Below are 72089 nucleotides of genomic sequence, written 5' to 3'. Positions count from 1 at the left end.
GCATGTCTGATAATCAGGTCAACTGTCTGGCTGCACAAGATATCTGGCATGCATGATAGTCCAGCGAAGGGATTTTCATAAGCCCACTGTTCATGAGTATCCAGGTTTCCCCCTTTCTTTTGAAATGTCTTGAGTTCTCTCCAGGCCCATCCTATTGCTTGAGAACCTGTGCTAGAAGAGGATAATAATACAACCCCTATATATGCTTAAATTGGGCCAAATTATGTTTAGATGAAATCAGGATAGTTTCTGCTAACTAAGGAGATCTCTGCAGCCTGCTAAGGAGATCACAGGTCACAAATCCTGTTCCCATGAAGATTTTTGCCCAAACATCAGTTTTGCAACTAACTGAAAGACTAATGGCATGTGCTGTGCCCTACTAACCATCTTGTTTATGGAAGCGGTATCCTTAATAATTCACCAAGGGGCTTTAGGAGACACCAGAGAAATAGGAACTTAGCTCGGATCTAATAACATTTCTGACCAATAAATATCTATAAAACTGGCTTTGCCCAAGCTCAGATATCTCACTACATTGAAAAAAAAGCCCATTGGTATTTTTCTTAGCAGGAAAATCCCTAGCTGATTCACACAAGGAAACCACCTGGTCTTGGGCTCCTAAGAAAAAACACTGGATGCTTAAGTGGAAACACTGGGGTCTGATGTGAATTGTGCCATAAGGAAATAAGAAAAGATCAAAGAGAGACATTTTGGGAGGGTAATGATTCTGAAGGTTCACCCTAGGAATTATGCATACCTATTCTATAAATCTAAGGTCCAAACCTGCTTTTTGCTGCTACCAAATATAGCCATTATTACTGGTGAACTGTCCAGCAAAAATCACTTCCTGAAACGCAGCACGGAAAATACAGCACAAACCCACCCACCCAAGCAACCAACCAACCATTCTACACTACAACAATAGGCAGCATTTCCAATCAAAGAGAATTGTGGCGAGTCTGATGCTTCAGATCTATTCTCTGTGGAGTCTAGAAAATATCGAAGTATCTAGATGCTTCTTATACAGCAGACCGCTGTCAGCTTGAGTAAACCAGCACTGACATGTTAAACAAAACGGAGTCAGCTGGCTCTTATTTCTATTCTCTACCACACAATGAACTTCTGGAAGAAGGAAAAGTGGCACTTTAGATGTAAAAAGAACGAAATAACTTGCAGCCGTGTAACACACAGAAGAGCGAGCCTGATCTGAGGCCTGTTAGGAAAAGATACGGTCAAAGGCCAAAACTTTTAAAAGAACAACATTTCAAGGGAAATGCTCAAAAGCAATTGTGATGGCTGTCTCAGAGCGGAATCTACAAAACATATTTCAGGGGCTAAATCTAAGGCCTGGGGAGTTAACTTTTGTGATTTTTGAGGAATGTGGGTGTGTATTGTTCAGGCGTCCAAAGCTGAGGAAGAGTTTTTTTGTTTGGTTTTGTTTTGTTTTAAATAAAGTAACTAGTAATGCTGATGGTCCATGAGACAGACTAGTTATCACGGATAGTGGCAAAATCCTCAAAATGTTGTCATCTGTGGTGTTGTGTCTTGAAATTCGACATTGTTGTCTAAGGCTATTTGCAAAACTGGGCGTGAGTAGCAGCAATCCTGGAGCACATCTTTCCATATCTAGACATTCAGGAAACAATTGTCTAGAGTGAGGGTCTGGAAGGAGGCTGTATGACTTTAGGCAACTCATTTAGGCCCAGATCCTCAAAGTTATTTAGGCCTCTAGATCCCATTAAAATCAAATTGCAGAGTTGCTGACCCCCTTATGGCTCATTGAACATCAATCCTTAGCCAGTCTGTGCCTCAGTTTCCCCATGTGTAAATAGGGAAGAGACTACTTTACTCACATTTGTGAAGCACTTTAAAATCCTTATGTGACATGTGCTATGGAAATGCAAAGTAACCAACCGGAGAGAGCCAAAAATGAGGCTAAAGAAAAGCGCCAAGGACTTCTTTCCTCTTCCACTGACTAAACAATTAAAGGCCCAAGGGTGAGATTGTGTAGGTTATGATGAGCTGTCTAAATTGTGGCAGTCTCCCTAGGTTACTCTGTGGTCTTCCTGGAATCTCCTCAGTGCTACGTGCTTTGTCCCCACCCCAGGCATGCCCCCTAGGCCGGGGCTTGTGAGCTTTATGTCTGCCTTCCCCACTGTCTGCCCCAAGGAATCCTTCCTTAGCTGGATATGGGACTTTCAGGGCCGCTTTATGCCTCTCTGGTTTTTTATGCAGTGTAAAGAGGCTGGAGCAGGGGTGAGGATCTCACACCACGTGCTTTTGTAGAGCCAATCAGAAGTAAGGTATGTGTAGCACAGTACTGACAACTGCAAGCATTCATACATCATGAGTCAGGCTCCCCCAGATCATGAGATTTGCTTTAAAATCACGAGATTTCAAAACGAAACAAAACAAAACAAAAACCTAACACCCTCCCCTCCAGAGGCATAGCGAGCGCCCTCCGTACCCTCCGACCGGAGGGGGCCCTGCAAGGAAGGGGGCCCCTAAAAGTGGCAAAATAAATACCGCATTCCAGTTTCTGCATTGTAAGGGGCCCTGCCCAGACATATGTTCGGAGGGGGCCACCGTTCGGAGGGGGCCATGTTCTTTGTTGCTACGGCCCTGCTCCCCCCCAATCCTACATTTTTTTTCTTTTAATTTACTTTCTGTTTTTTAAGCTCTAGTTACACTCGGGTCACATTTTCTCCACAACCATGACAGCCTGGAACTTACATTTTTTTAAAATGAAAGCTGAGATTCTCATGTAACCCCGTGACTCCAGAAGTTAGTGATTTAAAGAAAACACCAAACAATTGAAGACTAACAGTAAGATCATGAGAGCTGGCAACAGTGGAATCATATGGCACAACATGGGCTCAATCTCTTCCAAGGGAAGCAAGCTCGGCTCTCCCTCTTAAACCTTCAGTTCCATTACATAACTCACTGATTATGCCAAATTGGTGTGGAATGGGACATGTTCGTTTCTGAACTGAGTGCTGAGCTTGTTGGTGAAAAGCATTGTGTGTGAATGCGTATATGTGTGTGTATGTGGGTGCACGCGTGTGTGTGATTCGTGATTTTCCTAGACATCTAACTATTGCTGAATATCTGGTAAATATAAAACAAACCAAGAGGGACAAGTGTCTATACAACGAATACCAGCAGAATACAACAGCAGTTGCAGCTGTTTAAAAATAATCTAAAATCTTTGGTGTTCCTTAATGGGTTTACTGAGAATCCTAGTAGAAAGGAGGGCTGGAAGGGACCTCAAGAGGTCATTTGGTCTATCCCCTTCCCACACTGAGGCAGGATTAAGTATATCAAGAAGCTACTTGAACCAGGTTTTCTCTAAAAACACACCACTTCAGATGTTACACTGATTTAAAATCATGTCCCCTCCTATATTACCTATCCACGTGCACCTCAACATGACCTCCTTCTCTCCTTGTAATCCAGAAAATAGATGCAAGGAAGGTAATGCCACTCCTGGCCTGATTTTCAAAGGTGCTGAGCATTTGCAGTTCCCATTGACCTCAGTGGACGTTGTGGGTGCCCAGCACTTCTAGAAATCAGGCCATATAGGTGTCTGGTTTACCTGGAAGGCAGGTGTGTATAAACCCAAAGCACAAAGGCAATAAAAGGAGAGTTAGTATCAGTCACAAAATTGTAGGTGTGCAAAGTTCTGTAACCTACATAAAAAAAACGGTGCTGCAGTTTGTGTTATACACCACTCCTGCATTATCCAACCACCTGCATTATTTTACATTTCTTCCCATTGATTGAATTCCCTTCAAGATGAGTGCTACAGAAAATTGCAGACTACCATAGTCTCAGTGTGAAATTTTATGAATTTAGGAAAATAAGCTTTTAGGGCAGGGACTGTCTTTATGTGTACGCACGAGTACGTAGCACAATGGGACTCTGAGCTTGGTTGGTGACTCTGGCCTTGCTGTAATATCAAATAATAATGTTTTATCAGCTGTGAACATTTCACAAAGCAAGAGCTGCCGCTTTCCCTAGAGCTTCAGAATTGCACATAACCAAGAGATGCCAAATCTTTCTCTATGAGTATTTTTTGACTCCAAGGACAAAACTGGGATTTGTAACATGGTTTAATTTGAAATAATCATGTGAGACCTAGTAGGGTCAAGAAGTAGCGAGATGAGGGCAAGGCCGTAGGACTGAACCGTTGACACATGAAGGAAGTTAATCCTGCTAGCACCGAATGCAAATTGAGTATAAATGGCATGACCTTAAACTGATAGAAACAACAATGTGACAGAAAAGTGATTTTTGTCTTAGAAGGTTTTCACTGACATTTTGCCAGTACAGGAGGGGAAGGAGAGGTATTTTCAGTGTCATGAGTGGGTGGATTTTCACCATGTGACTCCCAATGCCACTAATTAAAATTGTACCTCTAAATCCCTCTGCTGACAATTTACACCTAGATTTTAAAGAAGATTTAGAGTCTGAAAGGTATGATAGCCAGTACAGGAGTTTAAACTGCTTTGCTGCTATTTGTGTGTGTGTGGTGGCAGGGGGGAGGTTATGTCATAGGGCCAGGCGTATGTTGGTGTGACTGCACTGAAGACAATGGGATTACACCAAGACTGAAAATCTTGTAATCAAATGTCTGTAGAAAGCAACATAGAGTAACATGAAATAATAATACTAAAAAAAAATAATTAATGGAGATATCCTCTCTCCTAGAACTGGAAGGGACCTTCGTCATTGAGTCCAGCCCCCTGCCTTCACTAGCAGGACCAAGTACTGATTTTGTCCCAGAGCCCTAAGTGGCCCCTTCAAGGATTGGGCTCACAACCCTGGGTTTAGCAGGCCAATGCTCAAACCACTGAGCTATCCCTCCTCCCATCACTTAGCACTTGTGTAGTGCCTTTGGGGAAAGGATCTCAAAGCAGTTCACACATGTTCATTAAGTCTTCCAGTGCCTCTGTGAAGTAGCTATGGTGAGTATCATCTCATCTCCCTTCTTACATTTATAAGATGATCATGCTCTCATTGAAGTTGATGGCAAAAATCCCATTGTCTTCAATGGGGCAGGACTGGCCTCATAACATAGAATAAAAATACAATATACACATTAAACATTTTTAGGGCCAAATTCTGATCCTTGTTCCAAGCTCTCGGGGGGAACTCTGTGGCATGTGAGGTGTGTGTTTGGGTGGGTAAAGGGACGGGCAGGAGGGATCAAAATCCTCCTCTGGGGTTTGTTTGTACTCAATATTTTGACTTTTTCAGTTAACTTGAAGCAGACAAACCATAACGCCAGGACACAGAGGACCCTCATTGCTCTGCCCTGCTGGCCTAAGGTGAGAGTTATAAGCATTGAAGGGAGAGTAACTAGATCCCCAAATCTTTCCACTAAGTGGTTCATCATAACAACAGATACAACAATGCCTATAAATGTTCCAGAAAGATTTTCTAGCCTCTCTCTCCATGCTGCCAAATACCATATACTTAGCAAAGGACGAGGTGCAAAGAATAACAGCTATTTTCTCATGTTTGTAATGTCGGGAAGGCACTGCAGAAATAAGGACATCATAGTTTCAAGGTAGCCTGGACACCCTGAGGCCGATCACTACAACGTCCCATGGCTCAGTTCCCCATCTGTAAAAGGGGGATGATGGTGTTTATCCACCTTCGCGAACATCTTGGAGGTCTATGGATGGAAGGCCTTATATAAGTGCAAAGTATTATTGCAGGAAAGAATGTATCTTAGTACACTGCTATAAAGACAAGACACAATAAGATTGATCACTCAGAGCTACATTCTACCCCAGTAGCACATGTGTGATTCCTATTGAAATCAATTGTCAGAAATGATAGCTCTACTCAGGGAATTGCAACCTTTGGCACGCGGCCTGCCAGGGTAAGCACCCTGGCGGGCCGGGCCGGTTTGTTTACCTGCTGCATCCGCAGGTTCGGCCAATCACGGCTCCCACTGGCCGCGGTTTGCTGTTCCAGGCCAATGGGGGCTGCTGGAAGTGGCGCGGGCCGAGGGATGTGCTGGCTGCCATTTCCCGCAGCCCCCATTGGCCTGGAGCGGCGAACCGGGGCCAGTGGGAGACGCAATCGGCCGAACCTGCAGATGCAGCAGATAAACAAACCGGCCCGGCCCGCCAGGGTGCTTACCCTGGCAGGCCGCGTGCCAAAGGTTGCCGATACCTGCTCTACATTTTCCCAGGCAGAGCATGCAACTCCGCTAGTAAGTGCTCAAAAATCAACAAGCACATTTACAAATCAATGGGCAAATAGAGAGCAGAATTTTCAAAATAGGATGCAGGGATTTAACTGTGATTCCCAATGTTTTAAGTGGTTAAAACCCCACACAATTATATGGCCGCAATCCAATTCCCATTGAAGCCAGTGTTGAAAGTTAATAGAGTTACTCCAGACATACACTGATATAACGCAGAGCAGAATCTGACCCAATGAATCCTTTCCACTCAAAGCATCTGTGCATATAAATTCCTCACTGACTGAAGTCAACCTGATTGCCACATGTGACATGCCATTGCAGTGCTGACTTAAACCCTGCCAGGCACTTAGGTCATCTCTCAGCTCTTTGTCAGCGTAATGAAATGGTGCGGTCACCTTATTCCAGCTGTGGCCACTGTTAAGTGCCTGCAAAATGCTTTCCCAGGGGAGTGAACTTGCAAGAGAAATGGAAATGACCCACCATGGACTGCATTTGTCTCAGTGTAATCTATTTTATTCTATTTTTTGCTGGCAAAGCACTTTTTACCCTCACCAGTTGTCAACTCTCCTTCCAGTTGTTCTGATCATTATTGCTGTGGGAACCCACTTTTCTCGCCTATACGATACATTTTACTGATAGAGGTTCTTCAGTTGTAGGGCTTTGCTAACACCTTGTCACTAGACATGGACCAGAATCAAAACTCTTATGTGTTGCGGTAGGGATGGTTTCAGAATCCAAACCCAGAGAGGAATATCTTATCTTATCTTTATCTTATGTTGCCCCTCACCATAGTATCTGAGTGACTATATCTTTATAATGGATGAACCAAGACCTGCATACCCTGAACTTTGAAGCCTGTACTGATCGCTTGCAATCACAAATGCCGTTAGATCCCACTATAAGGAAATGACCCAGGTGATGGAGAGAATTTTGACAAAAGCTGCTTTTACCTGTTCCGTCTATTCCAAAAATATGTGCACGTTTCAAACACTGCACGAGAAGATGAGTAGCCTTAGCTCATACTGGCAGCGTATTTCATGACATTTTCCTTTTAAACATCAAATTCCCTTGTTGTTATTGTCAGCCGTTGGTTCTGCAAGCTGTTAAAAAACAACCCCCCCCACACACACACACATCCCGCATATGCATGCACGCATACATAAACAAAATTCCCCTACGGTTAGAATATGGAGCCATTGGTTAATTGACATACAGATGCATTTTCATAGAATCACAGAAATGTAGGGCTGGAAGGGACCTCGACAGGTCATCAAATCCAGCCCCCTGCGCTGAGGCAGGACCAAGTAAACCTAGATCATCCCTGACAGGCATTTGTCCAACTGGTTCTTAAAAAACCTCCAATGATGGGCATTCCACAGCGTCCCTTGGAAACCTGTTCCAGAGCTGACCTACCTTTCTAGTTATAACGTGTTTCCTAACATCCAACCTAAATCTCTGTATAAACCCATTTCTTCTTGTCCTACCTTCAGTGGACCTGGAGAACAATTAATCACTCTTTATAAGAGCCCTTAACATATTTGAAGATTGTTATCAGGTTCCCCTCCCCCGCAGTCTCCTTTTCTCAAGACTAAATATGCCCAGTTTTTTTTAACCTTTACTCATAGGTCAGGTTTTATCAACCTTTTATCATTTTTTGTTGCTGTCCTCCAATGTATTCATCTCTTTCCTAAAGTGTGGTGCTCAGACAGAGCCGTCCCTAGGGTATGGCAAATTGGGGTGACCACCCCGGGCCCCCACGCTTTGGGGGTCCCCATGCTTTGTGAGGTGGCAGGCGGGGAGGGTGAATAGGAGCCCCCCTACCAACCTCCCCCCCCCAGTGCCTCCTGCTCGCCGGCGGGCCCCACCAATCAACGCCTCCCCCCTCCCTCCCAGCACCTACCACCGATCAGCTGTTTTGCGGCATCAGGAGGCACTGGGGGAGAGGGGAGAGGAACAAGGGCGCAGCACGCTTAGGGGAGGGGGCAGAACTGGGTGGGGAAGAGGCGGGGCAGGGGTGGGGTCTTGGGGGAAGGGGTGGAGTGGGGGCAGGGCCTGGGCAGAGCCAGGGGAAGCACCCCCCGGCAGATAGAAACTTGGCGCCTATATGTCCCAGGCCCCACACCCTGCTACGGATGGCCCTGTGCCCAGAACTGGGCACAGTTCTCCAGCTGAGGCCTCACCAGTACTTAGTACAGTGGGACAATTACCTACCGTGTCTTACCTCTGGCACTCCTGTTAAATATACCCCAGAATGATATTAGCCTTTTTTTCAAATGAATCACACTGTTGACTCATACTCAGTTTGTGATCCTTTTCAGCAGTACTATGACCTACCCAGTTATTCCCCATTTTGTAGTTGTGCAGTTGATTTTGCCTTCCTAAGTGTAGGACTTTGCACTTGGCTTTATTGAATTTCTTGTGGATTTCCGTCCAATTCTCTAATCTGTTAAAGTAATTTTAAATTCTAATTCTGTCCTCCAAAGTGCTTGCAACCCCTCCCAGCTTGTTGTCATCCACAAATTTTATAAACACGCTCTTCATTCCATTATCCAAATCATTAATGAAAATATTGACTAGTACCAGACCCAAGACTGACCCCTGTGAAACCCCTGTTTGACAGTGAACCATTGATAACTATTCTTTGAGCATGGGCTTTCAACCAGTTGTGCACCCACCTTATAGGAAATTCATTTAGACCACTTTTCCTTAGCTTGCTTTTAAAAATGTCATATGGGATTGTGTTAAAAGCCTTTCTAAACTCAACATACAACATTTTCACTATAGCTTCCTAGGAATATCAGGTCAGAGCTATTTAAAAGGTTTTCTATGCATGCAAACCACACATCCATATGCCTTACCTCCACTTGGTGCAACCAGGAGCAGACGCACTTTACATGGTATTCTTCATTGTTGGCACTGATGGCTGTTCAATGCTTGTTACTTGGCTATGTACTCTTTTGGCTGTGTGCATTTAGATGATTTCTTCCATATGAAGCATGACACAAACATTGGTTTCACTAAGAAGTGTTACCATTTGGGAGATCTGTGTGTCTTGTTTCCTAGTCAAAGACATTGAACCTTGCAGTATTATTTATTGGCTAGGTAGCACAAATGTGACCTAAATGTCCTCTGAGAAAGTGTTGGCTAAATTTACCTCAGTATAAAGGAAAAGAAGGCATTGTGATCCATTGTAGGTGAATTAAAGCCGTTTATTTGACATTAATTGCAGAATTTACAGCACTACCATTTAATGATAGGAATAAAAATATAAAGAATCCAGTGTAAGCAATGTTGTAGACAAAAACATCAGGATGGGAGAATAATGGCATCATGATGAAAACACAGCAAATAGAAAATAGCTTCTCAAAACTCAACCGAATTATCGAAAGGACTGGGAATTTAGCAAAGGGTTTAAAGTGCCCCAATGTGTCAACAACTACCACGCTGTTCATGCTTTAGTCAATGAAGCAGTTGAAACATATAACACCAGTAACAGCTTTTTGCAAAAACTTTTTTTTTTCCATTTGATGACTTACAGATGCGGAATATGGAACATTCCTGTTGCAACAAAGCTCAGAAAGAATCGTTGTATTCCTACACTGAAGGAAAGGATGTATGTGAGAAAATGCATTGTTCTTATAGTTGCAGGTGTGCCAGCTAATTAACAGCACTTATTAACCTTTGGGAGGAATACTCCTTCCCACACGCACGTGTATGTTAGCTCCCATTGATGGTCATGCCAGTTTCAGTATGGTGTTGAGAGGCGCTTAACTCCTTTTTATGGAGCAATCTCCTGCAGTTTTCATGTAGCCAAGTTGCCACTACTCCAAACAACACAGAAACCATGACCCACGGCAGTTTGCCGACTCTGGCCTGAAAAGTAACATTTTTGATTTGTGTTTTTCAAGGAAAACAGAGTGTTAGGAAATTTAGGTGCTGTCATTTTCAAAAGTGCTTAAAAAGTTATATTGGCCTAGATTCTCCACTTAAACTTTAATGGGTCTATAGAGTGTGGGTCTATACAGGATAGAATTTGGCTTTGTTTTCATTGACATGTTCTGTTGCTTTAAATGGGTTAGGCCCATAGTGATGGATGTTTTGATTTTTTTTCTGCTTCTATTGCATAAATGGCCATTTTTTTCCATTCTTAAAATAAGAAATTAATGCAGAGCTTTAAAGCAGAGCTGCAGAGTCCCTCTTCCTCTCCTCTGGTCTCTCATTCCAGGCCCACCCTGTGTGTCGCTCACAGAGTGGAGTGACTTTTAGTCACACAGCTGCAGGTGGACAGTGGGTTTGCACTGAAGTCTTGTCTTCTCTTGCATTGACAAGAGAAGTTACAAACTGCTACTTCCGACCAGTGGAGCCGGTTTGCAAAGCCTGGACACCAGCTGAGCTGCCAAATGGTTGAAACAAGTTGACTATGGTATTGGCTTTGTTTTTAAACTGATTGTTTTATTTCATTACATGTAGAAGGCAAGTTTAGGGGACAGCTGTGCCAGGAAAATGTGGTGCAGTGAAGGCAAGCACAGATGGAACGTCTAGAAGACTGCTCTGAGGCCAGGTCTTCCCTATAAACCGACATCAGTATAACTACATCGCTCAGGTTTGGGAAAAATCCGCACCCGGAGCGACGCAGTTATTCTGACCTAACCACCAGTGTGGACAGCGCCATGTTGACAGGAAGACATAGCTACTGCCTCTTCTCAGAGTAGTAGCTTCTTCACTGGTGCAGCTATGCTGCTGCAGCGTTTTAAGTGCAGACCTATCCTGAATTATGGCACCTAAGGGACCGCAGATTTGTGGACATGAAATTTGATGCCTAAAAGAGAATTTGATTCTTCTACTCTCCCCATCAGCCTGAAAGCATCCAAGTGACCCAACGAGGAAAAGAGAGAGGAGACTCTCAAAGTAACATCCTGAGCTCTTTAAAATCAAACACAAAAGGCCATATTCTGCTTTGGACCGGACTAGTGACACCCAATGAAATTAAATGAGAGCAGCATCTGATTCAAAGAGTTCAAGGGAGGAATATAAAGAGAATTAGCACTAAAGTGCACAGTTAAAATGCTTTATTCCCCCCCAAAATGTTCTAGACACTAAAGCCCAAATTGACCTTTTGCTGACAATGGTTGTCAACAACACATTACAATCGACCTGTTCTGTAACCAGTGTAACTGCTACTTTGGATGGGACAAAACTACTTTCAGCACCATGTGCTAGTGGTAGAACTGCTGGGCACAGGTTCAGCAACAGGTTCAGTTACTGTGGTCAACAACAGGTCAACTTACTTCAGAGAAAAAACAATGGAAAATGATGCTGGGGGTATCTTCCAATTCCTCTCAGAGACCAAGGAAGGAAAGGGCTATTTTTAAGTGCCTTTTTTACTCAGAGAGATAAACAAAGGAAAACTTCATCTTTAAATGCATTTCCTTGTTCACTTATTTTGCATCTGATCTACTCTGAATGAGAGGTTTCAAAGTAGCAACCGTGTTCGTCTGTATCCGCAAAAAGAACAGGAGTACTTGTGGCACCTTAGAGACTAACAAATTTATTTGAGCATAAGCTTTCGTGGGCTACCGCCCACTTCTTCGGATGCATGTCATGCCTACTTCATCGGATGCAAGAAGGCTGTAGCCCACGAAAGCTTATGCTCAAATAAATTTGTTAGTCTCTAAGGTGCCACAAGTACTCCTACTCTGAATGAGGGCACTCAAGGAGAATAAAAGACGTTCCCATAGCTATAGTAAAAAGAAGGTTAACTGAATTTGTTGTACCTTCCCAATACCAATCCTTAAATTATTTATTTTCTTTTAGAATATACCAGGAGCCATGCAGGAAGATAAAGAATAATGATACATCGTTCTTCTGAGTCTGGGATAAAGATCTATGATCAGAGACTTGCACAACATTAACAAGGGCAAGTCACTTTATGGGAACAAGACATGGGACCTCAGCTAGAGCAGCACCTCTGCTGCGTCTTGCTGCTACAGTGGTGGATTCACACAGTAAAGGCTGACTCAGGGTGTTAGGCTGTGGGTAGTTTACTTCAATTTCTTGTGATAAAGTGAGTTACACAATACTGTGCAACTTCCAAATATGGTGACATGGTGATTTGCTTTTTATGCCTGTCACTGAAGTATGTCCGTAGTCATTGTTGGCCTAGATAGCAAATTTACACTAACTGAGGTACCCCAGGGAATTAGGGTTTGAATGTCAGTTTCAGAAGACCAGAAAGACTGTTGAAAAAAATAAAGAGACTATTATGACTTCTACCTTGGCTGACTTCTTCGGTGTGGTGATTTGCCCTGAGCAATGGTAAAAGCCTTATGAAGACAACTTTGGGGTAACATTCATCCCTGGGTTGGATTCCAATGACTACAAGAGGGATGTATTTGGGCCTTTGTGTGTGAATCGTATTCAACAGTAGAGATGCAGAGGTATAGAAAAAGATGGAGGGGTCTGCATCCTGCGACTACCGTGAGGAACATCCACAAGAGAGTAAAAATTAAGGTGTATGTCCTGCTCATCTCCCCCAGCAGCTGTGCCAATAATGTCACCAATTGCTCATTGTCCTTTCCTCTGCCATTTAATGGACTAGTGAAAGGCCAAGACCTGTTGCATTGCAAACAGGAATGCATAAAACTTGCAGCAAGCCCTCCAAACCTGTCTCATTCTCAAGCTTAATAGCAGGTCCTGAGCCTGCAAGAACTTGTGAACATGCTTAATTTTAAGGACTCTGAGTAGTCCCATTGAGATCAATGGCTCGACTCTCAGTGCATACAGTTAAGGACATATGTAAGTCATTGCAGGATTGGGGACTTGGAAAAGAGGTTTGGAAAGGGGGTCCACTAGAGACAGTCTGCAGCATAATTAAGATTTTTTCCTTTATGCCCTGATCTTCCCCATTCCTTTATAATTCACCTCTGGTTTTTTTTCCCCTTTATGCCCTGATCTTTCTCATTCCTTTATAATTCACCTCTGGTAAGTGTGTCACAGGCCTAGGTAACATCTACGACATTTTTACAAGTACATCGGCTCACATGGAGCCTGATCCTGCATGCAATGTAGCATTTCTCAGGATCAGGCTCTGCAATATTCCAAATGTGCCCAGCTCTGCTTTATAGTCTGCTACAAAATGTGGTATTTCAGGGTCTGATCTTGTGCTCATTGAGCTCAATAGCAAAGCTCCCATTTACTTCAGTGGTGCAGGATCAGACTTTAGGTGGGTTTCTAATAACTATAAAAGGCACCTGAAAATAAAGGACCTTTTCATTGCACAAGGAAGCAAAAATGTCAGGTTTTCCTCCTTTATTGAACTTTGGCAAATCATATGTGTGTGGTTTTTACATCAATAGCTATAAATAAAAATTTGAAAATTATACAGTATTTGTTATTAAGATAAAGGACGTCTATTGGCACAAATCATTGAGTAAAAACCTTTAATAATAAAATAACATTCACTCTGTAGCTACTTTATTTGTCTGGAAAACTCAGCTTACACTCAATTCAACATATCACCTCCACAAAGTTAAAAAAAATGACATAAAATGGCATAATAAAATATACCTTAAATTTCATAATACAAGTACCTTGGCAAATCTTAGTAAGCTGGACCATCTACTGTTTGTTATAAACAGTAATGGACATTGTCATTGTCTCACATACCCCTTGTTTCCTTTGGATTGAAAAATTAATTTGAACGTAATGTAGAGATATTATAATAACTGCATTAAGCAGGAATAGTTTGTGGATCTGTTAGCATGAGTCGAATTTACTGAAACAAATATTGATTCTGTTTATTGCGGAAGAACATATAAAGCTTTCTGGAAGATTAAACACTATTACAATCATTAACTGTCTTACAAAAAACCTATTTAAAATTCTTGTATCCATTACCATCTTTGGCAGATAAATAAGGGGGAAAAATAAACAGACTATATTACAAAGCTTCCATTATCACAATCTACTTTATAAGGCCAAATAAAAATATGTTTCTTTGCACTAATGAAAGCACATCTCCAATATAATCTTAATGCCAGACAATATAAACACTGTACTGATGTTAAATTTAGATGTTGTGTATAGTAGACTGCCACTTTTACACCTTCTGTTTCCTAAATTGCACTCTCCTATGCAAAGTAAAATGTATTTAGTAGTTGATTTGGCTTTACGTTTAGCATGGTCAATGAGTTAGGTTTATGTAAAAGGTTGCAAGTGGGTGAGTGAACCCAAATATAAAAAACACTAAATTTGCCAATACCAAATAGTGCTACTACAACATTAGTTTTTGTGGGTTCTTGAAGGGTAGATTAGTTTAGGATATAGAGATTATTTTAAATTGGGTACAAAATATTTTATTAAATACTAACCCTAAACTGAGGGAAATGAGGGTTGGGTGTGTCCTAAAGGGACTGAACAAATAAGAGCTTCAGTATTCTTTCAGTAAGATTCAAATAAAACCATGTATGCACTTCAGACTAGAGAGAGACGTGAAATACAGTTGCATAGGCAAGACAGTCGGGAGGGAATTCTAACTATGTTTTTTTGACTGAATCACTGAGGCAGTCTGAATTGTTGTTCTACATTAGATCTGCTAATACTGAAGTTTTTGGTTCATGCTGAGTGCTGACCTTATTACAAAATACAAGAAGAAACCAAGCACAAAAAGAATCAGAATGGTTATTCCCAGCAAGATCAGTGGAAGAGGTCTGGAATTTTTATGAAGCTTCGTAATATCTACATTTACATTCGAGGGTATTACATGTTATGTCTAAGGTTTCTGCCATAAAGCCAAAATAACTCCTTTTATTTTTGGAAAAAATGCACAGTTGACTCAATTTTGAATAAGACGTATTTTGAAATGACCCACTCATAAATTAAATTTATTGGCCATCGGGAACTGCCAATTGGTCAAACTTTGCTTTGAATAAAATTTCCTGTTTTATAACTGGAATCCAATTTGATTTTGTTGTTTTTTAAACATGGACTGATCAGGATAGAGTTTAATAGTGATGTAACTGCTCATATAAACTAGTATCTCAACTGCATGAGGCAGAACTGTGCATGTTTTCACAGTTTAAATGTATACACAATTGTTCCACAACTGCTAACAGATAACAGGCTCCCATGCATAAATTCCATTAAACCAAAGGTTAAGGTCTATTTCTGAACGAAAAAAAAAGTTGCCATTAAGAACCACAATGCATCACACTGCTAAACTTTTTTTGCCTCATGCATACAAATTATAGCACTGATTGGCAGTTGCTAATTATAATACTACACTGTAACACAGAACAATTAGTTGTTCAGACCAAGTAGCACAAATGTAGAAAATAATCATATTTTTTTCAACAGAGCAAATTAACACAGATTGTTTCTTCAGCAAAATATGAAACTGTAAACTTTGGGCTCATTCTGCAACTTTCCCCAATCCAGAATAAATAAAAATCCAAAGGGAAAAAAGACAGACGTACATTATTTTAGCGCACCTTTTTTGTCTATTACAAAAGCACAACCTAAAACGTATAAAGCTTTTTTTTTCTTTAAATCACAGTTACCAAAAAGAAACAGTGAATAATTTATTACATACGCTATAATAACATTACTCTAAACACTATTATCTATGAGGTATATCTGAGAAAATTCGGTAAGGAATTGCGCGGTCTGCGTTGCCAACATGCCCAGTTTTATATTAAAGCTTTGGAACCGTGAAGAAATAGAAAAGGAGGAGGAGGAGGAGGAAGAAGAAGAAGCAGCAGCAGAAGAAGAACCTTTGGTATTATTACAAATATTGTTCTTTGTGGGGTTGCATTGCAAAGCACCACAGTACAATAAGCCCACCAGGTACAGTATGGCGGCCCAGTTGAAGCTGAGGTATTCACAGGAAGAATTTAAAAAAGCACAGAGAGGTCTAGACTGGCAAAATCGTTGCTTTGGTTCAAGGAAGGCACTCGTCCCGTGGTAATGTCACACTTTGCAAGTGAAGCATGAGTCTGGTAAGGAATGCAATTGCTGTAGAGGGTCCTGCCAATTCTGACTATTTTCTGTGTTCAAACTGTCAATGTTCTTAGATGTACCCTGGGAGGTGAAAGGGGGTGGTATAGTATGGAAGGGTTCACTTAACACAAGGAATATATCGTCTCCTCCATACCTAGAAAGCATCCTGAGAATTATTATAGCTCCATGTTGAAGGTGGATAGATAGATAAATAGATAGATACAAACAGATATCAGAAGCACACGCATCAAGCCACTGTCTTTTCCAAGAAAGAAAAGACTTGTTATTTTGAAAAAAAAGAAGAAGCAAGTTTAATACAAAAATGGAGCTTTTTGGTTGAGCTGATGATGAAAATAATTTGAATCAACAATGCACTGCTGATGCAAACACCTTATTGTAAAGCTCAAATATCACTATAATATATGCAAGTGCATTAGACTATTACACAGTTTTATGTCCCTGATCCTAGCAGACCTATCTGCCTGAGTGGAGTCCCACTGAACCCAATGAGATTCTGCATAGGTACAATCCTTGTTACAGAACCAGGGCCTTTGTATCTTTGCAGGGCTGGAGTTTCCTTCTGTTGAGGAGTTTTCTATGTCACTGGGAGCAGGAGCAGGCCCATAGATTCTATGGGCCAGATGCTACTCTTGTGTAACTGAACTCACTGTCTGGATTTACTTCTCTACAAATCTTCTGCGTATGCTGGCACAATCTTGCTCTCTTTACTCAGGCAAAACTCCTATTGAAGTCGATGGGATTGTGCAGGGTCCAAGTGAATGCAGAATTGGGCTCTCTATGTCTAAACCTACTTGATATAAACCTGTGAAATGTTAAATACTGTATACAAATAGCAAACCATGCTGATGAGTGGATTTTAAGTCATTCAATCATATAACAGGCTAAAAGAAACAAGCACAAAAGGGCACTATTTATTCCCTGATGACAAAAAGAGGCAAACAACTTTTAAGTAATCACTTAGGAGCATCTTATTAATGGAGCATAATGTGTCTTCATTTCTCTGCTAACTTGAGAAAAAATAATTAACTCAACAGATGAGAATGTGAAAAAAATGTAATTGTAAAAAAGAAAAAAAATGAGAAAGCAGCCTTTGTTTCTCTTGTATCTAAAATGTTGGTTAGAAACTCAGGGCTGGTTTCTGATCTCAGTTTCACTGGTGTAAAATCTCAGTAATTCCATGACTTCTTGAGAGAGATCCAGATTTACACTGGGGCTATTAAGATAAGACTCTGGTCCAGAAGATTTACTGTACTAGGTTTGATCTTTGATTCACTGACCTATGTCTACACTGCAGTTGGGAGGTGTGATTGCAGCACATGTAGACATAACAAAAGCAGTGAATCTGTGGCACGCTGGACAGCTCTGCTCAATTATGTACCCAGGGCCCTGGGCGGATGGCGCTAGCCCATGCAGTCGACTGGGCTACCCTGGCTTCGTTGCTATTGTTTGGTTACTCAAGCTAGCTCAGCTCTGTCTACACCTGCTGTAATCACACCACTCAATTGCAGTGTAAACATACCCTAATTAATCTGGTATTTTGCTTCTTGCAGCACCCAATGCCTGATGTTTTACAGGAAGTAAAAAAAAAAATTAAAAAAATCCCATAATGCACACAGTCACGTATGCAACACTTCGCATAGGGCAGCAATTACTTCCTGACCTCTCCACCATCCACTAAAAATAGTGCTGTACTTCAGCAGAATCTGGCTTTATGTGAATTAGAGATACTTGTGTGAGTCTGCAGGATTGAGCCCCACGTATATCATTCCCACTGAAATAAATGGAAGCCCTGTGTGTGGAGCATCTACTAAATCATGCAATGAACAGAGAGAAGTACCTTCTTAACTGTGTGGCTTTCTCCTGATGATTCTTGATACTGCACTTACATCTCTAAGGACCGTCAATGGGAGTTTTGCTTGAATAAGGACTACAGGATCAGACCCATAACGTTGTTAAACAGAGAGAGAGACCCTGGTCCAATTTCTGCAATTGATTCAAATGCAAAAACCCCAAATATTTCAGATGGAGTTCTGCATTTGGCAAGATAACAGGATATAGATTTATTTTACCAAGGTAACAGTCAAAGAACAAAAATCAGATACCAACCAAGAGTCAACACAGTTGTTCCAACCAATTGAATTTGGCAGGTGTGAGAAGTAAAGTGGTTCTACCAAGCTCTGAACTTGCCTGACTTGGCCTTGGACATTTTTAGCTGGCAGGAAGGAATAAGATAAACACAGAAAATGCCCTCATCAGAATTAGCAGCCCCCACTACAGGAATTTCTTTGGGGTATCTGAGTTGCAGCTGTACATTACTGTATGTAAGAGAGAAAGGTGAAAACTATAAAAGAGCACGAGCAAAATGCAGACCGCACAGAGAAAGAAATCTTTGGTATCTTTGGTATCATCAACACGATTAAAATTACAAATGGAAAAAGTCAGTGAGGTAGCCTCTTTGGTTCTCACTAGAAATAGAAAGGTTTTTTTCTTTATTTTTTTCTTTGTTTTTCCTCTTTTTTTCCCCCCACACACGCAGAGTTCATTCTTGGAAGCAGCTAGTTTAAGGGTTTCTCTGTTTTTGCTTGTCGTTATATTTTTTCCCCCAGCTTAAGTTTTCAGAAGCCACAAAGTTCAGGCAAAGTATCTCAGTGTCTTTTTTCTATTGTTTCTGAATGCACAGTTATAGGTTGAATATTCATTGCTTGTCCACAAAATTCGCTCTGTTGTTCTGACAGAAAATAAACTGTAGTGCTTTAAGTTGTTTTAAATAAAAAATATAAAACTATACAAGGGCATCTTTCGCAGATGCTGAATAAGTTAAATAAATAAGGTATATTGGGAAGGCTTCATGTGTCATAATAATTAAAGGTACGTCCCACTTTCTAATGAGATGGGAAGGGGGATTAACTTAAATAATTTAATTACTGATATTTAAACAATTTAAATCGATTAAAAGAAGAAATAAAACTTAAAAAATCCCTTTTTAACCTGTTATTTTTCCCTGTCTGTAACAGAACTTGGCTGCTTTATGAAGCAATACTAACTTTAAAGTATATATACTAATATAAGCATTGCATCTATGATGCGCTACAATTCTAGAACTGATAAATACGTAAAATTAACTCAAATGACAAAGTAATCAGGAATGAATTAAATTAAATAGTTACAAAAGATTATCACTTGAGCCTGTTCCTGCAGTCTGTAAGCAGGCAAAACTCCCACTGAATATTAAAATAAAATGAAGCCATATGGAGATTTAGCCTGAATAAAGACGTCAGGATTGGTCTGAGACTAATTTAAATAAAGTACATCATTGATAGTTAATATATTGGGTCACAACCCAAAAGAGTCAGGAAAAAAAATCATTCAAAGATTACCATTTAAAAAAAATTTTAAACAATAAAAATTCCCCTTAATAAATACAAATTAGGCCCAGTATAATCTATAAAGTTTTCCCACTTTTAAAAATACTCAGGTGTTGTGACAAGCAAGAAAAACATCAGATTTGCCCCCCCGCCCCCCATAGCTAGCACAACCTTTCCAAAGCTATGTCATTACCATGTCTCCTTTTGGAAGAGGAGATTCCTATTCCCTTAAGTAGGTTTGAGCTTTGCTTTGCTGGTTTAGTCCTTCTCAGGTCTTTGGATTTAGCTTTAGTTAAGAGAGATCCAGAATAAAGCTATTCAACCGAAGTAATCAAGCACATTCTTTGTTCCTTCAGAGATGATTAAACAATATCCAAGGGTTCTTGAAAGTTGAATTCATCTTGGATGTGCCCATGATAGTGACTCCAAGTATATAGTAAAGAAGATGCTGGGATACTATTTTTACATTAGTTTTTTTGGATCCAAACAAATAAACAAAAAAGATACAAGTTATAGCCATATAGCTATAGAGAGTTATAAACAGATGGCATATAAGTGAAACACGCACATTTTGGATTTTTTTTTTAGAATAAACAGAATATACTGTATATCATACATATGTGTACGCATATCCACATATATATCTACACTCAGTTTATACTGTTAACACTCGTTTTCTGAGTTATGCTACATAAAAGCCTGCTACAGTTGACAATGAAATGGAAGACTTAATATGGGTTGATAAAATATATGGGAGTCAAAAATGCAGCAGTATTTTCATATGTCCATATCAAAATCATTTTTGACAAATAGGCATATAATAGGAACATTGACATGGCCATGGCCTCAAAATGCAATCCTCTCTCAGGCAAAATCTTACGCTGCAATTTTGCTTGAGCAAAGGCTGCAGGGTTGGAACCCTAATCATAACAGCAAAATCAATATGTTGTTTCCAGTGTGTGATTGTTTTCTAGTAGTTTAAATTTAAAGATTGGAATTTGAGCCATTATATTGTCTACCAAGCACATCCAAACATTTGCAGGGAATCAAAAATATCACATTTTATCTTAAGGATAATTTTTGTTTGTTAATAATTCAGTATTTAACCTGGATTGTTCTGGCTGCAGCTGCTGGCCTAGAGTCAAATAAAAAAGACTTACACTCATCCTTGAATAAAAATAGCTCTTTTTCATTGCATGGTTAACAGCTTTTGCATACTCCCATGAGATATGAAGCTTAGACACAAATTTCCTGGCCATGCTCTTTCCAGCGATAGTTGGGCATCTGCTGTATTTTTTATTGATGAGATGAGACAAATAAAGCCTAAAGGGTGTTTAGATTTTTGACAATAAATTATGCTATTTTGGTCTGAAACAATCAAGGACCTGATTCTGATTCTCTCATGTTGTGTAGCAATATATGCCACAAGGTGTCCCATTGAAATTCATAAGGCTGCTCACAGAATGCAATACTACTCAGCAAAGGTCGGGGTACTAGAATCTGGCCTCAAACAATAAGAAAGAGATGTGGCAGGAATTTCTAGAAAATTCCTTGGGCTTTAGTGCATATGACGTAAAATGGTCTTTGAAGTTGTGAGAATTTACTCACTTTTCTCCTTTTACTCGTTAAAAGTTTACAAATCACTCTAATTTTCCAGCATAAAAACCTCATATGGGAAACATGGCACTTTCCCCTTGATTATAAAGGAGACGTTAAACAAAAGACAGAACCCACCACCAGGTGGATGTGCTTAATGTTAGAAGGCCATCTGTATGGAAAACTTACTTTGGCATGGACAGCTCATTTTGACCACATTCCTTAAATGATGGCTGGGATATTATTTTTTGTCAGATATACATATCAATTAATTGAAATCATAAGGACAATTGACAGTAATCTAAAAGAGGTTAAGAAATGACATTCTGTGCTTTAACTAAAGTACTATGTCCATCCCCTTTATAGAACAGCGAAGGGTATATAACATTATGGAATGGGATATGAGAAAAACAATAAGAAAAGCAGCATTGTATAATACTGCTAGAAAATGAAGAACAGCAGTATTAGGATGGAAAATTGCTAGTATGGTCAATGATCATATGCAAGACATGCGTGGAGATAGGCATTCTCAAACCAACCCTGATTTGAACACTAGCTTCATACCAAACTTTGAACGTGAAGTTTAGATTTGGATCAAAGCTTCATAAGCTGGACCCTCTTTCTATTATGGGCCAAATCAAAACCTTAAACCCCAACACCTTGATTCCTTGGAAAAGTGTGAGTCCAGATCTGGCTTTTGCAACTCAGTTCCATCTCTGATAATGAGGCTTCCCTTGTTCTTTGGAGACTCATGTATGACCAACCTTCTCTGGGAAAGAGTTATGTGGAAAGAATAATTTCCCCCCAAAGCTAGCATTTATCAGGTTAGTTGCTGATGCTGATTCCTAGGTAGCCATCTTGAATTTATTTCTAAGGAAAGGTCCTAACTATCCTTCTGGTACAGAAACATTTTCGGTTTTTCTTTCTTTTCTTAAAAAAAAATGTAAACTGTAGAAACTGATTATATTTATATTTAAACTTTTATATGCAGTGTTATTTGAAAAGAAGCCCTAAGTCATGTGTAGAGATGGAGTTGAATTGAGACACTGGTTACAATCCTTCTCAGATTCCCTCCCCCCCCCCCCCCCAAATTTGAGGAAATTCAGATTTGGTCCTGGATCCGAATTTCATTATTTGGAAGTATAATGGTTCAAACCAGAACAATGAATGCAAACCACCTGAACTATTGGAAGCTCTGATCCAGTTTGAATTCTAGATCTGATCTTTGTGATTCAGGCTCATCTCTAGTGATATTCAGTATTTACAATGAAGTATTTCAGTACCTATCTTGCGAAATTCATTTAAGGGGAAGGGGAAGAGGATCTGGTCAGTTAAGCATTTTTTCCCATATGGGATGGTTGTTTAAAGCTCTGAACATACAAGAGAACAATTCTACCTGTTAAAAAAACAAATAATATTCAATTGACACATTTTCCCACATACTCTTATGGACAGAGAAGACAGATTAGTTTAGTATCCCAACACCTTATACTTGGAGTCCATGGAATCCTTGAAAGATTCCATGTGGGGGGAGAAACAGAAAAAAAAATAAAAAAATAAAAACCACCCTTTTTGTTGCTCAAAGAAACAGAATTGATTACCTTTACACAGATCAATGGTGCTATAAGCATTTTAGCCGTGCAAGAGGAGATAATGAACTGAAACAAAAGTTGTGAGAAATCCTCATCTTTGGTATTGTAGCTGTTGAGGTTTCGGTTGCTCTGTTCCTTGTTCTTTTGAAAAAACTGCATAGGCACAAATTAAAGACAATCTTCAACTTTAAGATTACTGAGTTGTCAGATGAAGCAGCACTCACATTGGCTTTACTTTGTTTTCATTCTTGTCAACCCTTTCTTTGAAATCTGCTTCCTAAAATGTCCAAGATGTCTGTCAAAACACAGTGTGTTGTGTTGTTTTTGTTTCCTGACGTGCTTCCTTGGTTTTTTTATTTTATTTTATTTTATTAAAATGGAACAGTTTGTTGCAGAAGAAGTAGGTGCAGAAAAAGTTTCTTTGGTTTCGATTAAGTAGTACATAAAAAAGTCTCAAGTGTCTTTAAAGAATCATTACAGCGTTTGGCTTGCTTTTGAACACTCAATTGGTGTTTCAAAAGGGGCCATTCACTGGTAAATATGCACATCAAGTGACCATAACAATTTCAGTGATAAGGATTGTTTATGCTCTTTGAAGACTACTGTAACTGCAGCTAGTATGGCCCTGTTAGCTCTGCTACTCCACTCACGACTTTGCTAATTTTGTCAGCATCCACTTTCTGCTCAATTGTACAGCAAACTAAAATGATAGAGTTGTACTTTTTTTGGAGTTTGCAAGGCTTTCTGATTTCTAAAATAATCACAATACTATGATGATGATGAAAATAAATGGCAAGTTATAAATGTCTTTGGCTTGCAATATACTGCATCTTTGGTGTACTGTGTTCTCTTCAGGTTAAATGAATTGGTAATGGAGATGTGATAGATTTTGATGTCATATTTAAGTCATATGCAGCACATCTAAATGGTCAGTGACATCCTGAAAGTGGATGCTTTTTTTCTGCTAAGAAAATACCAAGGAACTCTAATACAGAATGCATCAATTTTAAAAAAACCCACCTAAATAGACTTCAGTAACAATGAAATTATAAGGAGAAACTACATGCTAATAACTAAAAAGGACATATTGATGACCTAAGGAAATCTAGCTCTCTCAAAGTGTTGTGTTTGCTCCATGCACTGTAGCAGTTAAATTGACCTCCTGAGTGTGCATCTGCATTATGTACAAACACAGAATTTGTGACAAACAGCAAAATGTGCTTGAAGCTTGTGTGGTCACATACTTTTCATTAACAACTTCATAAATTAGAGTGTCTTGAAAGAACAGATGTAGCAAGTCCAGAACCGTTCTATTTCTGTATCTATTGTCTTTGTGCTTGATACTTTGAGCTCAAGTGAACTGAATTTTAGTGATCCAAGACCATGTGAGTGTTCACTGATAAGTTTAAAAAATAAACCCAAAACATAAAATTGGATCAATTTTTTTTCTAAAACATCTAAACAAAACAATGCCTGAGATTACAAAACAGGTTCTTGGATTTTTCAATTTCCATCTTTTAAGATTTGTGCTCAGTTCTCATGTTGTCATGTTATGGGTGTGAGCTTTGGTATTTTGTGGTGTGGCAAGCCTAAGCATTTGGAAAACAAAGTAGGTCAGACATGTTTGCATTTCTGTTTAGCTACCAACTCTGGGCAATCCTGCAGTACTCCCATCGCCTTAAATGCTGATCCATAGTTTAAGTCTTCATTGGCTCTCAGGAAAAATTTATGTCATGAATGACCCACTTATATTTTGGATATGCTTAGCCTGTCTTGAATGTAATACTATATAGAAAGAGATTAATTTGTGATTTGCGCCTTCTAAAACTGACTAAATAGCCATTAAAAAAGTGTCCTATGTTTACAACTAGACTAGAATTACTTTCCAAGAGAATTGTGCTTTCAAATCACCAGTGAAGGGCCCCACTCAGAATCCATACTTTTTCTTTCCTTTCATTCTTTTTTTCCTCTTTTTTATGGTTGAGTTGTGCCTAATTTAGATTCCTTTCTTCAATCATGCTTTGGTACAAGTGCTGGAGGCTGAAGAGGATCCCCCTGTACTCAAATCATCCTGCCATTTCTCAAGGCTGCGTCTCCTAGCGTTCATGAAGAAGTTACTGACAGTGGTAAGTTCCAAGCCCAGCTGTTGGGAGATGGTGATCTGCATTTCTTTGGATGGACGTTTGTTCTCTTTGAAGATGGCAAAAAGTGTTCTGCGCTGGAGATCGGTGAAAACCAGACGAGATTTCTTCTGGGAATTGTTCCTGTCTTTATTCGGTTCTTGTTCTTTGCGTTTGCATGCTTGGGGAACCAGAAGAAAAAAAAAAAAAAAAAAGAGAGAGAAAGAGAGAAAGAATCAATGTATGCATAAGTACCAATAAACTGAGCTGGTGATACATTGAAAACATTGATAAAGCTGTACAGTGGATGTAAACTGTTAAACTTTATTGTGCAAATTGCAGTGGTGTCAATAACCACCGTTCTCAGGTTCATCTCTTAAGAATGTGAGTCACTGATATGCCTAGTGTGGGCAGTAAAGCCAAAGAGATCAATGATCTGAATGAATACGGAGTAAACAATTAGTACTTGAAAAAGCTTTCGAGGAGGAATTATATGGGGGTGACTTTGGTCCCAAGCACAGCTGAAAGGCCTGATTTTTCAAAAGTGACTAATGATTTTGAGTTACTCCAATACTAGGTGCGGAGCACCCAACCACTGAAAATCAGGCACCCTCAGGGTGTCATCCAAAAATTAAGGCTCCCAAAATCGTTATACTCTTTAAAAATGGTAGGCTTTTAGGTCTATTCCTATTATAAATGGCCCCCTTTAAGAAACATATAACTCCCCCATAAATTTTGCTTCATGATCTGACATGTAGAATACAAAATTTCAGCCTAGAAAAGAAAATTCAAACCATATCTGTCTCGTCTTTCCCAGTAGCTAACAGAAAGCTTCACTGTTTTCAGATACTTTTTGGGTGCTCTTATAACACACAACAGGCTCAGATTTTATTTTGCGAATGAAATTGTGGAGGCTGTTATTCCATTATGTCAAGTAAACCATTTAGGAAGTGGATCCATGCACAGAATAAATACAAAATGGAAATGACTATTATATGCATGCAGAGCATGTACTCCATTGGCATGTTGGGGCAAAGAGCCTTTTCTTAGACCTAAAATTACATATGCACTCCAGTAAACTGAAAAAGGCACTGCACTGCAGTGGTGAGGTGAAGGCATGAAAATCTGCTGTGTAAACGTACAGGAGAAGGTAGAGAGGTGAACCAACATAATCCACTCCCACCCCCCTTCTTACAAAGCCTCACCACACAGACACCATCCATCTGGAGCTCTGTGGATTGAAAGGATATGTCAGCATGGTAGCAGTTTGAATCTAACCGACAGCCCTCTACACTATTATCTGCCAGCAAATCAACGTAATTTCCATGGGAAATTCCGGAGGGAGTGAATGCTGACAGTTCCAGCGTTAATTCCTGCTGCATACCTTGAAGGGGGAGCAGAAAGGCATGGACTCACCAAGGTTAGGAAGGGATGCTCACAGTTTAGCATGGAAAGGAGACTGTCTGCAAAAATCCCCTAAAAATCTATGGAACTTCCCCCATAGATCTCAGGACATATGTTTGGAAAGAGGATTATGTCCAACTCCTATGCCTTGAACTATGACGTCTGGGCCAGATTTTTAAAGGTATTTTGGTGCCTAAAGATGCAGATGGGGGCCTAGTGGGATTTTCAAAAGCACTTAGGTGTCTAACTCCCATAGAATTCCTAGTGTGAAAATCCCCCTTGGCACCTATCGCATCTTTACCCACTGAAATACCTTTAAAATTCTGGCTCTCTGTGCTCCGCCCTCTATTTAATTTCCCCTAGCTTTTCTCTTCCTGTGTGTTGTCATGAGAGAGGATGGTTTGGCCCCAAATGCTGTCAGACACCTGTGTTCCTAACTTGAAATGTGGAAAAGGAGAGGAAGCATTGTAGAGGACAGGCCAGGACTAGGCCTATGAAGAGATGTGTTCCAGTCCCAGCTCTGCCACAGACTTCTTGTGTGCCCTTTGGCAAACCATTTAATCTCTTTGGGCCTCAGCTTCCCACTCTGTAGAATGGGGACAAGGAATACCTAGTTAACAGTGGTGTTGGGAGACTTAATTCATTAATGTTTCTAAGGCGCTTTGAGATCCTCACAAGGAAGGCTCTATAGGAGTGCAAAGTATTATTACTTTTTTATAAATTACTCATTCACACCATTTAAAGCTCTTGTAGTAGATGCAAATCTGGAAGGGGTGAAGTGGTTTGGAATAAAATTATAACTAGTAATGCAAACTTTTACCCCAAACTTCAGCCGAATTAAACCTTTTTTGAAATTTAGAACTGTCTGGGTACTTTTCTCCACATCTCCTGTTATTTGTCATTTTCATCCATATCTGCACCTGCTACAACCAGGAAAAGAGCTGCTGAAACATCCCAAGAGTTGTGGTGCTATTTATAGCCCAACTGGGGACAAGAAGTACCAGAAATCTGTCAAGCACGTTTATTCTCTTGAGATTTCGAGGCACATTTTGCCGACTTGAGATGTTCCAATAGAGTTCAGCTAAGAATCAAAAGTCTTGATGTTTATCAGACCATGAGCTAAACTTCTGAACCTTTTGAAGTTCCTGCATTGCTACTGGGAATGTGTAGCATGAATGAGACATAGAGGTCAACCCAGTCTTTTAATATTATTCAAATGGAAAGCAGACCTAGAATTCAGCAATTTTATTTTGGACTAGCCTAGTCCAAACTCTCCACAAAAACCAAACCAAACCAATCAACCAAAACCCAAAAAACTCCAAACAAAAAAAAACCCCAGTTCCCCATATCAAATTATAAATCCCTCAAATGATATGCAGATTATATGTTAATTATTTAACATTAAAAACACAAAACCAAGAAAATTCAGTTAAAACTAACTCCCCTATTTAAAAAGTACGTTTCATGATGCAATATCCTTCTTATTTATTTATTTGTGCAGTATGAGGTGATCTAGACGCAGTGCTTGCATTCTATGATGCTGAGCATTATGAAGAACCCCTAGATAGCTACATTAGATAGAGAATTATTAGCATGCCCTTTAAAACCTTGATTCAATCAGTCTCAAAATAATATTTTTTGATCAACAATTTTAAGGGACACTGTCAAGGTCAGTAGGCCCGAAATGTCACTCACCTTTTCTTCTCCTCTGTCTACAAACTCTATGCAATTCTTTCTGGCTTTGATCCTGCAAGGTGCTGAACACTCTGGCCCTGATCCAGCAAAGCACTTAAGCACATTCTTAGTTTTAAATACATGACTCATCCCATGGAAAGCAATGATGCTAATCACACTGTTAAAATTAAACACATGCTTAAATTCTTTGCTGGATTAGGACCAGAAAGCTCAGCACCTTGCATGATTGAGCTAGGTATGTCAGTTCAAACGTCCCCCTCAAAATCCCAAATGCTTCAATGATCTTCTTATGAAACAGGAAAGATCAAGAGCAGGTGCCCCAAATTCATAAGCAACCCTACAATAACAAATCAATTTGTGTGTGACAGAAGGCAAATTTTTGTAATATGAAACCAGATTTCAGTTTCAAGCGTCTATGGATTACTGTAAATCGCAGTTAGAAGAAAAAACATGAGATAACCCCTTCATGGCATTTTTTGCTATTGCTAAAAAATCTACAACAAGTGTATGCACGCTTGGGGGTAGAGTATCTGTGATAGCCTCCCATTTCATAAACCTTTTTTTTTTTCAAAATGGAATTGTTTTCCAACCAGCCCTATTAGGAATTAACATTTCCTTCCTAAATCACCACCCCACTACGCTCCGCAAGGGACCCTCTCTCTAGCCCAACCCCAGCCTCCTAGCAACATGAGCAGAGACACCATTCCCAACTCCCCCTTCTATCTGTAACAGATAAACTAGTTATTTGATTCACACCCAGTAAAGAAACAGGTTTTATGGTTAGTTTAAAATCCAAATTATGCTATGAGGCTCAACAAAACCCTGTTTAGAGCTGGTTTGCTTGAAACTCATCACAGGTTCTTCAGGCCAACTGATGCCCTCAGATTAATTTAAGGCTAATGGGGTTGCACAGGTGTCGCTGAGGACACAATCTGAAGATAATGGGTGGCAGAGGTGTGGCTGATGACATAATTTGGCCCACATATTACAATGAATATGGAACCCTAGAAGGCGCTTTTTACAATGTCATTTGTTAGGGTGGATCAGCTGTTTAGTGACAAAATTCCATCATAGGCCTAAGGGCCATAGCAGGCCCCAAGTCAGTGGAATCAGTGTTTCCACTGTACTGGATAAGGCAAATGTGGAGTGAGATAGCTGAGGAACTCCATATGACTAGCTCCATGCTTGCTATTCATAGAGCAGAATACAGAATAGCATCAGGCTGAGGAGAGCTGGTGGGGGGGGTTGCTTCTCCTCTGATACCAGTTTTACAGTAGCAAAACTCCATTGACTTCAATAGTTACTCCTATTTTACACTGGTGTAAGTGAGAGGAGAAGGGGGTGCCCAGGTGTCATGGCTCCGGTTTCAGCCTGGGGCTGCAGACCTGCCCTGTGTCCTGCCTGCAGGATGGACTGGATTCTGTACACCACAACAGTGCATATAGGCTGTTCTGGATATATGTTCTGCCACCTCGTACATGGCCCGTCCACAGCTCTCTGGATGGCCCACGACTGTGCCCAAGCACAGGGTGATTACAGACTTGGGGCCCCATAGGAAAGCATTTGGAACTTCTCCTTGTGCAGACTAAGCTAGAGATACTGCCTGTGACTAGTCTATGAGGCGTTCCATAGGGAGTCATTGAAGCACCTGCTTGTCTGGGCCGATTAGAGGGGGATGGAAGCAGCCTCCAAAGCATCTGACTCTTCTGACGGGCTAAACTCCCTCTGCAGCCTAAGTGGGGAATGGGGGAGCCTCCTAACAGGACCACGGTCAGCAACGTAAATGGAAATGAATGTTCATGCACAAACCCAATTAAATATTGTCATGTGCACAAATGAGCTCCAAAGCGCAATCCCAGTTGTGCACCCAACTGAGCAATCAGGTGTATAATGTGCCCTATTCAAACAGGTGTAGGTGGATGCAATTCCATTAACTCCAACTGACTACAGTATAGTGATGGTACTGCAGCTCAAAACATCTCATAATCATAGAGTCATAGAAGATTAGGGTTGGAAGAGACCTCAGGAAGTCATCTAGTCCAACCCCCTGCTCAAAGAAGGATCAAAACCAACTAAATCATCCCAGCCAGGGCTTTGTCAAGCCAGGCCTTAAAAACTTCCAAGGATGAAGATTCCACCTCCTCCCCTAGGCAACCCATTCCAGTGCTTCATCACCCTCCTAGTGAAATAGTGTTTCCTAATATCCAACCTAGACCTCCCCCACTGCAACTTGAGACCATTGCTCCCTGTTCTGTCATCGACCACCACTGAGAACAGCCGAGCTCCATCCTCTTTGGAACCCCCCCTTCAGGTAGTTGAAGGCTGCTATCAAATCGCCCCTCACTCTTCTCTTCTGCAGACTAAACAAGCCCAGTTCCCTCAGCCTCTCCTTGTAAGTCATGTGCCCCAGCCCCCTGATCATTTTCATTGCCCTCCGTTGGACTCTCTCCAATTTGTCCACATCCTTTATGTAGTGGGGGGCCCAAAACTGGATGCAATACTACAGACCTGGCCTCACCAGTGCCAAGTAGAGGGGAATAATCACTTCCCTCGATCTGCTGGCTGTGCTCCTACTAATGCAGCCCAATATGCCATTAGCCTTCTTGGCAACAAGGGCACACTGATAACTCATATCCAGCTTCTCATCCACTGTAATCCCCAGGTTCTTTTCTGCAGAACTGCTGCTTAACCAGTAGGTCCCCAGCCTGTAGCAGTGCATGGGATTCTTCTGTCCTAAGTGCAGGACTCTGCATTTGTCCTTGTTGAACCTCATCAGATTTCTTTTGGCCCAATCTTCCAATTTGTCTAGGTCACTCTGGACCCTATCCCTATCCTCTAGCATATCTACCTCTCCCCCCAGTTTAGTGTAATCCGCGAACATGGTGAGGGTGCAATCCATCCCATCATCCAGATCATTAATAAAGATGTTGAACAAAACCGGCCCCAGGACTGACCACGGGGGCACTATGCTTGATACCGGCTGCCAACTAGACATGGAGCCATTGATCACTACCCATTGAGCCCGACAATCTAGCCAGCTTTCTATCCACCTTATAGTCCATTCATCCAATCCATACTTCTTTAACTTGCTGGTAAGAATACTGTGGGAGACTGTATCAAAAGCTTTGCCAAAGTCAAGATATATCACGTCCACTGCTTTCCCCATGTTCACAGAGCCAGTTATCTCATCATAGAAGGCAATCAGGTTGGTCAGGCATGACCAATCTCCCCAGCAGTCTTATATAAACTGTGAACTGCAGAGGTGACAGAATAGACGTATTCAGGATAATAGGTGCTGGAACTAGAGGTGCTAGGGTTGCTGCTGCACCCTCTGGCTTGAAGTGGTTTCCATTATACACAGGGTTTACAGTTTGGTTCAATGGCTCTCAGCACCCCCACTATACAAATTGTTCCAGTGCCCCTGTGCAGGATCCTACACAAGGGAGCCTGGGGTGAGGGAGTGTAATTACCTCACACTGCCCATTACCCATCAAACAAAGGAAAGGAGGAAGGCACCCAAGAGCAATTCCATCCACACCTGTCAGAATTCATGAGGGTGGGTGGGTCAACAGATCAATTACATCAAAGGCTGCTAATGGATCTTAAAAAGTTCCGTATAGATAGCTGATTTTTTATCCATTAGCAGGAGGAGAACTTCTAGCAGAAAAACCAATGTCATCTTCATAATGTGTCCAAGGCTAAAACTAGACTGATAGAGGTATCTGCACAAAATCCATGTTTTGACATGCTTAGGTAACATGCTAAGACCAAAATATTCCTATTAGATAAGTGATTGGATTTGCAGATGTGCTATTGGAGCTAACCTAACTTTAGGCACCTACGTTTGAAAATTTAGCATCTCTGGAACTGAGAACAGAATTTGGAAAGGGGTATAAACTAAACTGACGTTCAGGGAAGTGCATCCACCTGCACCTGTTGCAATAAGGCACAGCTGCGCGCTTGATTGCTCATTTGGGTACAGAGCTGGGATTCCACTGACAAGATCATTTCTGCACATCAAAATATTTCTTTGGATTTGTGCAAGAAGGTGTGCACTTAATTCAGGGGTGGCCAACCTGTGGCTCCGGAGCCACATGCGTCTCTTCAGAAGTTAATATGTGGCTCCTTGTATAGGTTCCGGGGCTGAGCTACAGGCACCAACTTTCCAATGTGCTGATGGGTGCTCACTTCTCAACCTCTGGCTCTGCCACAGGCCCTGCCCCCACTCTACCCTTTCCCATCCTCTCCCCTTAGCCTGCAGTGCCCTCGCTCCCCCCCCCCCCCCCCACAGCCTCCTGCACGCCATGAAACAGCTGATCGGGAGGTGTGGGGAGGGAGGGCGAGGTGCTGATTGGCAGGGCTGCCGGTGGGTGGGAGGCGCTGGGAACGGGGCGGGAGAGCTAATGGGGGGCTGCTAATGTATTACTGTGGCTCTTTGGCAATGTACATTGGTAAATTCTGGCTCCTTCTCAGCCTCAGGTTGGCCACCCCTGACTTACACCAGTTTTATACCAATATAACACAATTAACTTCAGTGGAGTTACTCCGCTTTTACACTGAGTGCAAGATCAGAGTCAGGTCCTGTGAAATGCAATTCTTTGTCTCTACCTGTATTTTTGGATTAGATTGTAATTCAGAGTCACTATTGCCTCTCTGATTTTCCTCCCTTCCCTGCCCGGCCACTCCTGCCCACCTCTGCTGAATGAGGATTGGGCATGCAGGAGGCTGCTCTCACGCCCCATGCTGTGACCTGCCGTGCTCTTAGTCTATGCTGAGGAGTAAGGAAAGGAATGGTCACAATTCTGCCCTTCCTTATGCCAGAGTGACAAGCTAGGTGTGGCAATATTTTTAATTGGACCAACTTCTGTTGGTGGAAAGGACGAGCTTTTGAGCTTCACCGAGCTCTTCATTATGCCAGAATGACAGCTGACACGTCAAATGCGGGGACAGTGAATGCATTACTCAGAGACTTTAAGTGGGAATTCCTTTTATGGCATAAGCATCAGGAAAGAAAACTAGTGCATGTGGCATGATTCCCTTTCATGCAGCCACCGAGACTTCAGTGTAAGTCATAGTGGACCCATAACTGTATATGGACCCTACGCATGTCCAGGAGGAGAGATTAACTGTAAAATTAAGCAAAGTCAGGGCAACACTTGCTATCCACCCTCCTGCTCCAGAGTTGACGGCATGTAAGAGATGCAGCACTTTTGTAACAGGGATAGACTAGTGGGGAAAGGGTGCTCAGGGAATGCCTCTCTGACAATCCACCAGTGCAGGACACTTTCCTGGAGCTTTTGAGTGCTAGGAGGAGACCTTACTAACAAGCCTGCTGGTGATCCATAGACCCTCGGGGTATATTCTGCTGGTTTGAAGCCATGGTTTCTTAACCCTTTTTGCACATGATGCAGCACATACCTGAGTGGGAGCACATATAGTTCCATTTCAGAGCAGAGGTAACATGCACTACAGCATGTAGCCCCCTGGTCACAATGAGTCACCCTACCTTACCTCAGGAGGGTGGCTCTGAGACCTACAGCAAAGCCAATTCCCTTTGTCCTCCTCCGGTATGTGGCCACGAATAACAAAAGGAGGTATTTGTCCAGAATTTGGAAAGTGCTTTTGGCTGGAAAAGACCATTTAAATGTGTAATGTTATTATTATATTATTCTGGTACTAGAGATGGGCCTGAACCAAACCCCCAGGTTATTATTATTTGTATTACAATAGTCAACAAAAGTTGGAGGAGTCCTGTTGTGCTAGGCACTGTACATATACAAAGCACGAGACTGCCTTGCCTCGAAGAGCTTACACATTTAATAGACAAAAGAGAAGGGAAGTGTTATCATTTCCATTTTCAGCTGAGTAATGGAGGCCCAGAGAGACTAAAGACCAGAATTTCAAAAAGAGCGCCGCACCCACAGAGAGCGCCAGAACTGCAAAAGAGTTCAGCAGATGGGGGGTTGCGATCATTTGAAAATCTAGGGTGTAAGTGTCACAATGGTAGCAGCTGGGTGCTGAGCTCTTTTGAAAATCCGGGCCCAGGTGTCTTGCACAAGGTCAAAAAGGAAGTGTGTAGCAACACCAGGAATTAAATCCTGATCTCTTGAGGCCTAGTGCTGTGCCTGATCACAAAACAGTCCTTTCTCTCAACGGTCATGAGCTTTGGGCAAGTTCTGATTGGGATTCAGCGCTCCACCTGAGTTTTCCCACTGGCCTCTTTTTCCATAACAGGACTAAACTATATCCCTAAATCTAAACACCGCAAGCCCTGGGAAAGTTTAGACCTGGATCCAGAATTTCATGACTCTGACTACAAAGGGATGAATCAGAACTCCAGATCTACACCCCCCCAAACTTTGGAAAAGCTCAGGTTGGATCTGAATGGTGTAGCTTTGGGCCTTCTCTAATTATCACAACAAATAAAACAAAGCTCTTTCTTCTATTTATGATAAAAATAAATGTCCCCTACCCTCATTTATCTAATTTCCATGATATTTCCAGGTCTTATTTCTCCACTGTCTTATCGTTTTACATCTCTGCTTCCCCCAGGTTCCTTTTTGTATTATTATTGTAACTTCTTTTTAACCTTGGTTTGGGAACTAATGACTTTTACTTTGGTGGGGGAAGATTATGGAAATTATGGATTTGTGGGACAGAAATAATTTTTTCACAAATCACCCCCCCCCCCCCCGCAACTCCAAATAACCAAGTCCTATTGAACTAATGTATTTGGGGCAAGAGTGGAGAGTAGAGCAAGAAGGGAAAGTATGTAATTGATGGTGTTTTTTGTTTGTTTTCGGGGGGTTTGTGCTGGGGAGCATATTCCAGTATTTAGTTCAGGAAATGTCTCATGCATGATGAAGAGTGACCAAATTTTTTTAAATGAGCCCTTTATTAAAATGTTGACAGCATGTCACTGCCTCCATACACTTGGCTGCAGCCTGTTCTCTCCTGTTGCTTTTTATATTTTATAACGCTTCTTCCTTTTTCCATTTGTCATGTCATCTCACTATCTAAATTTTTCCTTAATTTTTATTTCAGGTTAATGTCTTTCTTCTATTATTTCTCTCTCCACTTGTCCAACTGGTTTTTTTCTTTCTCTCTTTCTTGCTCTCTCTCTCTCTATTTTTCTCCATTCTGACTGTACCTTCTCTCCATGTTTTTCTTTTCTCACCTCTTCTTTCCTTAGTTCTTCCTCTTAGTTTTGTCCCTTTTTCTCTCCCTCTATCTTCCGCCATCATTTTCTTCCTGAGCATCATGTGATATTTTGCATGAATTCTCTTGTGAGATATGGTACAAAACTATATTTTGTATGGCACATGTAATGCAAACCATATCCCAAAACACTTTACACTATTTTTTTACATAAACACAACTTTTCCTGTGATATTACTTTGGAAACACAATGGTCCTGATTCTGATCTCACACTGGTTTTACACTGGTGTAATACAAAGGTTTCAGAGGATTACTCCTGATTCATACTGGTGTAAATCTGGGGAGAATCAGGCCCAATGAAAACAGAAGATTTCATTGTGATAATTTTGCTACAAGACAACCTTTTCCTCCAATCAACAGGAAGTCCAGAAAGGGAAAAAAGCATTCTGAAGTCTCTGACAGAGGTAAACATGCAATGACCTAATTCAGCCTTGGTGTAAGCTGGTGCAGCTACACTGGAGTAAATGGAACCTTAAGACATGTCTGGATTTCAATCATGGACTAGATCTAAAGCACTAAGAGACGTTGTCTGGAATTTAAGGGTGGAGAATGTATGATTTAAAAACTACTGGTTTTCCCTGCTAATGTGGTAAGGGCTCATAGGAGGAACCTGGTTTGCCATCTGTTCCCCCAATGACCACTGAGCTCTCTCATCCCTCACCAAGACTTCTCCATGATCTCTCCTCCCCTCAACTTCTCCCAGTGCTTCCCCACAAGTTTTCCACTTGTCTAATCTCCAGCCCACTCCTTAGTTCTCCTCCTGATCCAGGGGTGGCCAACCTGTGGCTCCGGAGCCACATGCGGCTCTTCAGAAGTTAAATGCGGCTCCTTGTATAGGCACCGACTCCGGGGCTGGAGCTACAGGCACCAACTTTCGAATGTGCCAGGGGGTGCTCACTGCTCAACCCCTGGCTCTGCCACAGGCCCTGCCCCCATTCCACCCCCTTCCCTGAGCCTGCAGTGCCCTCGCTCCTCCCCCCCCCCAGCCTCCTGCATGCCACGAAACAGCTGATCGGGAGGTGCGAGGAGGGAGAAGGGAGGCGCTGATCGGCAGGGCTGCCGGTGGGTGGGAGGCGCTGGGAGCGGGTGGGAGAGCTGATGGGGGGCTACTGACGTATTACTGTGGCTCTTTGGCAACGTACATTGGTAAATTCTGGCTCCTTCTCAGGCTCAGGTTGGCCACCCCTGTCCTGATCATGCTCTTCCCCACAAGTTCTGCCACCTATGAATTCCCTGCTTCTAAACTCTCTCCTTATTCCTGCTGGAGCTCTCTATAAACTCTCTTTCAAACTCAAGCTCTTTCCCCCTGAGAGGTCTCTTCTGTACCCCAAAGCTCTTATTCCACCCTTAAGCTACCAGATAATGCTATCCAAGATAATGTTTTGTTATATGACTGAGAGAAAAAGAAGGTTTTAATGTAGTTACACTGGATTTTTCCCTATTGTATTTTACTTAGTCTTTTGTCTCAAATCCAATTCAATGATATGCCAATGAAAGGCAAGGAATGTGATGAGCTCTTACATATTCACTGCAGTTTGTAATAGGGTTTGGGACATTGGGAGGACTATGATATTTTCTAACATCACTAATTTATGTCCAAAGACATTCTGTGTATTACAGTTATTGGTATCTAATAATAAATAATGCAAAGCTACGTGCTTCTCAATGCATTCAGTAAATACTTTTCTTGAACTGTTAAGTTTGCTCTTGAAAAGGAACCATAAAGGCAAATGTTTTTCCTTGATGTGCATTTATCAGAAAGAAAAAATGGAGTGGGAACTCTCTTGTGAGATACAGTTATTGTATTGCCTACAGAGCGAGACTCATTTTTAAGGAGGGAGAGGAAGGAGCCATCTTGATTTTAGAAACGTCTTGATTTTATGTACTGGAGTTAATAGGTAGTTGGCAACAACTGTGAGCTTTAACTGTGGACATTTGGAGCAAGAAATGCAGATGCATCTTTCTTTGCACTAGACTGCACTGGAGAAAATAGAAGCTTCTATAGGAACACTTTGAAAAAGGTCATAGCCTGACTCACCACTGTGTTACTCCAGTTTTACACATGCATAATACCATTGACTTCAATGGAGTTACACTAGCATAAAATGGTAGCAGAACAGTGGTGAATCAGGCCCTCAACATTTTTCTGTAAAAGAAGGACCATCCTTCCTAAATAAGGACAGTGGGTTTGATTTAGATAACAAAAAACTAAATAATGGGATCTGAAAGTAGCAGAACTTTAAAAGAAAGATCAACAGAATTAAAAAAACCCAAAGAGTTTGTCATGATTGCATTCTTATAATGTCACTTTAGATATTAAGGAGCTGGAATGCAGAATCAAAGTGGGAAGTCTGCAGTTCAGTCTGAGAAGTGAGGGTGAGATAGGAGCAAATGGAACCAGTCTAGCAAGCTGTGCAGTTATGTATTTTTAATCAACCTTCATTGATTAAAAGATATATTTTTCCACTATAGAGAGACAGATTCTGATCTCAATTACAGTGGTTAAAATTTAGAATAATCTTCATAGTTACTCCAGCTTTTCACAGGTGTAATTGTATCAAAATTTGGCCGAAGACTCCGGTTCTGACACAGATGTCACTTGCACCACTGCAAACCCAGAGAAACTCCGGTGAAGTCAATGGAGTTAAACTGGTGTTAAACCCTGATCCAGTAAAGCACTTACACACAAGTTCAGATTTAATTCCATTGACTTCAGTGAGACGACTCCCAGGCTAGAAGTGAAGCATATGCTAAAGTGCTTTGCTGGATCTAGGACTCAGTGACAGCACAATAAGGCTCTCATTTTTTCCTTTCTGACATATACAGCAGCCATTACATAGCTTTGCTCTGAATATATTACTTTTATAAGTGAATGTAGTGTTCATGAAAACTGCCTGAAGGATGAAGACTTCTGTTTATCAACTGAACAGGTACCGTAACTAACTATGAACAACAGTACAAACTTCCTCTCACTGCACCTGACCTGGTGGGATGAAGTCTAGGAGTGCGAGGGTAGTTCTTGTTCCAAGCTCATTCCATCCTTGGCCTCTCTACAGAGCTTGCCAAAAAGGCTGCCAGTTAGTATCATTTGCAGTGGTGATTTTGTGATGAGGCACCTGTGTCCAGTAAATCTAGACTGAGACCACCAAGTCATTCCATCTGGGCCACTGGATGGCTTTACAATGGTAATGACTTTTGGTCACTATCACCGAGGACTGGATGCAAACTGATAATGTAGAGATGAAAATCTTCCTACTCTACTACCCACCCTCTGAGCCAGCCAGACTACCCGGCATTGAGAATTTTACTATATTATATTACGTATTCCAGGGCACCTTTAAGAGACTAGTTTACTGTATATGTATCACATGATACATTCTGGAGTTGTAATTAGAACTGGACATACAGTGCAAAATACTTTTCCTCTAATATTTGTTCAGATTTTTAAATGAATCAGTTTTGCCCATGCCCCTTTTCTATAAATATTCTAGTGAATGGGTTGCCTGGCAGGAATATTTGTGGAAAAAGTGAATTTAAAGCAAATAATGAAGAATGTTACAATTTGTTTTGAATTCTGGAACATATATATGTGCACCAGAAACTTGATTCTAAGAGCTATATTTTTTCCAGCAGAAACATATCATGTGGCTATATATCCAGTCAAAACTAATCAAAATAATTCAAATTTTGAGTACTGAATATTCACAACAAATTGCTTGTGCACAATCTACAAAGCAAGAATTATCCATAGAAACTATTCACTACACAACTCTAGATGTAAATAGTTAGGAGAGTACATGTATGACTGGAATTAAGGCAAATGCCATTTTGTCTGAAGCAATACAAAATACCGGCACTATATACCAGCACTAGTTTACAGGGAAAATTGTATGTCACTTTTCTTCAGTAATATCAAAAAGTCCCAATTTGTTCAACAACCTAGAAGTGTAAGAAAGATGAAAGCACAATGACAAAAATAGATACTTCTCTTCCTCCTCCTCCTCATCGTTGTTACTGTTATTATTTTATTATAGCAGCGCTTAGAGGCCTCCATTAAGATGAGGGCCCTACTGTGCTAAGTATGGTACATACACATAGAAAAACAGAGTCCCTCTTCAGAAAAGTTTATAATCCAAACAGAAAATGCAGACAAAGGGTTTGTGGAGGAGAAAGTATCAAGAATTATTCTGTCAAGGACCCAGTTTGTCTCTGACTGGCAAATGTGATAGGTGCAGCTGACATTCAATAAAACTTTTTTTTGGAACAAATGTCTTGTTGCAATAAGTCACTCCACCGTCAGTTCAATGTCCATCCTCAGATCACTCTCCTTTAGTCATCCGCCCAGACTTAAGAGAAGAACACAGGAAACAAGAAGAACGTAATGCCTTTATGAGGCACTTCCCTGGAACAGCCAAATATGAGCATCATTAAGAAAAACAACATGGTGTGCCTCTCATAGATGTGGTGAAATTCTTCACAGAGTTATCAACTTTAATAACAATACAGGAAGCCTGTCAATGCACAAAGATTTTTCTCAGAAGCAGAAGCTGCTGGAGCTTGAAAGAAAGGAAAAGAAATGTCATATGGGGCCATCCTGCCCTATGGTACTGTCATGAGGCTTAACCCCCATCATCCGCAAGGCTAGCGAATGCACCCAATTACTCATGCTCTGCACCTACGGAGGTGAGTATCTAATTGGCTCCCAGCCAGAGGGGACACTGCTAAGCCATAATAAGTAGACTGACGGAGTTCAGTTGAGACAAAGAGATGGCAGAGAAGACAGGTGTGTGTCTCGTTGAGAGAAGCCCAGGGTTAGGGTACACAGACAGAGGCAATGGGGCAGCACACTCCAGGGCCAGCATAGGCTCCTGCAAGAGAAGCCTTGAGATAGGGTCTGCTAGTGAATACACCCAATTAGGAACCTGAACCTGGGGAGGTGAGTAGCTAATTGGCACCTGGCCGGAGAGGAAGGAGCTCAGTTGAGAGAGAGATGACAGAGGAGGAGGCAGGTGTGTCTGATTGAGAGGAGCCCAGGATTGGTGAAGGGTCAGAATCCATTAGCTATGGATGTAAGATCTTAACTATAGTTTCTCCTGAGGACTTTTCATATAGGCCCGGAGTCCACAGCTTGGCTTGGGCTATGGGGGCTGGCTAACAGAGAACAATACATAGCTAAGAGGAAGCCGGGGTAAACAGACCACCTTGTGTGTTTCAAGTCAGTGAGCGGAGTCAGCATAACTCCGAATGTAATTGGGCGTCCTTATAGACACATGAAGCGCTGAGAAAGGCCTGATGGTTACACCCTAATGCAGGGAGGAGATAGTGGTACAATATCCCTCAGATCCCAGACAGAGTTCAGGGAGAGGCCCAATATAATTGACATGAGTTATGACACCCTCCCCTCACAGATGTATGCCAATCCTAGCCCACAGAAATGCAAAGGTAAACTTATAAACCATTGTTATTGTTAAGTACTAATTACTGCCTTTTTCATTTTAAATCTCCAGGAATGTACCTGTTGGTCAACCGGGAGAGCTGCTACCTCATTCCCCTGGACCCCAAAATTAGGATTTAACCTATACACTTTAATAGACACAGTTTGGGGGTAATTACCTGTGTGTCAGCAATATGTTAATTTGAGCCTTGGGCGGAACCATTCTGTAATCTTTTAGACCATTGGCTTATTGTGCTTATCTTGTCTTGCTGCTAGAACCTATCCAGGGGCTAGGGAAAACCCATCCCCGTCACTTCTCTCCGCGCAATGAACACCATATATAATCTGTAGTAATTCATTGTTTTGCAGTGTCTCTGAGCCTGATAAGCAAAGGGACACTCCGCCAGCGCTGTGCGTAATAAACTCCTGTGCTTGACTCTACACGGTGTGGATTATTGTTCCTTCAGTTGGGGTACACAGAGACAACAGGGGCAGTGCAGGCTATTGCAAAGGAAGCCCCGAGATAGGATCTGTGAATAGAGAAGACAAGAGGGTAGAGGAACTATTGAGTTTTGGCTGGATTTATGATACCCCGGAAGGGGTGTGAAATTAGGTGACTTGGCTGAGGGCCGAGAACCCGACAACCTGGGGCCAGAGGGAGGTGGTTGGTAGGAGGGGCTGGAGCCAAAGATAGTGTCAACCTTCCGCACTGACGCAAGTGAGTGAGCCCCGCCAGAGGTACATGTAAAAAGCCGGAGCAAGTGGCTAGACACTGTTTCCCTTCCCCACCAACCTCTGGCAATGTGACATAAATTATTTTTGCAGGGGCTAAATTCACAAAGGCACTTAAAAGCCTAACTGCTATTTTAGGTTTTTGTGTCCCAGACTTAGGCACCACTGGCGTTGACAAACCTCTCTCGGCAGCCACCTAGCCCTGTAGGCACCTAAACTCACTTAGCCCCTAAGTTATTGCACACAAAGTTCCCTAGAGGCTATGTCTCTGCCTCTGAGCAGGTGCACGGCTGCCTTACTCTAAGCATCCAGATACCTTAGCCCCAGCGAGATTCATGAACTGGGGGAAGATAGGCGCTTCCCTGCCTAACTTGCTTGCAGGGCCGAATCATGTACGTATGCTCAGAGCCACCTAACTGTACATCCTGCTGCTGCTGCTAACGTTTAGGTGTCTGACTCCAGGAGAGGGTTCACAACTGTGAATCCCAAGTGAAGATAAGTGCCCCTCTGCAACCCAGTGTCCATCTCCCTGAGAGGGGCAGGGCATAGCACATACCCCTTTCTTTGGTCTCTCCCATTGGCTATCTAAAGCGGTTCAGAAAGCTGGCTTGGTGAGGGGATGAGAGAGCTCAGTGGTCATTGGGGGAACAGATGGCAAACCAGGTTCCTCCTATGAGCCCTTACCACATTAGCAGGAAAAACCAGTGGTTTTTAAATCATACATTCTCCACCCTCAAATTCCAGACAACATCTTTTAGTGCTTTAGATCTGGTCCATGACTGAAATCCAGACATGTCCTAAGGTTCCATTTACTCCAGTGTAGCTGCACCAGCTTACACCAAGGCTGAATTAGGTCATTGCATGTTTACCTCTGTCAGCTTTCTTAGGCACCTGCCTATCCCCATTCATTGTATAGGGAACCTAGGCATCTAACTCAGCCTTTGTGAATCCCAGTGATTTTCTAGATGCCTAAATCCCTTTGTGAATCTAGCCCCAGGAATACACTATAACAAAATAATACTAGTGGTGGCAACTTGGAAATTCCAAACTCAATTGGGAAGCTAATTATAACATCCACGTTTCATATGAGGGCACTTATGTTTATTTAGAAACCTAAAAGTCCATTTTACATTCTGATGAGACACTTTTAGTGGCACCTGGATGTTCTATTTAGATGCTAATGTTTAAGATGAAGCCCACAGTTGTCAATGAATATAAGTTAGACTTCACTGTTTTGGGGATGTTTTTGTCATCAAAACCATAAAACTGGTATGGTTTTGTCAACAACCATAAAACTGATTAGAGAACCAGTAAAATGATTCACTGAAAATATAAAACATACATGTCTGAAACTTTAAGGCATGACTGCTCTCACTCACACTGGTTTTATACTACTGTAACTCCAGTTATTAGTGATTACTATTATTAATCATTCTTATTGCAGTAGTGCCTGGGGATCAAAGAAGTCTGGAGCCTGATTGGGTTACATGCTCTACAAACACAGAGAAGTAGAGAATCCCTGCCTTCAAGAGCTTACAATCTAAATATGACTTCAATAGATTCACTCCTGGTTTAAACCAATTTGAATTAGATCAGAACTGAGCCCAAGAGTTTCTGATGGAATATCTTCTTATTAAAAAAAAAAAAAAACTATCATCACAGAGAAATCCATTTTAATCTATTTGCAATGACCCACAAAAAAATAGAAAATCAGAACAATTGTTCTGTAAATTCTACATAAAATAAGTCTGCATTGTGCATTATATTTTACTGTGGAAACTTATTTTATTAAAAAAAAAAAGACCCTGAAAAATGAGATTGGACTGGGATTTTCTTTACAAACAAACAAACAAGGGAATATGTATGACATATGTAATTTTGAATATATAGTATTCATGGGGAAAAATTCAGTTTCATTGTGTTTATTATTGTTATTTTATTTTGTAAGTCTTGATTTCTATTTTTTTACATATGCTGGATTAAAGCACCTTTCTGAGCTGCCCCTTTCTGAGATGGTTAGACCTGACTTTTGGTAGAGCTGTTCACATTTTTTGTACACTGCAATCACCTTCATGTTTTGTTATGTGCAATGGATATCTGTTTTCTAGGTGATTTTTATCTTGGCACTTCTGAAGGATAGAAAAGTGGCTGTCTGACTCCTAGCTTTATCCTAGCTAGGAACAATCCAGAATTTACACAAAGGCAGACTTATAAGAGAAGGAGTATCTCTCCTGGGGATCACATTCTTAGTTTGGCCTTTAGGCCCCATTTGTCTCCTTCAGTCTGACTTCCCTCTCATATCTGAAGGGTATGCACAGAACCAGCTCCCCTTAGTGTGATCTGCTTTGTGCTCAGCATGGTACAGCCTTTGCCACACCAAGCAGAGTTGTTCAGAGCGTATCTTCTTCCACTAGGTGAAGTTACTAATGGGAGCGGGAGCAGTCCTCCTAAGTCAATGAGCAGGCTCAGGGACACAGCTAGCCAGTCTTAATGACACTAATGCCTAATGACATTGGGCTCAGTCCTGCAAGGTACTGAGCATTCTGGGCCTGATGAAGCAATACAAACTTAACTTTAAGCTCATTAATAGTCCCAGTGATTTAAATGGAACTACTCAAAGGGTTTGCTCCCACTTCATTTAAGTCAATGGAAAAACTCCAGTTAACTTCAGTGGTGGACACTGGGGGCCAAGGCATGTAAAGTTAAGCACGTGTGTCAATGTTAAGCTCAATGTTTTGCACAGTGGAGCCCTTATTCGTGGATAAGAAATGTCATCAACTCTTGCATGCATTGCAACAAGGTGACCATATGTGTAAAAAGCGTAAGTGATTAATGAGTCGTAAAAAATATATTAACTGGAAAGCTGAGGTAATTAGTGTGAAAAATCTTTAATGAAACAGGCTTGGCATAGGCCACCATTGAGTACTACGAATTTATAGTGTTATTTGAATGTAGAAGCAAAAATATTATAGCAAAGCGTTAGTGTACTTTAACATCAGATATTATTGAGCTCACCCAAAAGTTACCTTTGGTTATAATAATTGCACACCAAAACACTATGTTAAAGGAACGTTATTTAAATTGCAAAGTCAAGCACTTGAAAGTTAGGGAAAGCTAGATTTATGGTTGCCTCTGCAACCTTAATTCTGTCTCTCTGTGTAGCTATCCTGTGCACTAAATGTGCACCTTGCATAGAAAACAAAAGACAGGGCCCTGCACTAAAGAGTTCACAATTTAGATTTTAGCCATGACGCAGCAAATGAGGAGAAAGGGATGAGAGATTGAGACCAGTCTAGGGCTACAACCATAAGATCGTGTGGCTACTTAGCTTTGACATATGCACATCTTGTTGGTTCTCTTTTGTTTTGATTTTGAATAAAATAAAGCTTCAACTCAAAACCACACACATTAGTATAACCACAATAAAGTCTGCATATGGCAAGATGCATCATATATTAGGCCTGATTCAGGAAAGCGTCTAAGCATGTGAGCTGAGTAAGGGAAAGCACGGAGAGGCACTGCCTCCGGAGCAGCTCTGAGGCACAATCCCTCTGTTTGCTCGGTGGGGAGGGAACTGCATCAGCCTTTACAAGATGCAGCATATTCCCCCTGTTAAGTCTACCTTGGATATGGGTTTGCCTAGTCTGCATCCCTTCCTGTCTTCCTTACTGCCCAGTCAACTGCAGAGGGATGTAATGGGTGCACACAGCCCTTGCTGTTTCTTCTTTAAATACAAACTCCAACATAAACCGAGTCCAATTCTGAACCCCTCCTCATTCCATCTCTAATGTTACATAAATGAAGCAAGGGAGCTTTAACCATGTCTCTTGGGAGACTATTTAACAGTATAGAACATTTCACAGAGGGGCACTTTTCATATCCTCATCTGATATGTTCCTTTTTTAGACCATAAGAATAGCCATACTGGGTCAGACCAATGGTCCATCTAGTCCAGTATACTGGCTTCTAACAGTGGTCAGTGCCAGGTGCTTCAGAGGGAATGAACAGAACAGGTAATCATCAAGTGATCCATCCCCTGTCGCCCATTCCCAGCTTCTGGCAAACTGAGGCTAGGGACATTGCAGAGCATGGTTTTGTATCCCTGCCCATACTGGCTAATAGCCATTGATGGCTCTATCCTCCATAAACTAATCTAGTTCTTTTTTGAATCCTGTTAGTGTCTTGGCCTCCACAACATCCTCTAACAAATTGTTCCATAGGTTGACTGTGTGTTGTGTGAAAAAATACTTCCTTTTGTTTGTTTTAAACCTGCTGCCTATTAATTTCGTTGGGTGACCCCTAGTTCTTGTGTTATGAAAAGGAGTAAATAGCACTTCCTAATTTACTTTCGCCACACCAGTCATGATTTTATAGATCTCTATTATATCCCTCCTTAGTCCTCTCTTTTCCAAGCTGAAAAGTCCCAGTCTTTTTAATCTCTCCTCATATTGAAGCTGTTCCATATCCCTAATCATTTTGTTGCCCTTTTCTGTACCTTTTCCAATTCTAATATATGTTTTTTTGAGATGGGTGACCACATCTGCATGCTGTATTCAAGATGTGGGCATACCATGGATTTATATAGAGGCAATATGATATTTTCTGTCTTATTATCTATCCCTTTCCTAATGTTTCCCAACATTCTGTTCGCTTTTTTGACTGTCGCTGCACGTTGAGTGGATGTTTTCAAAGAACTATACACAGTGACTCCAAGGTCTCTTTCTTCAGTGATAACATCTAATTTAGACCCATTCGTTTTATATATATAGTTGGGATTTTGTTTTCCAATGTGCGTTACTTTGCATTTATCAACATTGAATTTCATCTCCATTTTGTTGCCCAGTCACCCAGTTTTGTGAGATCCCTTTGTAACTCTTCGCAGTCTGCTTTTGACTGAACTATCTTGAGGAGTTTTGTATTATCTGCAAATTTTGCCGCTCACTGTTTACCCATTTTTCCATATAATTTATGAATATGTTGAACAGTACTGGTCCCAGTACAGACCCCTGGGGGACACCATTATTTATTTCTCTCCATTCTGAAAAGTGACTATTTATTCCTACCCTTTGTTTCCTATCTTTTAACCAGTTACCAATCCATGAGAGAATCTTCCCTCTTAACCCATGACATCTTAATTTGCTTAAGAGCCTTTGGTGAGGGACCTTGTCAAAGGCTTTCTGAAAATCTAAGTACACTATATCCACTGGATCCCCCTTGTCTACATGCTTGTCGATCCCCTCAAAGAATTCTAGCAGATTGGTAAGGATGATTTCCCTTTACAAAAAACATGTTGACTCTTCCCCAACAAATAGTGTTCATCAATGTGTCTGATAATTCTGTTCTGTACTATAGTTTCAACCAATTTGCCTAGTACTGAAGTTAGGCTTACCAGCCTGTAATTGCCAGGATCGCCTCTGGAGCCTTTTAAAAAAAATGGCGTCACATTAGCTGTCCTTCAATCAGCTGGTACAGAAGCTGATTTAAATGATAGGTTATATATCACAGTTAGTAGTTCTACAATTTCACATCTGAGTTCTTTCAGAACTCTTGGGTGAATACCATCTGGTCCTGGTGACTTATTACTGTTTATTTTCATATTTAATTTCATATTTAATTTCACACCATCACCCGGCTCCTAATTTTTACTCCCTTCAGTCTCTCTAATCCTCTCCTTCCTCAGTGCACAGATCCTCCAATACTTGCTGATTTTTAGTGCTAGAACAATAGTGACAACAGAAGCCACAATTTTTGGAATTGTTAAATGAACACATGAAATAACTGCTAACTGGTAAAGGAGCCAAACCTATTATGAAAAGTTAAACAGTCCTTCTAATTTGAATTTAAGTAATTTCTCCATATCTTTTGCAAGGGTAAGTCATGCATATTGATCTCTAATATGTTGTTTTATATGTGTGCAGTACAAATTCAGCTAAACCAAGTTATCTGCCTGATGGAGCTCAAAAATGTTTCTCAATTTGATTTCAAACAGAACTCAATGTGGAGGAAATGTAATTATGTTAGTAATACTAAACACAATGAAATGACCATCAAAACAGTTTCCAAAGATTTAAAATGTTTTTCTTTTGATATAATTTAGTTAGGGCACCTCTTGTATGTCTGTGTTAGTGCAATCTCTTAAAAAGTAGGCCTCAGAAATCAATTTGATTATCTCTCTGAATTAAGTATGCACAAATGAGAGCAATTGAGATCAATATAAATTAGGTTAAGTACTCCACTGTGTACAAAACCATTATGTAACAAGAAACAATTTGAATGAAGACGCAAATAAACGCATTGTAAGGGTGTGCAGCTTGTACATGTTTATCTGCTTATTTCCGTCTGCTACACATACATTAAACATGCTTGCCTTTTTTTAGCCTTATGAATGCCCTTTAAAGGCACCTGTCCATCATGATCAAATACGCACACAAATGGCAATGCAGTAGCAAGTGTGGATTCTGTTATTTCAGGGCAGATCAAGCAATGGACTTTATGGATTAGAAAGATCTCTTAGGTCACCTAGCCAAATCCCCATTCCAGTGTAGGAATGTTCCCTATGGTATATTTTCTAGTGCTTTTCCCAGGCTACTTTCAAATGCCCCAATATAGGGGGAGTCCATCACTGTCCCTGGCGGGGATATCTTACACTGCAGCTGGGTGAGAGTCTCCCAGTGCAGATTATCAGACTTGTGCTAGTATTGGTCCAGATAGCACGGTAAAAATAGCAATGTGGCTGTTCTGGCTTGGGCTGGAGTTCAGGATCTCAAGCATAGAGGGACAGATAGGCTTGAAAGCCTCAGTTCCAGCCCAAGCTGGAGAATCCATATTGCTATTTTTACCATGCTAGCTTGAGCCCCTGAAGCATGAGCCTGTTAACCCAGGCTGGGAGATTTCCCACAGCCTCAGAGATCTCATTATCAGGAAAATTTTCTTGATAGCCTAAATTTTCCCTTTCTTCATTTCATCTCAAGGATCCCAACTATACCTGGACCACATGAAATAATTCCTCTCTGCCCTCAGTGTTTGCCATCCTTCTGATATTTGTCAAGCATCAGGGGGTAGCCGCGTTAGTCTGTATCCACAAAAACAACAAGGAGTCCGGTGGCACCTTAAAGACTAACAGATTTATTTGGGCATAAGCTTTCGTGGGTAAAAAACCCACTTCTTCAGATGCAACTCCTTGTTGTTTTTCCGATATTTGGAATCTCAGCGACAAACCCAGTTCTAAAGTGGTTAGCAAGGAAATCTAATAGTCAGCACCTTGTTAACATTATTAATTATTTTAGAAAGGTACTTCACTGCATAGAAATTACACGTTTATTCATTATTGGCCTGTTCCAAGGCCCACTAAAATCGAGTGGATAGGCTCCTATTGATGATTTTAATGGGCCTCGGATCAGGTCCTAAATGTATTCGTCTCCTGTATTAAAATATATTCATAAAGACTATTCTTTTCCCCTTTCAGTTTCTTTTAAAATATTAATTGTGAAACAAAAGAAAGGATGGACGGAAGAAAGAGGAGAAAAGGAAGATGTTGAGGTTTTTGTTTCTTTATGTCCATGTGCAGTATTTAGCAAGTCTCAAGATAGCTCAGTGATAGATCCCTTATAAATATTACCTATAATTTAAAGATTAGATTAGATTGTTATTTTTGGGGGGCAAGGACTATTCTTTACTATATGTTTGTACAACACCTATTGTAATAGTGTGCTGATCCCTGACTGGGGTGTCTAAGCAATACTGTAATATACAACAACAACAATAATGATAGGGCCCATTTACTGCACTCTAATGCAAGCATGAGTGGAGGCGTGGTGTGGGTACAAGATACTTTAAGTGTCGTCCTTTCCACTGAGTGGTTGTAAGCCTCAAGCTTGGACTTGTGTAGCCTCCACAGAGCAGTTCCGCTCTGCGTCCTGGCGAGGACTCTGCCCCCTATACATTTATACACCTGTTGCACAGCCCAGTTACTCATGGCTGACACTGGGCAGGTAACTTGCCCTCGATTATTAAAAATGTATTAGCCCTGGTTTTGAATACCAAAATGCTTTGGTGTACGGGTAGAACCTTCTAAAGGCAGTTGCTTCAAAACTCTTTCATCATTCTGAATTTAAGAATTGGTGCTATCCATTTTATAGCTCTGTACAATTCCCTGATGCACCAATCGTAACCTGGGTTACGATTCTTCAGGTAGATTGTATAGCAGATTCTGCTTTAACAGAATATTGCAAGCAGGCCTAAAATAAACCAAATAAAACTTACAAATTGAAGACAGTAACACATTTACTGTAAGTCATGGAAACCATCCCTCAATTAAACAAAAAAGTTTGGTGATTGAATTTGACTAATTACATTTTGAATTTATTTCCTATCATGGGGTCATTTGTAGGGTAATTCGCCCTAAGGCTGATCACAATTATATCAGGGCTGGCACAGAACTGGCCTCAGAACCAGGGGGAGGTGAGGTCAAACATCTCTGTTGTAGCTTTCCTCTAATGCCATGTTCACTGGGCACAAATGAGGATGGAGCTCGCCATGTCCATTCAGACTTCTCATGCTACATTTACTAAACCAAATCAAGAGTAATTTTGTGCCATTCCGCACAGTAGGTTCAAACCATGTTCATTATTGCTAATTATTAATGACTTTGCCCTCTGTGCTCACTAGAAGTTCTCAGAGCACTTCAGAATCAGCCTTCCCAACACCTCCGTGAAGCGAATGTAATTCTGTCATACTCATGGGAAAACTGAGACCTGCCAAAGGTCACGCAGGAAGTCAGTGGCAGGAGTGGTACTTAGATCTCCAGATCCCTAGTCCTACGTTTTCCAGAGATTGTGATTCATGACTGATAAGAGAGAATAATGACTTACTGGGAATGGCTCACGTTAATGGGATACAATGGGGACTAGTGGACTTTTGTGCATTTGAGTCCTTATGTGTAATGTTTGGACCGGAAAACTTTTATAGTCAGCAACTAAGCCATTTATAGGCCTGATCCAAAGTCACTGAGAGTCTTTCTATTAAGGGCCTACGTAGATTGTCCCCAGCCCTTGTTAAGGATGGTTGGGCGAGGGGACCTTTCTCAGCTTTTTGCTACTGAGACGACAAACAGGGGCTGTTCATACATCTGACTGTGAGCAAGTGGGCAGGGTGGGGGCAAAGAAGGGCAGTGTGGGGAGTACAGTGGAGTGTAATCTGCACCTCCAGAAAGGGATGTAGTAACTTCCCCCCTCCCAGAGGAAGGAGGAGCAGGGGAGGAATTGTCTCTCTGCAGAACAGTCCCTTCCTGGAGCACCTCTTCCTCTCCTTTGTGCCATCCCTGAATCCGGGCTGAGCCTGATGGCTCAGTCTAGCCCTTAGCTTTTTCTCTCTCCATATTACCAGAGGAGATCTGCTGGAAAAAAGCATGTCCAACTCATCAACACATTCCTCAGTTATTTAGAGACAATTTTGGTCTAAGAGGTAATGTGGGTCTTAAGAAACAGCCTGCATCCAGTGCTAGCCCAACACTTTTTCAGCTGTGCACTTCACCAGTATTTTGAACCCACTTTTTCACAATGTAATTGCTTGATTTTTGTGCTTTTCTTTTACCCTAATGGCTTTTTTCTTTTGCATTTTCCTTCAAAATCAATGCAATGGCTGGTTGACTCCTGAATATTTTGCCTTATTACTAAACCCACCTGAGAGAGGAGCAGAATCCTGCATGCAAAACTCACCCAGAAATCAATGAGAAGTTTGTGTGGAAAAGGATGCAGGAGCAGGACTGCACACCAGGATCTTTCACTGGGGAGAAAAAGGTAATTTCTAACACACACAAACCTAATGTTGTCTCAAGACATTCATGTCCCAATTATGACTGCCTTTGTGCTAGAGGTGCCCTCTCCACCCTAACAGCTTCCATTCTGAAGGCAGCCATAAAAGGCCTGCTCATCTCTCTGAACCAAGGAGGGGTCTGCTAGTACTAGAGCTAGAGCCCCAGACGAGGGTGCAGTGGGGGGGCTGGCCATAGCTGAGTGATGTATGTCTGTCTGGACGGGATGGAGGCATGACCTCCAGTTTGTGGCTGAGGGCCACACATACTATATCTTTTCCAAGAGCGTAGCAAGGACCACCAATAAGCGTGCTCCTCTGAGTCACCTACAGGCATCCTGCAGAAGTATAAGGCTTCGTCAAGCCTCATGAAGAACAAGGGGAGAAGGACAATAGAGAGTGATTGACAAAGAACACTTTTGTTCTCTTTTTACAAGTTTACCCCAATGTGAATTAGGGATGGGCAAATATGTTCTGCCTACTTTAGAACATTAGCGCTTTGGAAGTTCAGCTTGAATGCTAGTGCTCAAGAAGCAGAGAGCAGGGACTGAGAAAAAAAATCTAACGAAGAAACAGAGACCAGAAATAGCCAGAGTGAAAAAAAAATACAGAGAGTGATTTTTTTTAAAAGGAGAGAGAGAGAAATAGAAATACATCTAATGAAAAATAGAGTCAGACCTGCATTCAGCAACCAATCAAGAGACTGACAAAAACTCATTGGTTAATAGAGATGACCTTCAATTAAAAGGAGAGCAGAATTGTGATCAGTGTGTTTTTATAAGGAGAGCAGAATTGTGATCAGTGTATTTGGGGATCAGACGGCGCAATAAGGTAGGACTAGAGGTTGCTTAAAAAAGCTGGCACATGATAAATGCAATTTATCACATGGCAACACAATTTCTTACATGGATGACAGGTACTACCCACCAATCCATATCTGGTGAGGCTACTTCTAACATTTGGAGCCACTAAGCACCTTCGAAACAGTTTATAAGAACTAAGATATTTAGTTCAACATTAAAAATACAATTCAAGAGATTATTATTATAAATGTATGCTCTTTAAAAATATTGAATGTATTTCCATTAATATTTATATATGTTGTTACTTCTTAATTTTGAGCTACATTTACAGGAGATAAAATATGTAGTCCCACAAATCCATTCAAAAATTTAGCTAAAATATAGACAGACATACTGACATAGATGGTAAAAATGCACCAATGAACAGTGAATCATGATGCACTCAAAGACCATCTAGAGGATAAGGAAGTCATAGCAAAACTATATTCTTCTTCTTACTGCTGAAGGCAGTGAAATAAATAGAAATGTCTGTGTTTGTCCTAGAAATTGCACCAACAGGTTTCTCCTTATCTAAATAAGAAACATGTCCCAGTATCCTAACCAGCATTCCTAACCCCTTTCTAGCTCTTTATTAAACCAGCCCTCAAAGGGCCTACTTAGCAACATCCCAGGGAGAAGAAAGAGCCTCTAGGACTTAGCCCTCTGGTCTGCAGGAACATGCAGATCTGGGGCCACACAGTCGCATGCTGGTCCAGCTCTTACTCCACGTGGTCTCTTGGAAAGAACACTGGCCTGATATTGTTGAGGTTGCAAAGCAGTAACTGTTCATGGTACTGAAATTAACATGAAGATCCAGTTGCAAAAAGTATTTGTATGCCCGGTATTACGTGCAAAGAAATGCAAGCACAAACTTGCCTTCCACACAGCTACGGCATTCAGGACGTTTAGTTCACATTGCCAAAGAATGCTATTATGTATCCCACTGTGCTCCTCTAATTTCTCTGTAATTGCTGTTAAGATGTCTTAACTTTTTAATGAATTTAATGTCATGAACTTCTGTCTGTTATCGTCTTCCTTTGTTTATAAAAAATTTCATATTGAATTTTCTAATCTTGGTGAATATCTTATATTGGCCACAGAAGTTCCAAGATATTGCTCATTACATACAAACAAATGATTTTACCATACAGCAATTAAGCATAGTAGCAGCAGATGAAGCATTTCAATCTCGGGGAAATCACCACTGCATCTATGTAGCAGGTAGGCAGTTGATAAAAGAAAGACGAAGAAGAGCTTTCTTGGGTGCTGGTTCAAGACTGTGGAACAAACTTCCACAAGAACAAAGTACCACCACAAACCTCACCTCTTTCTGTACCAAATGCAAGGTATACTTCTTTGACCTTGCCTTTGCTAATAGCAATATATATCTATCACTTAACAACAACTACAATAATAAAAGCCATTGCACACACAATTTCTCCCTTGGAAAAAGCATGAGAGAGAGAGTGAGAGCAAACCACACATGACAGATACTAGCCATATCTCTTAATACACCTCTGGAAGGTGCTCAGATACCATGGGGTTGAGGGTGGTCTAAGAACCAGAACAGGATAGAATAGACTTTGCTAGCAATTGTGCATACAGTGAATGTTGTTCATGGCTAAGATTTTCAAAGCAGAATTCTTATAGTCACCTCAATCCTTATTTAGGCCTCTATCTAAAAGTGGCCTGATTTTCAAAGATGTTGAGCATCCACAGCTTCCTTTGACTTTAATGGAAGCTGCTAGGCCCAGATGTTCCTCCCACTGAAATCAATGGGATTTAGGCACCTAAATCCCTTAGGATCTTGGCCTCAGTAACTTTCAAAAGTGCTGAGTACTAATAGCTTCCATTAAAGTCAATGGAAGCTGTGCATGCTCAGCACCTTTGAAAATTAAACTTCCTTTATTTAGGTGCTTGAATATGGATTTAAGTGCTTAACTTTTTTGGCCCACTTTCTGAAGATAAACAGCTTATAGATAATACACCAGAAAATATCATAATGCCACTATATAAATCCAAAGTACACCCACACCTTGAATACTGCATGCAGTTCTAGCCAGCCCATCTCAAAAACCATATATTAGAATTGGAGAAGGGCAACGAAGGTGATTAGGGGTATGGAACAGCTTCCATACAAGGAGAGATTAAAGAGAATGGGTTCACCTTAGAAAAGAGATGACTAAGGGGGGATATGATAGAGGTGTATAAAATCATGACTGGTGGGGAGAAAGTGAATAAGGAAGTGTTATTTATCCCTTCACATAACACAAGAACTGGGGGTAACCCAATAAAATTAGTAGGCAGCAGGTTTAAAACAAAACATATGGAAGTACCTCCTCACACAGCACACAGTCAATCTGTGGAACTCATTGCCTGGGGATGTTGTGAAGGCCAAACATATACCAAGGATCAAAAAAGAATTAGATTAGTTCATGGAGGATAGGTCCATCAATGGCTATTAGCCAGGATGGTCAGGGATGCAACCCCATGCTCAGGTTTCCCTGAACCTCCAACTGCTAGAAGCTGCAACTGGACGACGGGGGATGGATCACCTGAAATTGCCCTGTTCTGTTCATTCCCTTTGAAGCATCTGGCACTGCCCACTGTCAGATACTGGGCTACATGGACCCTTGGTCTGGTGTGTGTGTGTGTGTGTGTGTGTGTGTGTGTGGCATTTTTTATGTGACAATAAAGCCACCAGTAGGTGGTGCTATGGTTCAGAGCTGGAAGGGACTCCCTTCCACCTCTGTTGGGAAAACAGTAGCTCAGAACTCAATTTCTGTCTCCAGCAGTGTTTGCATATTTGTCTTCATCTTGATCCTGCATTTATCCAGACTATATTCCAAATAAAAGCAATGTTTGCACATTCATGTTTGCTGAAATGCACAGTGATCAAGTGAATATAAATAAAAAGTGGCCAGTGGAAGTATTTTGCATAGATGAATCATTGATGGCATTTTAGTACAAAATGTTTCATCATCAGTTACATGATTCAGCAATCAGGAAATGCAAACAAGTTATGCAAGCACTTTGGTGACCAGCCCAGAAAAAATCAGAAGTATTTACAGAGTGCAGGATTGGTCTTACCCAGTGTTTTGCCCTCCCTCTGAACTATCATTTTTTGTACACTAGGGCTAATTGTGACCCTTGACTTTTCAAAGCAGCAAACAATTTGGATGGGGTTAACTGCACTTGCTGCAAGCCCTGACTGTGTAAACAAATGTCTTATCCATTTTAATAGGAGCACATTATTCTGAGAGCTGATTTTCAGTCCAAGCTGCAGCAGCTGCTCTACAGGTCACTGGTACCAATAAAGCAATTTTCCAATGAGAAAACACTTCTCACCCAAGGGGACTCAAAGGTTTTACCAGGCATTTCATAACCAAGTTGAGCTTGGTAACTTACATAAGACTTTGTAATGAGAGCAATTTTAATTGCATTCTTCATATGTCTGCTTACCTTACATTTGGTGCAGTATTTGCTTAACAGAGATTTGGTCTACCTTCTAAGTGATAATATTCTGACTTTTAGTACTTCGCAGGCAACACAGACATTAGGATATGGCTTTGTGTTCAATTAACCTGAACCATAGTTGAACTCTGCCCTTTGAACTCCCTAAACAGATAAATGCATTAACTCACCTAGGGATCATTAATATTTTTCATCGTGACAAAAATTTAAGAACTGCACAATTAAGCCCAGATCAAATAGAGAATTAAAACAGAATGTCTCCTTATTTGTTATTCATGCAGTTAAAAGGCCACAGAATTAGTGAGTCTGATCTAGCAGATTAGTGCTGTAAGCGAAAGGGCCTTTCACAGTCTGTAGTTATTGGAATTAGCACAACACATTAGCATTATCCAAGGAATGTAGCAGTCATTCCTGTACTTTGTCTTACAATCCTATGGACTCTTTCCAGGGCCCATCTAACATCATATCTACCCCCAAAATGCCACATGAAAACTCTTTGGAAGAGATCTCAGCAGGGGCAAATGGTTGCAAATCCATTGGTTTCAAAATATTCTATACTTAAATAGAGCAGTTCAAAATTCTGGCTTGGACATACATTTGAAAAACCAATTGGCACTGAAATATAAGTGAAAAACTCATGTATTAAGACTAACTTACAATTTATAAGAATATTTGTACATGTGCTTTCCAACATGTAAATACACTAAAGACTCAATAAAAATTAACATATCTGAAGGAGAAATAATTGCACATTTTGGCAAATATTTTAGGGCTTGGCCCTGCAAGTCCTTTCTCAGCCAAAACTCCCACTGACTTCAACATTGACTTCAGTGGGAGATTTACTGGGACAAAGGCTGCAAGAGGGGCCCTTAGTTTTCTAATATTTAAAATCCCATTGTATTTTTCTATCTTGCCGTTTATTTGGATCTCAGGTTTAATGCTGCCATACTACCCTAGATGAGACCACTTAAAAGAATATTGCATGCATGAAGGATAAATCTATTGAACGGGGGGTCTTTAACTATGTGGTTTCCTTAAAGGGAAAGATTGGATCAATAGGATCAACACAAAAGGTTTCCCTGGCCCTGCATAAAACAGTAAAGAGCTTCTCTTTTCACTGGTTTAACTTTCCTCTCTGACAAATGCAAATCAGTGGATCTGTGTTTACAACAGATTCTCTAACAGACTCAGAGAATTCCCGCTTAAACCAAGGGGATAAGAAGTTTGCCAGTTGAGGGGGTTGTACTGGAAACTGGGCAGAAGTCCCAGGGTCATATCAATTTGCATAAAATGGAGCAGATTGAAGCCGCCCTCTTATATTTAATGTGAAAGTCTGGTCCAAGGATTTAGGAACGTTGGAACCTACAGTCAACACAGGACATGCTTGCATCATAATTATTATTAATTAACATTATTGTTATTATTTTTAATAAATTGACTTTAGCCATTCACTTAATGGTATAATTAACTAATTAATAATACAGGCACCTGCGAACACTGCACGAAAGTACATTTAAATCAGTAAAATTCAAAAAGGGTAGTAATGCACAATCACTAAACAAATAGCCTGCTCCTGCTCCCACTGAAATGAATGGAAGCTTTGCCAATGACTTCAGACAGAGCAGGGTCAGGGTCTGAGGATTCAAACCAATGTACTGGGCCTAACTCTGAACTCTTACTTGTTTTGCACCAATGTAAATCCATTGACTTCAGTAGCGTCGCAGCTACTGCACTCTGTGTCAGGGAGATTAGAATCAGGTCCAAAGAATCCAAACCAAAACCAACTGACTGGGGAAGCTGCTGGGCAACTCTGTAGAACCAGCACTTTGGTCACTCCTGAGCCAGCAGTCCTCAACAGGCAGGACTCCAATTGCAAATGGCTATTTTATTATTCATAAGACCTGATCCTGCACTGTTTATTCAGGCAAAAGTCCCGTTGGCTTCAGTGGGACTTTTGGTTGAGTAAGGATTGCAGGTTCCTGGTCAATATAATATTAACAGAAATGAATCGATGACGGGGGTACCTACATTACATATTGAGATGATAAACACGCTGAAAAAGGGAGGTGGATACACACGAATGCACATTCCTTCCTCGTTAAAAACAAATATAGTTATTTTGTCCTCTATAAAAAGTCTGATTCTTTTTCCTTAAATGTTCCCGTTCCCTTTCCTGGTTCCATATGATTAGTACTTGTGACATGCTCCAAAGTAAATATAGACTATATACATTTAAACTATTTTCTTCCTACAGGAAAAAGTATATGTATATTTGATTACACGAGCTAAGGTCCAAGTGCGATTAAATTACTTTAGAGGTATGCTTATAACCCAAACAATGTCTGCCAGTTTTCATGAGAATAATTCATCCTAAAATGATATAGAGCAGCCCTGCATGAATACAAATATGTCTTCCCTTTGAATATTTTGGGCCTGATTCTGCAGGCCTTACAAAGAAAAAATTCCCAATGAAAACAATGGGAGTTTTATCCTGGTAAGCATTGCAAACTGGCCCCTTTGTGTGCAATGCGGTCTATAAACTCTTACAGCCATTTTTAGACATTCTGACAACTGTTATTTGAGATTCTGGCCTTTCCTTAGAATATTACTATCTCAAGCGTTGTCCTTTTAATACATATATGACCTCACACTATAGAAAACTTTTGGAAAGATTTGTACACACATGCACACACACTGAGACAATGGAAATAATGTTCTTGTATTTTCAAAACATTTGATGAACAACTAATTCGTTAACAGAGACATGGGAGCCAAATCTTGGCCCTATTAAAATCAATTGCAAAATTAATGGGATTTGACCCATAGCAATCTATGTATAGTGAGCTTTGGCTATAGTTCCCTAGTTCAATAAATCTGAGATCATGACTGAAATCTGTACCACCTGAGCTTCTTCTACATCTCTAAGAGCTGGGCAAACACGGCAGATAGTTTTATATCCAGGGGTTGCACGGAAGGCCATAAAGCTATTAAGCAATTTTGATAATTCAAGTACAGAAACGGTTGGAGATGAGCAACCGACCTCTTCATAATCTATGAAAAAAATAAACACTAGGTACAGCCACACCACTAGCGTTACCTGACAAGCAGGGCCGGGCTTCTCCCGGTTAGTTACATTTGAGAAGAACTGGCAGGAAAGAGGACAGCATGAGGTGCTCGTGTTATTGTAACCTGAGCCGCGTTTGGGTTCTTCCTCTCATTCAAGGGGAAAGTCGGGGTTGAAAGAAGAAGAAAGAGGAGAAAGGAAAAGCAAACACGGAGGCAATGAGACTGCACATTCACACGTGCTAGCCAGAAATCAATGCTCCAGAGAACGCTGCCATTTACAAAGGTCCTTCCCCGCTGTGAATCTCTCCGGGCCTCCTTACGCGGTTCTCCTCTCTCCGGGAGAATCAGGCGCCAGGCTGGACGGGCACATGGCAGGGATGGGTGCCGGGATGGGATGTGCGTGAAACAGGGCACTCCTGGCACGAAAGGTCTGCCCTCTACGTGCTCCCTGAACCGGTGGGGCTTCCTGCTCCGTGTTTACAATGCAAGCAACAAAATGCTTAGGCCACGGTTACAGAAAGTGGGCTGCTGGAGGGAGGGGGTAGGATATATAAGCAATAATTAAATATATCCCCCCCACACACAAAAACCCATCGGGACGTTTCACTGTTACCACCTGAGCTCAGGGAGTAAACGCGCCCCGGTTTTACCGGGGAGCCAGAGCACAGTATAGTTAGACCATCTGTATCTTTCAGCCCATCCGCACGCTCCGATCCGCTCGGAGTTTTCGCATGTTTACAAAGCATCCCGGATCCGTGGAGGTGACCCCTTCCTGCACCGAAAGTGCTGGGGGGGGGGGAGGGGATTCGCGTTTCCAGAAAGCAGCTAGTTCCAGCGTCAATGCGATTGGAAGGAGAAGCGGGAGGAATACACTCGTGGCACGGCTGGAAACCCAAAGCTGCCTTTCCCCATCGTGTCTCATCGGACACTGTACACGGGCTACTGTGCTAAGCCGTTCCCCTCTTCTACACACGGCGAGCTAGGATCTCCCAGCAGCCCGGCTCAGATCAGCTGAAAACCACGGCTTTGGGGACTTGCCAAACTATTCCGTGCCGGAGGCGACAAAAATTAAACGACAAACAAGTCCCTTGCAGAACTCGCTCTGTTCCAGAGGATATCCACCTACCCACGAGGGAAAAAACACCTGGAGAGCACCATTTAGAAGGAGAATCGGGGGGCGATAGATTTATCGTTGTTGAGTTTTTATGTTTGGTTTTAGTTTGTTATACGCAAAGTTTTTTTTTTTAAAGAATGCTTGGATACTTCCAATTAAAAAACACAGACAATTCTTTAGTTGGCGATCTAAACACCCTTAAAAACGAAATATCAAAACAAACAAACAAAACCAAAGAACAAACAAACACACAAACGCAAAACCCCGACATCCATCTCATTTTGAGGCTCCATCTTAGCCACAAACAAACAAACTCGGATCAATTGTATACATTTGATTTTGTTCTGAACTGAAATATTTTTTGGGAGAAGGGTGGAAAGAACTATATAGCAAGAGCATGTGTGTTGTGCATGAGTGTGCGACACACACACACCGAGAGAGAGAGAGAGAGATCAAATATATAAATTTTTACCTAAACCTCAAAAAATATATATTCAAGTTTAAAGTTGGAATGTCCTCCTTATTCACAATTGTGGGTAGGGCTTTCAGATGCCACAGTCCTTCATTTAATGGAGTCAAGAAGTGAAATAATTTCCATTCCCTAGTGGCTAGACTACACAAGGATGTCAAGGAAACCCTTAACGCTGAAACTTTTGTGTTTTGGTTTCATCGGATCGTTACCCCCAACATATTTGGCTGTGCTTTTAAAAAACTGAAACTTTAAAAAAATGGGCACAAAGAGGTAGAAAAACAGAATGAAGGCCGATTATTCAGAAGAGTTTAAAATGTTTGTTATTGCTCAGCGAGCAACTGTCTACTGTGTAATTTACCTGTGTAGGGAGTTTTTAAATCCCTCTGTATTGATCTAAGAGCAGAAACCCCTTGTTAGCTCATGTGACTAGTTAAGGCTGGGATGCTGTATTTACATGGACATCACGTACACAGTCATTTATAGTATGCAGAGTTTGTAAGCAAGTTAGGGAAAGCAATGACTGCGCATGCACAGCAGCAACTTTCCAGATTTGGGGGCTGAGAGAAGGAATTGGGAAGAAGGGGTGATGGAAGCCCCACTTCAATCTGTCTCCATTAGCCTGCTCAACGTCATGCAGTGTCAGACACCTTCTGTTCGGAGCTGGGAGCTTTCACACTGAGAGCCATCTCCTAGGAAGATGAGACAGGCACAGGGGTCATTTTTGTACTGGCCCAAGTGAAAAGCGTCCCCTCTAACGCCGGCCTTTCCTTCTGCTAGCTTAGTACCGCAATGAAGTGAAGCACCCAGCCGTATGGTCACCTCTTGGCATCGCTCCTGGGGAGAGCGAGCCCGAGGCCCGAGCCGCCGCCTGCTTCCCCACGGGGCTGCAGGATCGGCTCCCTCGGGGAAGCGAAACCTGGTTTGTAGGGTGACTCTCCATGTTGGCCATTATCTTTCACAATCTGCTTAGCCAACGTTTGGGGAAGATTCGCAACTAGGCATGGGGGGAGGGAGGGATTGCGAGACACACACGCACACATGGGGGAGTCTTGTGCTGGGAAAGCCAGCGCCATCAGCTTTACTGGAAGCAAGCCGGATCAGGTTCCAGATCAATGAAAACTGGGTCCACACGTTTATGTTACTGTTGCCAGCATTAATGCTCTTTTAATCTTCTAAACATTATCAGCATCGATCTCCCTCCATATACACATTGGTTTGAGAAAAGTGACATAACCACATGGCTGGAAAGACTGGAATAAAAATAAATGTTGGAGCCTTCTCGCTTGATGGGATCCTGTTCCCCGGGTTGTTTCGCGTGTGGTGTTCTCTCTAGCCTACCCTCAATGCTCTCAGGGACCCAGCACTAATGCATATTAGAAAGGTGTTATTGATTCACAGGGGACTCGAAAAGACAAGGACAGTAGTGAGCTAGCTCTTCAATTATTAATTTGATCAGCTCATCAAGCAAAAGTATGTCTGTGTTATGTACAAATGTTAATACACGTTTCTATAGGGCGCAAGGTGCATATTGACTACAGTGACTTGACACCGTAGGTACAGGATTATGTTTTGCATTGGTTATAATAAAATATTGCAATATGATATTATAGTATAAGATGTGGCTACACATATAGGCAATATGTCTAGTCCCATATGTGCAGCTATATCTGAGATTCTGTGGGTCCACACACAAACATAAACCTATTCATAAATATCTATTCTCTCACTGAAAGAGTTGCAGAGAAATGTGAACGCTCTGTCTAATGTCATTACAGGAATGGGTTAAAATATTAGAAAATCTTATCCATAATCATTAACAACTATTAAATGCGTCTCTTTACATCTTTCCTACCCTCTCTGGGTTTAGCTGGAAGGAGTGCGGTTAGCATCAATGAACAGGGCTTCAAATATGAAAAGTTAGAGCCCAATCCTGCCGTCCCAGAAAGCAGCAGAAATCCCATTGACTTCAACAGACTCAGGATAGGGTCTGGAATGTGGATAAACATGATTGCTCTTGCCTTTGGTGTCAAAGGGACCGTGTGTATAACTGTGCCGAGAAAATAGCGTCAGTTACAGGGATCTCGAGTGTGCATCCGCCATGCGAACGGCCCTCTTTTGTCGAGGGACAGAGGCTGGGACACGTTGGACGTTAATCGAAATGACAATGTCCTAAATGAGCTATTACAGATCACTGCAGGAAAAGTCACATGTTAGAATTAGCGCCACAACAGTTACCCCCCAATGAAAGCTATAGCAGATGACTGGCTTTAGTTTTAATGTCTTCCCCGATGTAGATAAGGCAACTGGCATATTCGTCACCTCATTATTGTATGCAGATCTCCTCTCTGCCTTCACTAGTGATGTTTCCCTAATTGAAAATCGTTCAATTTCGTGTGCGCGCGCGTAAGTGATTGTATCACAAAGGTGAAAACCATTAACGCGTGAGCTCTCCCGCTTCGAAGGCATCATAATTTGATTAGTAACATTACATGTACATCCCACCCCTCGAAAGCCGCCTTCCGAAAAGATCCCAGAATTGATTCTACTTCTCCCCTGTGATGCCAAAGCCCGTTTCTTTCCAGGAGCACATCGCCGCAGACAAACACAGACTCTGCAGCGAGAGACATTCATAATGCTGAAAAGGCGAAGGAATAAATACACCCCCCCCCATCTCGCCCTGGTGTGTTAGAGAAGATACCATGAATTTTTAATAGCCTACGGAGTCAAGAACAAAATCACCTTCCCAGTCCTGTGCTCTTTCCCCCTCCCCCAGCCAGACGAGGCCACTGGAATCGAAGGGGGAAAATAACCAAGCCCACAGCACTGCTGTAAAAATGAATGTACCCAGGTGGCTCTGGGCCGCCTCCTTCCCCCTGAAAATCTCTAAGACCCTTCGTGGTGGATTTAGATCCGAAAGCCCAGGCTCCGGGTTTGTGCCTGTTTAACCCAAACGAAAGTGACGCTGGCATCTCCAGTTGTGGGGCGTGCAGAGATTTCTATCAATAATGCATGGAGAGATGGCTTCTGTTCTCCCCCCCCCCAGCCCCAATCCCTGTAGCTACACTGAGTACATACTACCTACTTACCCAAATCCCCGCTACGGCATATTTTACAACAGGAGAGTGATCTATTGACCAAAATATAGTCTCCTATGATATACAGTAAGCCCTTAACACACTTGTTGTTGCTAATAAAACCACACAATAAATGGCAAAATCTCACCTTACTTTAGATACTAGATACAATCCGGATACTTGTATGCATCTATTTAAACGCCTCTCAAGAGCAATGTATTTTATATGCTTCTTTTCTTTATTCAGGACTTCAAGTGAACGATTACACCGTATCCTGCAATTTTAGCAACTCTGACCAATTCCAAACGGTATCTCTACATGAATCCGAATAGAGCCCTAACTTCTCTCTTTTGTACATTGCACTTGGGGAAAAAATCGTGGTTCACACAAAGCTTGCCATATCAGCTACACTACTACCAAAGAGACGCACTGCAAGAGTCCCACTGACCACTGAGATAGGCCAAAGAGATCTATTCACTCAGGACTTCTCACACATGAATTGTCCCTAAGACCGAATGAGAAAAGAGGAAGGGAGTGGAACTTGCCTTTCATTGTATAGTGTTTCCAAACTGCATTGTTAGAAAGTGTGCCAACTACACACACACACACACACACACACACACACACACACACACACACACACAACTAGAAACAAAGGATTTCAAATCTCACACGAGGTTTCAATGGGACATTGTTAACAACAATAACGCACACAACTCCCCCTACCTTTTGCGTTTCTTTCCATGATGTAGTGTGTAATATAAAATAATAGTAATAATAATAATATTCAATAATTATAATTAGTAAGAAATCATCTCAGAAGCTCCAGAAAGAAATTCACTCAGTATTTGACACAACCAGGAAACAACAACAACAATCACCCCACTGCGCACAAATGGAGGGTGGATTTTGAAGCAAAAAGTAATCTTTCCGAAAGGTTGTTTCCTATTTACCCTCTGCAAATCAATAATACCAAACGATTAATTGCTACAGATTGGAATCAATCCAACCACAGGTGAACGAGGCAGTTGTCAGAGTAGAAATCTCTTCTAAAATGCATTTGTAAACATGCAGCTGTCACATTATAAAAATGAGCCACACACACTATTATATATATCTGTATAATGGGAACAAGTTTGTGGTAAAGGGCTAGTATGTGTCAAAAACAGGTTGCCAATATTTTATGTTATATGTTAAAATGTGATAGGACAGTGAAGCAAATTCTAATTAATGCAGATATGTTAATTCTTGCCTATATGTCTTTCTTTCCAGATGTAGAGCAAAAGCAATGCTGAAAGGACTGCAGATATTCATCTAGGCAAACACTTTCTCCTCACTGTGTGAAAAGAGATCTTCCCCCAGAATATAGGTTTTCCCAATCTTAACAAGTTTATTTTTGAAGCATAAATACTCTATTGGTTCGCTCCTCCACTGCACACTATATCAAGGAAAGAAACATCTATACATAATCCCATGTACACTTTTCCACATAGCGATTTATTTTTCAACCATCTGTATTATTATCCCCCACTTCCCTAAAATAGCAACCTTAATGGACGATTTCTTGTAATCTTAGAACAATAGAGGGTTGTACTTCTCTTTGATTACAGCAGAGGGAGCACAAAACAGCTCACCTCACATTAGAACAATATACCAAGTGTGATTGTCTTCTCCCTCGGCTTCAAATCCATCTCTGTGCTCTGTACAAACCTAAGCGCCCGTGTATGCAAAGAGGGTATTGCAGCCTTATACTTTTAGATGCAATAATCTATAGTTTAATTTCTCGGCACGTAATTTATCACACACCTAATGTGCTTCCTTTCACTGAGGAATCTAGGAGACTTTGAAATGACTCACACAACCTCGGCAATGCAAAGGAAATACACATTTTGTGATTTGTCTAATAAATGCGTTGATGCGACAGCTACTACTACCAGAAATGAAAGATACTGGTGCTAAGGGTGAAAAAATCAAACTGAAGCACTCAAAGCCGGGAGAACAGCTATTCTAAAACCCTCTCCCACAAAATGCGCCATTCTTTATAACAGATTTCCCAGGATCTGATGCTTTTTCCTCTCCTAAAATTGATGAAATACATCAGACACCACCCCGGGACCTCTCGTTATGTCCAAGGAAGTTTTCCGAGAGAAATAAACAAAACAAAACACCTCTATCCTAGAAATAAGGATACAATGTACCTTCCATACATCCTTACTGTGGGTCAAAACTGAAGAGCCTTTTGCTGGCTGTATTAGGGATTTTCCAAGTGCAATAGGAAATGTCAAAACCTCGGCACTATTCTAGGCTAGATCATGTGTAAAGATTACAGAGCAGGGTGAAAACAAAACATCCGAACCATTGTCCTCTTAGCAGTGCCATCACACAAGCCTGTCTGGTAGCACCCAGTAGCTCGAAGTAGTCAAATTAAGAATATTAAAGGGAGACATTAAATCAAGACAAGGGCAATCTATTCATCGTGAATGAAGCTCCTTTAAAAAAAACAGCCTCTTGAATACATCAAGCACTAGGCTATGCCTAAAGTCTGTACCCGCAGCATCCCATTACACTTTTCAGTGGCTCTTTCGCTGGGACACTTTGTCTATTTGCATGTGCACATAGTATTATCGGTGCCAGAACTCACCTGCAAGTCTTAAGGCTGACATTCTCTGGAACTCGGGTTCCTGCAGCCATTTCCACATTCTCCTGAACGTCTCCCTGCCAGATTTCAGCTTACTCCAAGGTTTAGGGTTCCTTAGAAGGTCTGAAAGGGTCCCCTGAGAACGGCACAGCACCCTCTGGGCAAAGATCGCCTGGGGGATGCTATAGCGCTTCAGCTCTGCAGTGATCCTTTGGGCCACTTCTTTGGTGTTGATCTCTTCTAACTGCCCAGAGTTGTTAACTTGAGATCCAGAGGAGGAGGGCGGCCTTTCCCGGCTGGAAGCCAACACGGGCCCGTGAGGCTGAGCATGGCCAGGGTGTCCAGGATGGTGCATACCGGTTAAGTGGGACATCATGGCCGCAGGGGGGGTAGCCAGCCCCCGGGAGAGGTGCTGCTCACCCCTGGCCAGCATGGCAGTGTGGGCATCAAAGTTGGGGCTGAGCATCTTGTCGTGGCTGGGGGGTCCATAGTTATGGAGGCTCTGCTGGGTGTTGTGGATGGACCCCAATCCGTTGCCCAGGGGGGTGCCAGCCAAGGGGGACAGGCTCTGCCCCATGCCGGACATCTCCTTGTAGGGGCTGTAGAGGTTGTTCATGGCCGGCAGACCCCTCTCGTCCCTCATCAGGGTGAAGCTCCCGCTGACATTGCCGGAGAGGCGCTGGTGGTGGTGGTGATGGTGGTGGTGAGCATGGGGGTGGTGGTGCGGGTGGTGGAACTTGTCGGAGACGGTGGAGATGGGCGGCAGGGGCTGGAGTGGAGTCAGAGTGGTGTAGGTGCTGCTCATGCCCATGCCAGGGGGCGAGGAGTCACAGGGCATGCTCATGGCATGATGGAGGGGGATGGACAGCTCCGGGCGGTAATCCCCTGCCCCGTCTAGCAGGGAAGCCATGCTGGACACCATGGCCGAGCGGGAAGAGGCAGAAGCTAAGTCCTGGTGCGAAGGAGGAGGATGGACCCGTAGCGATCCGGCGCTGCGGCTGGGGTGGTGCGGGCTGGGGCTGCCCAGCAGATCCTGCTCATGGCTGGCTGCCCCATGCAAACTGCCCAGACTGTCCATTGTCATCTCCGGGTTCATGGCGCAGGCATCCAGCTCTTTGGTGAGGCATCGATAGGCGGTGTAGGCAGTCTTCATTCAGTCCATGGGGGTGCTGGGCTGGCGGGATGCTCGGGGCGGGGGGGGGGGGGAGAATATAAGGCCTCTCAGTTGTGTGTGTGTATGTGTGTGTGTATGTGTGTGTGTGCGGGGGCGGGGGGAAGGGTGTGTGCGTGCGTGTGTGAGTGCGTGTGTGTGTGTGTAGGGGGAGGCGGGGGGAAATCACCAGTCTCTATCAGCCGGGCCAGCGCCGTTCCCTCGCCATGTCCTAGCCCTTTCCTCCTCTTACGTCTTCTGTTTAGGTAGCTGGAGCTGTCCAGAGTGGGTTTGCTGCTCAAACAACCTAGCTTAGCCCGGCTGGGCAGGGCTTGGGCCAGGACTGACAGGCAGCCCAGCCAGAGGCCAGTGAGGGAATGCTAAGCCCTCGCTTTGTCGGGGAAAGCCCTCCAATGGGCAAGGGGATGGGTGGGACTGGAGGCTTAAAGCTTGGCTGAGATTTCAGAGCTCCTTCTCCCCCCCCCCCCCCCCCACTGGAATCAAACGTCAAGGAGAGAGCGAGCGAGTTGAAGATGCAGCGTCCCCCTTGTCCAGGGGAAAGGCAGGCGCTGTGTCTCCACGGGGAAAGCGCCCCCCCCCAGCAGCTGCGAATCAGGACGCAGAATTTGCTCTCCATAATAGTCAAAAGTAAGATGCTACAATCGTGACTTGACACAAATACTCGTGTGAGCGACCGTTTGCTGCTGCCTGGTAATTCGGTGTCACGGTGTAATACAGTGTAATTAAGCGCACCCCCCTCTGAACTGTCTCTACTACACCGGGCTTGCCAACCGATGGTCAGTATTTTAACCCCGTCACAAAGTCGGGGGGGAGGGAGGGGGTTGCGTTTGCACATCGCCCGCCAACTTAGTACAGAGGCATTGTTTTAATTATGCAATTGCTCAAGTTTATTCTCATAAATCGCTCGTTTGTTACACTATTCTGTCTCTCTGGATCCCTGCAGACTGCAAAACAAAGCTGGAGCTCTGGGCACTTTAGAGATGAATATTTTAAACAAAAGTGAAGGACTCTGTAAAAACAATGCCCCAAAAGAATCTAGCTACATGTTCTAATTACTTGTAGTAACAAAGTTTTGCAGCCCCCCCCCCCCCCCCCCCCCCCCAGTTCTGCAGCACGTCTGAACAGCCTGCTCCAGGCTCATTTGACTTTTTAAAAAGCTGTGCACCACTTTTTTCTCCCAAGAAAAGCCAGGCATTATGCAGCACACGCTGCCATATGGCTTTGAAATCTCTGCGTTCCAGAAGGTAATACACTTTTTGCCTAGTCCTAATTCTGTTCTGAAATGGATCAGTGGATGCTGAAGGCATGACCAGGGCCTGTCTTTCAGTTTCCCCTCCTCTCTTCAAAAGCCCCTCTACATATCTATTCCTTGAATCTGTGTCCTCTGTAAACCGTGAAGAAAGACAATCACCAAGAGAAAGGGCATTTCAGCCAGCAGCCCCTGCCTGCCCCCCAAAGTAACAGATTCTTGAGGAGCAAGTTGCTCTCCCTGTGTTATTCTGGAGGTTTGAACAGGCTGAGGTTGCGCAGATGTTGCCTTTGTTTAAAGAGACAGTAATTAAGGGCAGGGTGGACATAAGTTTGAAAAGCGTGACCTATTTTCTTTTGATCAGCTGTCAAAAGAAGAGCAGGGGGTCTTCTTAAGACAGCCCCTTCCAACCACTTCCAGCTGTTAGAGAAAACTTGATAAGAAAAGAAGGAAAAGTGCCCAAAATACAGTATGTGGCATCTTGGCTAGAAAAAGATTTGATTCATTTGGAAAACACTTTGACTCTCCCTTGACCTTTCCCTTTCTCCTGCTAGCTGCACAGGGAGAAAACGTCCCCTCACATGAATATACAGTAATGTTACGGGGTCAACTTTAGAGTTCTGGTCAGTGGAAGTATTCTCTTAACTGACCCTTCCTTCCCTCTTGCACCAGATCTATTTAGTAAGTTGTTTCATTCTCTATGTTTATAAAGGTGGATCGCCTTGGTTGTCAGGCATCTCTAATTCACTACAAAAGCTCATGCTATTGCAAGCTCTCAGTTCCTAGATGGTTGGTGTCACCATTGATACCCAAGGCGCTTGTACATTTCCTGAAGCATTTCATGAAGTTTTAAAAAAAGCCATCCTGAAGTACAGGTGCTCTTAATGCCTTTTGTAATCTGTGCTTCATATGCAAAGGTCTAGACCCACTAACTTCACACTGGCACAAATAAGCTCTTCTTATATCAATACATTAGCATATTATTTCTCTTCTTTTTCTGGGAGTGGTTTTGAGGTGCGGGGGTGGGTTTGTGCAAACTAAAATAAACCTATTTTCTATCATGATCAAAATGTACACTGTGAGCTGCGCTCCTGGGCTTGGGAATGATCACGTGTGATAGAGTTTAAAGGTGAGTTGTTGCATGCTCCCACCTCCGGATCAATACTGGGTTTCTCTGTGAAATCATGCAATCTTATTTCTTTCTTTGTGTATCAACCGGGCACGATTTCGACAGGTTTCACGTTTAGTTTCTAATGGAAACGGGACATTTTGTGGTTTACCCTTAGCAAACATTTACACGAGAGATGCACAGCCTGAATGAACCACAGGCTAAGGTCCTAATTTTAAATGAACTCTCTCCTCCCCCTTTTAGTAAAATATTGAATTGTGTCTTCCCACTCAGGTTCATTTATACAGTGGCAATTTTGATAGCAGGCACAGTTTTTTAAAGTGTTAACTTATTTTGTGGGTTTTTTAATGGTACCATTAGATGAAAACTACAACTCCAAAGGCCACGAGAAGAGCTTTGAAAACTGCACTTTGCAGAATTTAAGAGTCCATATTTTACTCTTTTGATTCCATTGAGTTTTTTCCCCCGTTTGAATGATTTTTCAATATACTGGTAAACAATGCAGAAAGTGTGATATATGGTCAATACAATTCCCTCATTAATAATATTTGGCCAAACTAGCCTGTAAAATGTTATAGCAAAGCACATTGTAATATTCCACTTTAAATATGACACAGGTTGGAGAGTATAATCACCGTGCATAACAGTGTGATAAAAGTAGACATTATACAAATATTTTGAAAATAAGGTGTTTCATGCTCTATTTTGTTCTTAAATCAAGACCTCAAGCAAATTAATGAGATATAAATACTTTCAACTAGATTAAATATATCAGCAACTAAAGCTTGGCAAATATACATTATTAATGTAAAATAAACTATATATATATAGTTATATATGCAGAAATAAACAAATCTCACAAGTCACATATCTAGATCTGTCTTTACTTATCTTGCTGATAACACACACAACATCTATTTTAGAGACTATTTGAGCCATTTTCAGAATATTCAAAAATGCCTGCAATTCTTTGCCTGTAGAAAGACCAGAAAAAAACATTTATTCTCCAACTAGGGTTATTAGAGAAGCACAAAAAGATACAATAATAGTGAGTTGATTTGAACTACTTTATTTTTGTCCTTACCAAAACCATCTGGCATGTGAGTGCAGGGGTATTGATCAGAATCTGTGTGCTGCAGACCCCATGCTAATCTATAGCGTTACTGGCAATCAGCTTCGCCAATGAATTGCATCTGTCTGTACAGCTATCAAACAAACATCTTCCAAAAAGTTCCCCTTCCCCAGCGTAATCATCCATTCAGGGGTAAGTCAATCCTCTTCCTTTCTGATTCTGCTAAGGAGAATTAGATAGAAAGTTTGTGTTGTTGGGTTTTAAAGGAATGAGAGCATTTTTTCTAGCCAGTGAATGATAATGGTTTTCCAGAAAGGCCTCAAGCGTTTGTATTAATCTGACAACAAATTCAATTTCAATATTGTAGGGGAATTTTTAGGAGAGGCAGAAGAATCATTATACTACCTAAAACTGAAGAGCTGCATTTTAACTCCTAAATTCTATTTTAGTAAGAGGACTATGGTGAAGAGTGTGTATACATTTATATGCATATGTATGGGGGTGTAAACGTACACAGAGACAGACATAATCTCCAAAGTAGATCTGTGTATCTTCTGACACATGTAACTTGATTCTATCTAACCATTCAATAGGTGTAAAAGGAGAGGGAAAGTACATAAAGCCAGCCTTCTAGTGAAAAAATATGTGATCAGCATAGAGACAAAAAAATCATTTAGATCACGAACAAGAATTGTTTCCCTGGGTAACTGTTGGGAGGCGAGGAATGGCTGAAATGTGCAGGATCGCCTCCCTCGTTAACCAAACGCGAGAAGTTTTTTGTTTTGGCTAAAAGTGCAGTTTTTAATCCAGTTGATGCTTGCTATGCTGTTACTTCGCCAGGGCTCATCACCTCGGGGTTGGACTGTAAATACAAGCCGGGAAAGTATTGGACCACCAGACAATGAGTTCTCTTAGCTCCAGGTTGGATCTGGAAGTACCAGAGCGCAACAACCATCGCTCTGATACAACTCTGGCCTTCGCACGGATTTGGGAACTTCCCCCGCTACAACTTTGATAGATGGAAGGGGTTGCGGGGGGTCGGGGGGAGGGGAGCGCGAGAAAGAAGGAGGAAAAAGAGCAAATCATACCAAACGCCAATTAGGCACAGAGTTAGGAATGGGACTTGCTGGCTTTGAACAGGAGGCTATTTGCGGACCCAGCACCAGCGGGACCCGCTTCTTCTGCCTTATCTCGCAAGGGCTGTGAGCCGGGCTCTGAGCTAAAGGGAGCGGGATAGTGGGAATTGTTTGGATCTTCGTTGGTGCTGAGTTCGCTGCTGCCAAGTACACCAATGTTATGCTTTTTCTCAGTGCCAGCCCGCTGCGGCCCCCGCCTCCTCCATTTTAATCAGTAACGCAGAGACGATAACTTTGAGAAATGTTGTCCTTGTGCTTTATGCTGATCTTATCGAGGACCCTGATAATCATCTTTGTGTTTTTTTAAGGTTGCATCCATTTTTTTCTTTGGTAAGGCAGATGAAAATGGCACCTTTTTGACAGGACCAAAGAAAGTTCAGTCTGTTTGGATCTCTGAGAATACCAGGGAGGAAAATTCCTAACAGTAGAAAGGAAAAGAAAAGAAAAA

The 72089-nt window shown here is 41.8% G+C and overlaps 1 protein-coding gene across 1 annotated transcript; it reads right to left on the bottom strand.

The window, feature by feature from the left end:
- Positions 1-22171: 22171 nt before the first annotated feature.
- Positions 22172-67087, bottom strand: ONECUT2 (one cut homeobox 2). Its single transcript, XM_024208934.3, has 2 exons — positions 65888-67087; positions 22172-25091 (listed from the first exon to the last, which is right to left on the bottom strand). The coding sequence occupies exons 1-2, from the start codon at positions 67035-67037 to the stop codon at positions 24805-24807; spliced, it is 1437 nt and encodes a 478-aa protein (XP_024064702.2). The 5' UTR covers positions 67038-67087; the 3' UTR covers positions 22172-24804.
- Between the last annotated feature and the right edge of the window lie 5002 nt (positions 67088-72089).

The sequence above is a fragment of the Terrapene carolina genome, unplaced genomic scaffold (genome assembly GCF_002925995.2).
Source record: "Terrapene carolina triunguis isolate 2854851 unplaced genomic scaffold, T_m_triunguis-2.0 Scaffold69, whole genome shotgun sequence".
Classification (NCBI taxonomy): Eukaryota; Metazoa; Chordata; order Testudines; family Emydidae; genus Terrapene; species Terrapene triunguis.
This window is presented reverse-complemented; position numbering and strand designations above follow the sequence as displayed.

Bases quoted from the DNA above. Each gene is read 5' to 3' on its own strand.
- ONECUT2 (XM_024208934.3), bottom strand. From the start codon at position 67,037: ATGAAGACTGCCTACACCGCCTATCGATGCCTCACCAAAGAGCTGGAT. The intron at 25,092-65,887 runs GTGAGTTCTGGC...TGGTTCCCCAAG, and splicing joins GTCAGCCTTAAGACTTGCAG to CATGCAAACGCAAAGAACAA.